General features: G+C 42.1%; 1 protein-coding gene across 2 annotated transcripts; it reads right to left on the reverse strand.

The window, feature by feature from the left end:
* Nucleotides 1-15,698: 15,698 nt before the first annotated feature.
* On the reverse strand, nucleotides 15,699-55,808 carry VGLL3 (vestigial like family member 3). Of its 2 annotated transcripts, XR_006288005.1 has the most exons (5): nucleotides 55,324-55,790; nucleotides 40,045-40,300; nucleotides 32,385-32,885; nucleotides 21,954-22,118; nucleotides 15,699-15,709 (listed from the first exon to the last, which is right to left on the reverse strand). XR_006288005.1 is itself a non-coding variant. In XM_037906117.2 (4 exons), the coding sequence occupies exons 1-4, from the start codon at nucleotides 55,438-55,440 to the stop codon at nucleotides 22,075-22,077; spliced, it is 918 nt and encodes a 305-aa protein (XP_037762045.1). In that variant the 5' UTR covers nucleotides 55,441-55,808; the 3' UTR covers nucleotides 15,785-22,074. The 2 variants fall into 2 exon arrangements, 1 of the variants encoding a protein (XP_037762045.1); XM_037906117.2 differs by lacking the exon at nucleotides 15,699-15,709 and having other exon boundaries at nucleotides 15,785-22,118; nucleotides 55,324-55,808.
* Between the last annotated feature and the right edge of the window lie 16,281 nt (nucleotides 55,809-72,089).

A 72,089-nucleotide genomic window follows, 5' to 3' on the forward strand; every position in this document is an offset into this window, starting at 1 on the left:
AATGTGGTCACGCCTGATTGTAATCTGCCTTTCAATTGCTGGGAATTTTGAACAATTCAATATCTTACAATAACTAGGTAAACCTTTGTTAGTGGCCTGTGGCTAAGTCTTAAGTTTGCCCGTAGGGAGTTTGGTAGAGTGTCTCACCTACCAAGTGTTGGCTTCTTTGCAGCTGGGCTGCCAGGGAGTTTCCTTGCTTTCACACCATGACCATAGTGTCTCTGCTGCAGACAAAGCAATGCATATTCTGCTGCCTGGCTGACAATAATCCTTTGCTCTACTTGGTGTGAAAAATATAAGAAAAAATAGTGACGACATACATTTTCATCATACCCTTAACTTTCAGTAAGAAGAAAACTATCCTGGCTTTTTTCCTTTGCTCTTTATTTACAGGTACAAAATTATCCTGACCAGGAGACTTGTTCGTTTGTTTGGGAATGTAGAGCCAGATTTTTAATGGTATTTCGATGCCTAACTCCCACTGATTTCAGTGGGACTATTTCAATGGCTGTTAAGCACCTAAATACCTTTAAAAATCTGGTCTCTGGAGCCCAAACTCAAGACTTCCATTGAAGTCAATGCCTGATTAAATGTGTCAGGACAGGACCTATTGACAGCAGTACTAATAACACTTAATCCTTATTTAGCAACTTTCATACAGAGACCACAAAGTCCAAGGCAGAATCAGGAAGAGAATCCAGGTCTCTTAGCCTTGTACTCAGCTCATTATACCCCAACTGTCCCTTTGGAGTTACACAAGAGTGAATTGCAGGATTACTGTACTAGTCGGTGTGGGATTCAATGTATGTGACTGATTCTATGGTTGGCAAACTCTTTCCTTTGAAAAAAGAAAAGTCCTCCTTTTCTTTTTGAGGATACAGACTAACACGGCTGCTACTCTGAAATCTTTCCTTTGACTTTCCATGACAGGACCATGGGCTGGAAAATCCAGCTCTAGATCTATATTTCGAACACTAAGGGTTATGGGGTGGAGGCTGGATTTGAGGTTTTGATTTAGACCAGTTGTTCTCAACCTCTGGCCTGCAGGCCACTTACGGCCCAATCAGCACACAGGTGTGGCCCATGTTACATCCTCAGGGCCATAACACATAGAGAGCTGCATATGCAGCCCACAATGGTAAATAGGTTGAGAACCACTAGTTTAGACCATTAGAGACAGAAGGGTTCAGATTCTCCATTTTTCCTCTCCCAAAAAGTTCATGGATGTTCTGAGCCAAGGTTTTGGTTCATATCATGCTTTACAGTTGTACCTGGGATCCAGGCCACATGCCTCTACTTGTATATTCAGCATGCTTGTGACATGGTCAATGTCTTCTGTCACAGAAGTTGATGTTAAGCAATTGGTATGTGGGAAAATGCACTGTCAAAGCAAGTGTAGGTAAAATATGAGGCCAGTCCTGTCTTCTCTGTAGTGTTAATTTAGATGTAAGTTACACCCCTCTGCTTGTTTTTCTGGTTTCCTAGTTTGACTCTTTTTTATAGAGATCAGTTGACCTACTGTTCATAGCCAATCCACAGACATCTGGAGGATTTCACCCTACTGGAAATGATACTTTGTTTGCATAAGAGGGGAAAGTTAGCTCAATATTTAACAGCTATATTAAAGAGAGATGAACTATCTGGTGTGCCAGAGCATCACACAAGTTAAATTCCATATACCTGTCTCTGCAAAGCTTGTTGACACATGTACAGACCTGTATATATTTTGTAAAGTAGTTTTGTATTTTACATTTTTGCTAACTCTTCAAAAAGCACAGCTAAAACCTTTACAGACTTGGTTTTCCAAGTCCCTCTAACAGTTATTTTTCATATTAAATGGTCAGTGTCATTACACCTGTTATTGCCTCTATTATTAAATATGGAGGGCCAGTCAGGTGTCTGTAATTAAGTTGAGTTTGAGTTAAAATCAAGCAAATAAAGGAACAACAAAAACACTTCAAACTTTTTGTACAATGATACCTCATTGAAATCTTCTGGACAGGCTACTGTAGAAGAAATTAGGTTGTAATTAAACTAAGTTGTTAAGAACCATTGGGTCTAATTGTTAGGATTATAGCGTATAGACAGAGCTAGGTCAACAGTTCATGCATTGCCTAGCTACACAACAATTGGCAGAGGTGAATCTTGAGGAGCCCTGGTGCAATGGGTAGATTTTTTAAAAATAAATTTTTAGGATTAATGATCCTTTTTTGACATGGTTCTTAAAAATAAAAGTATCTCCTTCACCAGAGGCTGACACACAAAATATTCTTCATCAGGGAAACTTCCAAAGAATTGTCTTCTTCAGCGTGGTCGCTATCACCCATTGCTCCCAGTGGGTTGACATCACAGGCAGGCCTTTGCAAAGATGACTGTAGTCTGCATTCACCTGCTGCTCCTGGTGCTCCCCTCTGCTTCCTGGCAGTATAAGAGGTGAGTATTTTCTCTCAGAGCATCTTGGCTTCACTCCAGTTGGGAAGGAGGTATTTGATCATGCAACCATGTTTATTTGTGTGCATGTAGTGCCTACACAATGGGGCCCAGAGCCTGAGTTTTGATGCTACAATAATACAAATAAGTAATAATAATTAATTAATTATACCGGCCTTTTTACTAACAAACTAATATGTTTGATACCTTGATTTACTACATTATTACTTATTCTTTAAGACAATGTACTCAGCATTCTACGAGCATCAAGTAGTCCTTTTTGATTCAGGTTCTCAGAAGCTTGTGCTTCATCTGCTGATGGTATTGTAGCTTTCTTTGGCAGCAGAATTTCTCTTATAATGAGCCCAAAATCTTAATCATAGGTTAGGTCATGACTTTTGTGATAAAAGCAATTGGACTATTTTACAACATCAGAAAGTACATGCTTATCCATCCCATATGGATGCATTCCGCAAGCAGCTTCACCAGGTATTCTTAAGAGCCATGAAAAAGTACACCGTAAGACAAAGGGTGAAATCCTGATCCCCACAGACGTCAGTGTCAAAACTCTTATTGCTTCAGTAGGGACAAAAAGTCTAAAACTGCAGACGGTGATTTTGTCCTGGCAGCTGAATCCCCAGAAGTGAATAGATCATGCTTCCTTTTATTATTATTTTTAAACAATGGACATAATACCAACATATCTATGCCTACAGAGCAGTTTTGTTTCAAATGTAGACAGATTTGCAGATTTCCAGGGAAAAAATGAAAATGTGACTATAGAAATTGCAAGTTTGACTGTTGAGGAAGCAAAGATGTGAGTAGCATCAGTTATACTCCAAAACACAGATGTAGCAGGTTGATAATGATAATACTTTGTACTTCTATGGCACCTCCAACTCAAAGAGCTCAAAAAGTTTTATAAATATTAATGAATTAAGCACTGCAAAATATCTATGAAGAAAGTAAATAATAGTAATCCCATTTTACATGAGGCCCTGAGGCACAGAGGGATTAGAGCCCATTGAAATGGCTGGGATCTTTTCACTGATTTTGGTGGGTTTTTGCTCAGTCCCTAACTAATGTATGCAAGATCATACAGCAAGCAAGGAATAGAGCATAAACCTTCCGATTCTCTATCCCAGGTGTGATCTACACTTAAATGTTATGTTGGCACAGTTAGGTCCATCAGAGTGTGGAAAAAAAAGCACAATGTAGACACAGCTATGTCAATGGAAGAGTTAATTGTTGAGGTAGCTAATGTTCTTTGGGCCTGGTCTACACTTAAAATTTAGGTCAACATAGTTACAGTGCTCAGAGGTGTGAAAAACCCAGGTTATCTATGCCAACCTAACACCCAGTGTAGAGGCAGCTAGATTGTGACAAATAATGAATCCGTGCTGAGTCTGTACCACTAACTGGAGAAGTAACATATAAATGTGTGCTTTTCCTGAGGAACAAAAGGGGTGGAGCAGTTATAGCACCTAGAAGTTGCATTTGTAACTCAGAATGCTTTCTTCATTAACTGCTTATTGAGAGCTCAGGTTTTCTGTCTTTCTTTCCCTTCTTAATCTGTGACCTCTGATGGCCTCTTTGAGATCCTTGTGTACGAGGTAGTAGAGAAGTGGAAGTATTGTTATTAACAGATTAATTCCCAGCTACATAAAGTAGCATCTCCTGAATTACAGTAGTGACCATTGCTTTCTTAGTTTCATTTCTTGTGTTCTTGTTTTTTGATCCTGATATACTCATGAATAATTTTTGGCATGCTTCTTCTGCCTCAGTGGTGTTCCATTTTAGTTCAGGACTGGGTTTCCACCCTTACTTCTCAAAAGCCCCTGATTGGGCTAACCACACCTTCCAATCAACCAGAGCTGGACATGGCTGTTGTGGGTGGTTCTCCCATCCCCCAGCTCCTCTTTGTGGTTGAGATTTCTGTAAACTCCAACTCCCCAAAGAATCCAGGTGAATGCAGAATGTAAACTTGTATACCCTGTATGAAAAGGAATCTGTTCTGTTAAGCCTAGAGACAGTAAAATTAGAATATAAATACAGGAATATTAATAGCCTTGAGCTGGCAGAACAGAATTAGCTTCTTCACATTTATAACCTACATCTCTTTAATTTATAAACATTATTATAGACACTAATGGGAGCAAATATCATAAGCAGATGTTTATTTTTTTCAGCACTCCAAAGAAAGCAATGCAGAAAACAATACTCCTACGTACACACAGCTGTCAAAGGAACAGAGCTGGGTCAGCCTGATCTAATTCCCTCTCTTTTCATTAATACTGCTCACTGTAGGAGGTGATGAAACTTTGAGACACAATAATAAAACCAGTTATACTTATGAGCTAGGTTTGTCAGTTCAGGAAGCCTGACCTGAGTTGGTCCTGAGCACCAGGAGGATGCTGGGCCTGGTTCTCCACTGCCTTGCACATTTACACATATACTGAATGTCTGTATATGAACCAAATTGAATTAGAATAGTAGCATGTTATGCTCTCTTTGTGCAGGGGTAAATGACTACACACAGTGCAAGGCAATAGCGAATCAGGCCGGCTACATTCTCAAGCTAAAATTGTGTATAGTGGGACTGATTCCCCACTGCATATCACGCAAAAGGATGGCAGATTCTTATTTGCTAAAATTTTACACTTACTTTGTACGTGAGTAAATGTCTGCTCAAAGGAGCCAGGCATTGGAGACTTAGGCCTACCAGATTCAGGGCTAAATCCTGCTCTTCTTACTTATGCAGGTAAATCCACTGAGGCCTCATGTGACTAACCTGAACAGGATTTGAGCTCTAGTCTGTAATGATTTACCTTTCTCAGTCTCCTCAAAGCAGCTGTTATCAGCGTCTTTCTATTTGGTTCTGCCTTTTCGTCATTATTTTTCTTGTTTAACTCCAAAATGCAAGCTTGAAACAGAAAGCAGAAAACCCCACAGCAATGGGATTCCTGATTTCCCCTGGTTCAAGCTCAGTGCAGCTCTTTTGACTTAAATGAAAAATAATACTTTTTATTAGTGGGCTATTTCTCAAATTGTTTTTAAGTTGAAGTGTTGCACAACACATTCAGTAACAATATAATAACACATTGTAATGCACAAACCGTTCATTGCAGGGGTCCAGATGACTTCATAACAGATAATAGAGCACAATTCATGAGTGCCATATTCTGCCCATTCTCTATGACAGATGAGCCCAAGCACACCATGCTCTCACTATGCAGAGTCAAATGGCTTAGCAAGAAAAACACAAAATGAATAGCAATAAACTTGATAACAATGGCTCTGGCAGACTAAAAGGATCCTCGTTACCACTTACACAACACAGTTTGTAATGCTTTCTTGGGATTATCAGTTCAGAGACTCATGAGCAGAAGGACAAAAACTTTAGTGCCAACTCTAACAAGCTTCATAAGCAGCAGAAACTTAACCCTGAAGTTGTTAAAAAAATTAAAATAAAAAATAAAAAAGAGAAGTGCTACATACCAGGAAAAAGAGAGAAGAATGCCCACATTGCAATTGAAAGAGAACGTTAGAGAGTTCTGTTTCCAAATGGAAAGGGGCTGACAACCTGCTACCAATAGCTTGACTAATATGCCACAAGTCATATGTTATAACTATACCCGAGTATCAGTCCGGCCCGAGAAACTGAGGACAGTGGAGGAGGAGAACACTCCTCGACCAGTCTGGATGCTGGCTTGTGTTTCTTGAAGCCATCCAGAATGCTGCAGGCAGAAGTAACATACACCCACCCAGACACTCACGACAAAAAACACCAGAAACAGCCAATACAGGCTCCAGGTGGTAGATCTGCCCCTCCAACCAAATAGACTTCTGCAGAAAGGACTGTTGAGAGCACATGAAGTGGTGGCATGATCAGGGAGAGAGATAGTTGTAATTGACAGAGGCAGAATAATCCTTATTTTGATCCATTAATGCTTATAGTGATTGAAACTGATGCATGCAATCAGGGTCTGGATTCAGTTGTACTCCAAGAGGGACACCTGGTTACATTTGCATCCTGTATACTCACCCCAGTGGAAGCAAAGTTCTCCCAAATTGCACTAGAGTTCTTGGAGATGGTTTTTGCTATTGTACGCTTCCAGGGATACATAGTGGGAAGACGTATCACCTTAGAGTCTAATCATTTGCCTATTCTAGGCCTCTCTATCATAAGGCTACTGTGTGTGATGCTACAACTGTGGATTGGCCAGTGGTAGCAGTATGATTTTGATACGATATATATCACAGGCAGATTTACTTGCTGATACTATTTTGAGAAATTCTGGGTTGGCACCCTTATATGCAGAAATGGCAGCATCCACCCTATGCTTTTCACTGAAAGCTATGGCAGTTGACACCACACCTTAAGATGCTGAACTGTGGCAAGTGCTATGTCCTGTACAAGCAGGTTGGATGGCCCCAGTCCTTAAGCAAACTTTGTCTACGTTTCACAAAATTAGTTCTGAGCTCCCAGTGAAGCTAGGTGCTACTCAACATATCTTATGCAGAGAAGCCCAGCTGATTGTTCCAGCAGCATTGCAACAAGCACACTTCATGTGGGTCATGAATGACATTTTGGAGTTATGAAGCAGAAGTCATTTCTATGTAGCTATGCTTGGTGGCAAGAGCTGTGCTCAAACATTGAGTGCCATGTGAAGGCACGTTCAGTCTTCACAACGTCTAGAACTGCTGTTCCTCTGGCCCCTTTGAAACAGGCAGTCGTAGACAGACCAGGCAGAGAATTGCAGTAGACATTATTGGGCCCTCAATTGTACTGCATGGTTACACACTGTTGATTGTTATAGACTATTACTTACCTTACCCCCTTTGCAGTCATAATTTCACGAGGTACCTCAAAGGAGCTCATTTCTTGCCTAACCATTTTATTTGCTATGTTTGGCCTACCATAGAGCCTTGTTTCAGATATTGGAACCCCTTTTGTATCAGAAGAGTTGAATGCTTTCTGACAAATAAGGGCACAGTACTTTATAAATCTGTTGTGAACCATTCCCAAGGATGTGGGGCAGTGGAGAGACTACATGGGGCTCTGAAGAAGCATGTATCTCTCATACTGGAGGCACGTCAGGTACATCTTTCCCTATTGCGTTGTCATGCTTTATATGATATTCCGAGTACATTTCAAGAAAGTATTGGAGAAATCCTGTTCCATGAACTCTTCAACCAATTGATAGAGCAAGTTATCTATACTGACGGAAAAAGTTCATCCCGCCCCTTTGCCATCCTCGAAGCCGACTGATGTGACTAGGAAATATTCATGTTTCAACAAACGTAGCCATGCAAGATTCCAGGCATTCTAACCAGAACAAGCAGTGTATTTTAGGGGAGGGTCTGGAAGCAATACTTGTGACATGACTTTGTAGGCTGCTTTGTAGGTACTGAGCATGGTGAGTGTGTTTACCACAGGGAGAACGCGTTGTTAGCCAGTGTGATATACTGCCTACTGGAAGGGGAACAGATAGGGAAGAGGACAATTTTTCTGCATATGATGATGTCATCTGGCCAGTTGAGGACGTTGTGAATCAGAGATATATCCTAAGGCCCCAGGATCACCTGCTGCCTCCAGCCAGATACTGCTAAATTTTTGGAGTGAAGTAAAGGAATTTGCCTTCTTGCTTCCTGCTCCCCGTTCCTGTTTTGTTTCATGGTTCCTGCTCCCTACACTCAGTGTTCCTCTTCCTATTTAAGGCGCTCTATGTGTGTGTATGTGCATAGCATTGAGCGTGCGCAGCTACTCATGGTCTCCTGCTACATATCTTCTGTTCAGACTGTTCTCCTGTTTTGTTCAGACTGTTCCTGACCTAACCGGTTCATGGTTATTACAAGTTTTAATTGATAACCTACCTACATGTCTTGTTCTGTGGGTTATTTTTTGGTTGCTTGGGATTGCAGTACTGAGGTTCATGAGAGTGTAACATGGAGTCAATGATTACTGCCCCCTGACCACCATGTGGTGTGAAAGTTACAAAACAATGCACTTCTTTTTCACATCAGGCACTTAGAAAGGCTCCCACACAGACAAGGATCTCATGTAGGCCCAGCAAAAGCAGAACAGATCTGTGAAGAATCCCCACTGGAAAACCTCTGAGAATTACTCAGTAATAATTTTGTTCACCTCATTTAGCCCCAAATTTTCCAAGTAAGAGCTGGCTATAAGGAGTTCTGCTCCTATTACACCCAGCCGGGACAGTGTGTCCTGTCTTTGTTTTCAGCCATCAGGCCTGTCTCAAACACACCCTGACAGCTGCAAAAGTTTTCAGTGAAAACAATAATTCTACTTTTCCTTTCCATCTGCCTGCAGATGGTTTAAATCTGACCCATCAAAAGGGGAGGGGGGGGGGGGATGAAAAAAGATATTCCAGCTGAGAGGAAATTATAGTGATTGCTGATTTCATAGAAAGAAAATGACAGGTTTGTGATTTGCAGAAAAGGACTTGTAATTGTGGATTAAGTTGAGCATGGGGGAACTGGAGGTTTTGACACTGCATTAGGCTGGGCTGCCAATATTGCCTTTCAACCATCTTCAAACTGTCAGTCAGCTATCTACAAGGTAATCAGAAGTGTTTGGCTTGAACTGCTGTAGGAATGTCATGGATTATGGCTACTAACCTTCTTCTCCTTTCTCCTTTGCTAACAGTCACTGAAATACAGCCCAAACCATAAGAATGGAGTAATTTATTAGCCATAAGGAAGAGTTTAGTTATTAGCTATATGGTACAACTATAGTATTCCTTTCAACTTTCCCACATTTTAGGCATATCTATAGCTTCATCCCTCAAAAACCTAGTGCTCTTTCCTGATTAGCATCAGTCATTTATGTTACAAATGCTAGTTTGCAGGGGGACACTTAGGGCTTATGGATTTAGTAATGAAGAATGAAGGCCTATCACAGCTAAATCACTGGTTAATAGTGACCATAAGTCATCAATGTTTGGTGAACATTGTCCACAAAGTCGGTGATCTCAGCTTACAACACAAAAACCAACCACTATGGCCCAGATTCTTGAGGGTATTCAGATACCTAACTCCCACTGGGGAGTTAGGGAAATTCATGGGATGTAGGTGCCCATATTGAGGATCTGGACCTAAGGAAAATGGCACCTTTGCTGGCTGTCTGTGGCGAGAGGCCAAGGGTCAAATAGGAGCGAAGATGAAAGGAGCCTCTCACCTCTAGATCTTGTCTCTCAAGCTCAGAGTGAAAGCACTTGCAGAGCAGTGTAGAGAAGCTTGGTCACCTAGGACTAATCCTCAAAGGTATTGAGGCACCTAACTTCCATTGATCCTAATACCAATGCCTAAATATCATTGAGGCCTTGGCCCTCTGGCCTGTGCCATATCTGTCCAATGCACCTTTCATGCCCTCTTGAGGGCCCTCTGTCTCTAAAGGGCCCTCAGATAGGCTAGCATCTTTTGTAAGCACTAAATTCACACACACCTGTCACAGGTAAAGTAAAAAGTTCACCAAGCTGTGTGGGGCATAACAGCGTCCAAATTCTTCGATAGACTTGGCAGTGGTGTGAAACACCCTTCTGAGATATCCAGCCTGGTGTCGGTGGGGTATGTGTGATGGGGGGAGGGGTTGTTATTAGGGCGGTGCTGAACTTTGTACCTGCTTTTTCTTTTTAATTTTGAGAACATGGTTTAACACCATATGTAGATGTTAAGGCCCAGATCCTCAAGGGTATTTAGGTGCCTAATTTCAATGTGCATTAGGTGTCTAAATTCCTGAGGATCTGGGCCTAAGGGTCCCAGATTACCTTATTCCCATGGTGCAGCTATGTACATTAGGTCATGTGTAAGGACTTCAGGCTGCCATGAGCCCTGGACATGGGAATCTCATATTTATTTATTTACTTATTTCAGATTTTGCTGATTGCAGCAGCTTCATGAGATGAACATGGTTTTCTTTTCTTTTCAGGAAGGACCCAAGGAGATAACAACCTTCAACAGACTTACACCAGCATCCTGCAGTACCATACAAACAATGTGATGCAAGCCCCTCAGTCTAAGACAGCAGACAATTAGACTCAGTTATCACTAATTCAGGGATCTGCCCTGCACTCATTGTGGGGGCTCCTGGGAGGCAAAATGTCCATGCACCTCCTATAGCAAGGCCAAGTCTTTTCCTGACATGTAGATGGTGGAAGTGGGGTAGTTTTACCTGCTCCATGAAATGGAGATGTAGAGCTGCTCTGGAAGTGGCCCTTCTCACCAAACGCCCTTCTCCCCAGCCCACCAGGAAGTGGGTAGAGAAGGAGGTGGAAAGGGACTGGGAGCAAGAAAAACCGTGCCTCTACCTTCCCTAGCCCCAGGTGGTGGCCTATGGAACTGACTGGGGCAGGGGACACCTGCACATTTTTCAGGACAGCAGCAATTTACTTCGCCCACCAGAGCAAGAGTCAACTCTCTGAGTGAGTCATTACGTCTCCCAGGGCCGCCTCCTGGCTGGTGCACATTGCCACTTACTTAGGGCTTCTAATGCCCTTACTGCTCCTGAGCAATACCATATGGAGCGAATAGGCCCACTAAAAAAATAACGTGCGTAAGGGTGGCTGACAGCCTGTGCTTGGTCTGGGTCAAACCCTGCTCTCCTTAGCCCAGTGGCTACACTGGGTGAAATCCTGATCCAATGGAAGTCAATGACGAAACTCCCATATCATTCATTGTCATCAATGGGACCATTCAGTGTGGATAAAATGAAGAACTGCGGGCTGCAAGGGCATCAATCCATCCCCTTTTATAAACAATGAATTCACTTTAGGAAATGAATTGCATACCAGTTGTTAACACTTTGGTGTCACTTGTCTCAGGTAACTGAGAACTGCTACAGAAAACATGCCCCCCCCCATGTGATGTTCTGCCTTCTGTTACTGCTCTTGAAAGGCCAGATTCAATTAAAACCACACTCCACCCCACTTCCAGGGCAAAGTTTTTATTGAACATGGAGTTCAAAGTGTCTGCATGTTACGTGGAAAGGAAGTTTCACTACGACTTACAAGGCCCTTCACTGAAGTTGAGGCAGTCTGTAGAGCGTCACACACCATTGGACGAGCCCATCTGACTGCCTCCCGCCTTTTCCACTGGGAATGGCAGCAAAGTGATTCTCTTGGAAAAAATACAGAGGCTTAAAAAAAAAAAAAAGACGAGGCAATGGAAAAAAAACCCACCATTACACAAATCCTCCTCACGTGGCCAGAGTACACCCCACAGCTGTTAGCTTTGTTTTGCATATTTTACATATTTACAGATACAAAATATTTCCAAACATCCCCGTGTTTATTTTAAAATCCATCACTGAAATGTCTGGCAAAAGAGACCCAGTGGACATATAGTCACTGGGCGACTTTTGCTCCAACTGTTTTTAATATACTCCCATTGCTCCCACTGAAATCAATAACAAAACTCCCACTGACTTCTAGAGGAGAGGGATCAGGCCCCCTATTACAGTGCCAACCTTCAGCCAACCCGCCCTAAAACAGCTGAGGCATGGGTTTCACAAATAAGGACAGTCTCTGTATTTAAGGGAGGAATTTTTGTTTTCCTATAGCAAAATGCTAATACAAGAAATGGGGGGTATGTGTGGGTGAGTGGGTGGGGTGGAAGCAAATTGTCCAAAACAACCCCTCCAGAAATTGAATAGCCTTTCCCAGCTGATGCTCCACTCAAAAGGAGCAGAGACGGGCAGCCTTCTTAAGGTCCAGGAGAGCGAAGGGCTTGGGATTTGCTTCCCATCTTAAAAGAACTTCAGACTCAAACTAATCCTCCCCTCCCTGCCCCGGCTCCCACAGGGTTAGGGTAGATTTTATCATCCCCATTTCAGAAAAGGTGGACAGGTGGATTGATGGTCAGCAGGGTTCATTTCATCCTATCAGAGAACATAAGGCTGGAAGGGCCCAGTGGATCATCCAGTTTGACAGGTGAAATTTATGGCCTGTGCTATACAGGCTAATACCTCTCTACTGAACCTGCTAACTTCATTTAGGCTAAAGTATTTTAATACTAGCCCTCAGAGATGCCTGTGTTCCAATCTAGTGCTTACACCGTTTAACTAGGCCTGTGTTTCCACAGCCTTTACTTGCCCATTCAGGGGAGAGCAAGGTCCCTGCTTATACCTCTGCTTGGCGCAGCTCAGGTTGCAATCCTGTCCATGGGAAGGAGAACAGGGGCTGCTCACCTGAGGAGCATGAGCAAGTGGATAAGGGTGGGGGAGGGGAAAAAAGGGGCAGGGGCTGGGAGAAGCCTTGATCCATACCCCACAACCTACTAGAGTAGCCGACCAGACCATGAAGAGATAGGCAAGGAGTAAGCTGCTCAACAGAAAAGTGTACAGTAACTTCCCCCAGCAGAAGGTTGGGGTGCAGAAAAAGCAAAGGCAGCATCCTGGCTCTTTGTGTCTCCAGTGAGACAGGTTTCTTCCTGGGGGTGGTGCAAGGTTTCTATCAAAATGTCTGTAAGATGATAACCCGGAGCTTTGTCCTCACTGAGCCAGCCAAACATGGAAGAGTTTAGCCTTGGAGCTTAGGAATACTTTGGGGGTGTGGAATCCCTATGCAATTCTTCAAATGGGTTTTTTACACAAACAACAAGAACATCTCTACATTCAGGACCTGCCCCTTTGAAAGAGATGAGGGTGCTTCCAATGGAAGGAGCTGGGTAGCATACGACTGAATGTTTCTCTTTTATTTTCAGCCACATGAAAAGACCAGCATGTTACACTTAAAGAACAGCTTTTAAGTATTTGACTAGATACAGAAACCTTTGTTGCTACATTTGGCTTCCAATGCAGTGCTCTCTGGTGCCTGGTTGGCGGTGGGAAACTAGAGCTGGTGTTCTTCATTCTGTCTAAACTAAGTGGGCATGGAAAAAAACAAAACCCTGCTCTCTGAACTTTGGTTCTAGCATGGCCATTCACATGACAATTCATTTTCAAAGCCAGAGATACCTCTGTTACATGCTATGTCTGGCATCAAAACTTTATTGCTCAATTACTTTCTTCCCCGAGTAATAAACCAATTGCAGATGTGCAGCTATTGTCAAAGCAAAGACCCTCTGATTTAGGGTTTTTACAATAGTTATCAATTGCTTTTGATGAGGCCAAAAATGATGTTTCAAAATGTAGGAATTTACTGGATGATTACAGGTTCCAAAAAGAAATAATCATTTCAGTGGTAGTTGGTGTCCCAATAGAACACACACTTCAGCTGTGAAGAATTCTCACCAGATGGCTTGGTCTCCGCCCTGTATACTGTGTATTTTAGATGCACACAGACAACCCAACCTTTTGAATTCAGAGGCTTAACAAAGATGATCCTGATCTCAAACATGAGGGCCAATAAAGACCAGAGGCGGAGCTCAGGGCATCTTCTGTTACAGGGAATGTGCCAGCCACTGAGAGCTGCAGTAGCACCTTGCCTTGGTTGCTGCTCCCGTGTGGAACATTCCTGTGGAATGTGTGGCATGTGTTGCTGTGTGTAACACTAACAGACCCCCCAGTCGTCAGCGGGGGACCTCTGGAGATAAATGCATGAGCCTCTACTGCATGAGCTAGAAGCCACGTGGCTCTTAGCTAAGGCTGTAGAGCAGACTTATTAATCTCTCTCTAAGTGGTCTCGGTGCCACTAGAGAGGACAGAGCACCACACCCAGGAGGCATGTGGGTTACATGTGCACGATGGAAGTAATCTGTCTTGCACGTTATATGGGGAACAGCACCTTCCTATGCCCTCAAGCACTGGAATTCAGCTTAAACTGGTACAAATTTAAAATAAACATTTGGAGATTACAGCAAGCTTCTCAAGTGGTGTAAAGTACCACTGAACTCAGTGGAGCTACACTGATTGATATCAGCTGAGGATCGGGCCCAGTACAATTAAAATCAACCTGTACACTGCTGTTTCTGTAATCCATGCCTGGTGGTGTGTGCTCTGTCCTCCTCTAGTGGCATCTAGGCCACTTACAGATTAGTGAGTCTGCTACAGCCTTACCTAAGAGCCATTGGGCTTTGAGCTCATGCAGTACTGGTTCATGCATTGAGCTCCACAGGTCCCAGATCTGATCCCGCCTGGGGACGAACGGGGTCTGTCAACATCATATTTCCTGAAGTTTATTTCCCGTACTGCCCTTTCTTGATCGTTACAGTGGCACCTATATGGCAAGTTGAGACCCCTGTGGTATGGCTCCTTGAAAGTATGGAGGTTGAGGCCTGGGATAACATAACTGAAGCCTTATTATGGAAAGAATAATAGAAATCAGAGGGAGAAGAAGTAGGAGTTAATCAGTTTGATCCTTTGATATTTCATAGCTGCCTCAGGGCAATGCAGTGTAACAGATTTTTTGGAGAAGTGTTTTACTGTTATTCATTCTGAATTTTTCTTGACCCTGATTACTCCTAGCTTATAATAAACCCACTGAACAAGTTCTCTCACTTTTTGGTGTTAACCATCAACAAATATGATTGGTGTGATCATATACCTCCTGCCCCTCTTCATGGATTAGTCAAGCTATACCTATATATTTCACCATTCCTAGTCCTCTCATGCTCCCTTGCACATTGGCTCCCAGTCCCCATCCCTCCTCCTCTGAGTTTGCCTGCTCCCATTTCCAGGCATCTTATTCAGCTAGTCTTAGTATCCTGGCTCCCACACTCATTCTTCTCTCACAGACTCCTTGTCCTGTATCTACTGCTCAGCTCTTGTGCCCTCTCCCCCCACCGCCAAATGTCAAGTCTCCGTTCCAAAACACAGAAGCACAAGATTTTCTCATCAAAATGGTTGTAAGTAGTTTTTTTACATAGGCAAAACAACAGTTTCTGCTAATCTCATTCTCAGAAATGGCTGAACCATTTTTACTGAAACTTTCTAGAAAAAAAGCAGTCTGAGGTAGACACCTAACATGGAAAGTTTCAGACTGAATGATTACAGATTTATAAGCAATTGAAAATAGGATCTTCCAACTGGAAGGTCAAGGAACCTTAACAACAGATGGTGCTACCGCCTTCTTCTATAATATAGCCTCTAGCATGTATTAAAAGACTATACAGTAAAACAACCTTTTTCTGATGCACCTCTAATTACAGTGTTACGTCCTGCAAAGGAAGAAAGAACATTGTTGAAGGCTCCATGTGTCCCAATGAAGTCAGCAAAACATAAACAATTTAAAACAAATAATCCCAGTTGAGTCAGATGATAATGTATGGAATCAACAGCAAGTACCTTCAGGGAAGAGTCTCATTTACAATTCCCAACACGCTTTTCATCAGAAAATGAATTCCTTAGCTCTAAAAATCAACCTTGTGGGAAAAAAAAATAAAAACCCCAGGATGCTGGAATTTACAAAGAGATTTATGAATTCTTTAGTTGCATAAGAATAGAACATGAAAGCATTACCTAATGGTCAAGAAATACAGACAAAACCAAAAATGCTACATAAAAATATAACAATAAAAAATTCACATTAAATTATTTATTAAACAATGAAAAAAAAACCCAACACTTTTCTTTACATCATGTCCCCCATCAATTTTGATGAGGGGCACAAAAGAGTTAAATGGAGTTTTGGGGGAAGTAAGGTTTGAATGTGGATGGGAGGGGAGAGGCACCTGATTTAATTGATGGTTTTAAACAGCTACAAATCTTGGAAGGGAAAGGGGATTCAATCAGTGCAACAACAATTTGCAAATTTGCTAATAAAGCATGTAAACTTCAGGTACTATAAAATTGCTGTTGCATAAATACTAATGGCCTGATCCAAAGCTCACCGGAAACAATTAAAAGCCTCCCACTGACTTCAGCGGACTATGGATAAGACACAAAGTCAACATTTTGTGCCCACCAACACCGTGGGATGGAGATCAGGCATTAGAGGCTGCTCCTGCTGACACAGCTGTCATTGAAGTCTTTCTATTGACATCAGTGAAAGCTAGATCAGGTCTTTCATGAGCAGGTATCAGTTTTCCATGATAACCCCCCCCCCAAAAAAATTCTCCAATAAAAAAAACCAACCACAAACATTTACATTTTCCTGTGATTAAAATGAAATACTGAACTTTAGTTTTCCTACACACAATATAGACAGCTATCAGGTGAACACAATGTTTTATTGATATATTTGCAATTTTTAAGCTGACAACCCAAGCCCCACCACTTGGGGCTGACAACCTGAGCCCCACCCATTCTTCTAATTATCGGAATTTTTGGTTATCCAATCTGGCCCTGGTCCCAGTTAGATCGGATAATCAAGGTTCCACTGTATATGTTTTTATTTTTTTCCACAAAATATAAAAACTAAAGATCTCTGTAAAAACACAAATTCTGCATTTTTCCATGGCAAATGGGTTTCTAGGATCCCTGCTCAATAAAATAAAATGAGGGCCTTTATTTTGCTATTCCCTTTCTAGGGCTCGATCTTGCATAGTGGTGGGCATTAGGTGGCAGATCCTGCAAAATGCTACATGTCTGCTATGACATTCTGAGCACCCCTCATCTCCAACGGGAGCTGAGAATGCTCACACTTCACAGGAAGCTCTAAGCACCTTACAAGATGCAGCCCCCAGGAGAGCTACTGCAGGCTGCTCAGTTCAGTGCTCTTAACAGAAGAAACACTTTTTCTAGTCAGGGGATGCCAAGAACCTCAGAGTGTGGATTAAGGAGTCAGCAACACTGAGTTTCAGGAATATCTAGTTCCCCTGTTGGGTCTTGTTTGCCCATGTAGAAAGGGGATTGGGTACAGCACTAGGCAGAGGCTGTCCAAGCATCCGCATGAAATGCAAGAGGTACTCTCCTCTGCTCCAAGCACGTCAGGATCAAGCTTTGTAAGAAAACTACCTTTAGCACTCCTGTCACTATTAAAGGGTTTGATCTTGCTCAGGCAAAAGTCCCATTGACTTCAACAGGTGCTTTGCCTGAGTCACAACTGCAGACTGTGCCCACAGGACTAATACTAAAAGGCAATGTTTCCTTAAAAAACAAAAAATCCCTTCTTGCTGGACCTGGAAGTTCAGTTTAAAAGACATATATGTCAAGTGAACTTTTTTCTTTAAAGCCTCTAATATTAATAGTTCAAACACGCTTTAGAAATCTCAAGAGGCTGGAATATTTTTTAAAAACAGATTTTTTTAAAGATTTTAGATGAACAGAAATGTAAATTAATGCTCTATTGCTAAGAAGAATTGTGCCTGAAGTGAGTAGAATGACCCATGGTCAGCAGTTATGCACTTGTCCACCACATGAAAACACATTGCACCTCTGTTTATATACACCTGCTGACTGCCTGGTCACATTTGTAGCTACAATCAATCAGGGTTTATCAAGAGCATTTGAAAGCCTTTTGTACAGACAAAAGAATTTCACGCAACCCTGAAGTCATGGAGAACATAATTAAATGCAAATGTCTAAATATTCAGGGTCAGATGGGATTTACCATACAATTCCAATCAATTTCTAGAGGAAGTGACGGGAGGGGAAGGGGATAAAATATACTGTATAACAACTCCAAAAAATATGGGAAAAGACAGTGTTATTTAAAAAGCATGTTTTGAGGAAGAAACTATGTTTTTTTTAAAAAAGCGGGGGGGAAAAATCCAAGATTTCCATGTTATAAAACATTCTCTCTCTCTCTCTCTCTGATTACCTTGCAGAATTATGTTTCTAGTACTGAAAAATCTGAAGAATCAGAACAAAAGTAGGTCTGCTCCTACCAGGAGAAAGGTATTCAAAATTTCCAACAACTGTGTCTGCTGTGTAACTAAGGGCCATCTTGTACCATCAGTTTTTAAGCTGGAAACTCCCCCTATATTAACTATGGGGGAGTTCAGTTTAAAAACTAATGAACAAACAGAGTCTCAGAAATGGTTCAATCCAGTTGACAGGTCCTGTTCCTACTTATAATCTGTGAGAGTGGTCCAGTTTACTTCACAGGGGGTAGGATCAGACCCCAGATAACTCAGAAGGCAGAAACCACTACAAAAAAAAAAAGTTAAGTACTTAATCATATAAATTTGCTTGTTTGTATGGACACAAAGATCATTTTGGCATCTCCTCACGGAAACAGTAATAAAGTACATTATGTTAGTACAGGCCCTCACAAAATAAATCTCCCATTTTCCTGGGAGGGCAGTAGAATTTAGCATATAAGCAATGAGATGATTCCTTTTGCAGTGTATTAAGACTTGTAGACTGATTGAGCCCTGTTTTTACAGACCTTTTCTCTTATGTCAGAACCTTTCCCTTTTATTTTCACTGCCATCAGTACTCTCAAACTGAAGTGTTGTGAGTACAGAATCTGCTCCTTCAGGAATGGATATCAACCCAACATCTGCTTCTCATAAGCCCTTTTTCTTTTCTTTTCTTTTTTTTTCTTTTTTGGTGAAGTAAATCTGCTGACTTCAACTGTAAAGGTTTTTCATGTGGAAGATTTGTTCCTGTCCTTCAAGTTTTAGACTATATGAGCAAGCACATCACTACAGCTTTGGTTTCATTTTTTTTTCCAGCTGATTTCTTAGCAAAGATCAGTTTAGTTGCTCAGTTTAGTGAAATCAAATTTAACAAGGAGGAAAATGTAATAAACCTTTAAGTCAATTGATCGGCTGCATTAACTCTTATGCCAGTAGCGCATTTTTATTGGCACTCTGTCTGCCTGACCCCGCAGAGTGGCAGAAGTACTTTAGACTTAGTCTCAGGTTTAGCCAGTGGAAACAGCCCTTATGGTGGGAGCAGGAGGCGGTAGGATCTTCACCCATTCATATCTTGTTTACCTGCTAACCCATAAAAACCCTACTACTTGAGATTCAAGCAGAAACTTTGGACCTAGTCCTACTGCCTTTTTAGTCACTGGGAGTTCTGCCATGGACTCCAATGGGAACAGGAGCAGGTCCTTCCATGCTCTGTTGTTGCAAAGTGGAGAGCAATCAATTGGCCACTATTACTAGAAAGAGGTGAGCCAATTCAGATACAATAAGAACCAACCAAAATCAAAAAAACATTTTTCTTGGTTTGTTTTTAGTTCAAAAGGTTTGGTTAGAACCTTTCCCTTGCAGGCCTAGCCAAATCTACAAAAAACTGTTTTTCACCATTTCCAGCAAAGCCAAACCCAGGGCCTTCAGGCACTGTCACAAGGGAGTCTGATCTTGCAGTATTTCTTGAACTACAATTTTCCTATAAGTAGCCAAACTTTTAGAAGCTTATGCTAGCTTCCTACCCTTGAGGTTTTCCCGTTGCTAACTAACCCATTGAGCAACAAAGAAACCAGCTCCCCCAGAGAGCAGCATTGCTATGAGAATATAGTGGGAGTGAAGTTCAGCATCAGGAAAAAAATGTTAATGACTAGGGGAGATAGGAGGAAGGAGTTAAGGATGTTGTAATTGGGACTCAGATCTTCAGGCGTTGCAATGCCTGACTACCACTAAAAAACTGGGCCTAATGCCCCAAATCAGCAAAATATGTGCTTTAGCATTAAGGGCTTAATGCTGAGATTCTGAGTGCCTCCATTTCCAGCGAGCTTCCATGGGAGTGGAAACTGCTCAGCCCCTCACAGCACCAGGACCTAAGAGCGTAGAGGAAGGTTGTCTCATCAGGATATAGAACTGAATTTCAGGAGGTTGAGCACATACAGCTCCCATTCACTTCACTTGGAGTTGTGGGTCCTCTGCACTTGTAAATCCCACATTTAAGATGTTCACTGCCCTAAAGACAAGTCAGCCTCTGTCTCAGTACTGATCACACTTAGATTATTTTTGTTCATCTTTTGAATGTTTTGGCTGGGAAGGCTGGTAGCAAAAATAGAATACATGATAGGAATATTTTGAAAAATGAGAGAAAGCTTAAATATGTATTTTAAAAGCTGAATGGAGCAAAAAGGCAACATTTGCAAACAATTACTGCATTACCAACTTCAGCCCTCATTCTGTAGTGAGCACTACACAGGCAGACTCCAGACCCTATAAAAACCTCACTGAAGTCAAGGGAGCTCTGCACATAGCTCCACCTACACCAAGATAATTGCAGGATTGGTTTGTTTGGTTTTTAATATGCAATGCTACAGCCCTTATTCATGGAATTAATCCTTACTCACACTGGCTTCCAAAGGACTACTCGGGGGGCGGAGGGCTTCTGGATCAGGCCCAATCCAGCAATCCTCTTGCAAACTTCTGTGGCTAAAATTATCAAAAAGTTATCTCAGAGTGGATTCTTAAATGGACAGCCTAAGGCTAAAAATTCACAACTGCACATGAAGTCCATAGGAGCTGCAGGTGATCAGCCCTTTTCAGATCCAGTCCCTGACATGTCTCAGGTTGGGTAACCACACAATGAGGAATCAGAGGCCAACTTTTGAAAACTTCAGCTCAGGTTACATTCAATAGGAGTTGAAGGCACTCAAGCAACTCATACAAGCTCTTCAGCAAATTGCAAGATCTGGCCTTATGAAAACACTTTGTTTCCACGAGTTGTAGCTTTTTGCAAAACCTGTATTTTATCCTTGAATGTTCATGTGAAAAATATCACTCTTCAGATGGCCTAAACTGAAACTCCTGCCTCCCAAAATTATTAGAAATGAAAATATCAATGTGTGTGTTGATGGATATCACAGAAAGAGGGCCTGATCCAGAGTCCCCGGATGTCAACGAGAGGCTTTCCATGACACTGGCCCAGGGCCAGGCTCATTTTCTCCTTTAAGTCCATATAAATATTTGGTCCGTTTTGAAAGAACGAATGGGTTGATACTATAGTTCCTATAACAACGTCAGACTTTGCCCCATGCTAAAGGTTTCACACATTTCTTCTCATAGTCAGCACAGCCAGCACAAAGCCATTTTCAGAAGCAAGAAAAAGAAAATATAGACACCATTTCTACAATCTGACAGGCAGGAAGAATATTTAGCAGAAATCTTAAGAGTAAATTATAGCTGTTTACGCTAGAATAAAGGACAAGAAGCTGCAAAATCTTGCAAAACGGAAACAATGAAGGATTGGACTAGGAAAGGGTTTGCTCTTTAAAAAAAAAAAGATAATTGAGGTAACAAAACAAACACACAAATACAAACATCTAAAAATAAGCATTTTATACATTTCTTGTCAGTGCTTCTCTGAGAGCAAGTTCTTTAAACAGAACTTAACAATTTAACGATTTTTTTAAAAAAAAATATGTCATCCTAAAATAGTCCACCAACCCTGCCCCAAACTTTCTGTATTTCTACAAAAATCGACACACAACGCGCTGCAAAACCCCTGTTCCTGAAAGGATGAGCACTGGAGTCAAGGCACAGTCTTTTGCCTACCATCAAGGCTGTGCATAAAAAACAAACAAACAAACAAACAAAAAAAAACAACCAGAACAAACAAAACCAAACACTGGGAAAGGAGCAAAACGGAGTTAGGTTGCACAGCTGCAGCAGGGCTCAGATGAGGAAAGAAAGAAAAACAAGTTTTTTTTCTTCTATGTTCTGGGACCCAGAAGTGGCCTGCCAAAGAAAAGGCTCAATAGCAAAACCAGAATGACTGGCTCTTCCTCTTCTCCTTAGCGGTGTGTCCTCTGCCCCCAGGCAGAAACAGTCAAGAGAATTTCAATATCATCATCCCAGCTGTGGGGATGCTATCCGGTGCTCAGATGCATCTGATCTTCAGAACCAAGAAGATTCCTTGCTCTTGTCCTGATGCTGTAGACCTAGTTTTAGGGAAGGGGGAAAAAAAATGAATGAACATTTGATAAAACATTCCCTTCACCCAAAGAAAGTGAGCTGGGGTAAATATATTTATAAAAATCCTGTATTAATAGTCCATCTGCACTACAACTGGGTTGGGGGGGACCTGTTTACAACACTGCTGTCCCCCCAGGATAAGTAAGCAGCCCTAAACTACACTAACGCCTTAGACATGCTTGCATACTTCAGTAATGCTGATAGTTTACACTGAGCAAAACTGTATCATGTTTTAACTTCATTGGGAGTTGTAATCAGTGTAATCTAAGTGTTGTATTTGTATGGGCCTTCATGGAGCAGAACCAGTTTTCTCACAGAATTAGCTCGTGGTTCTACTAGAACTTTACCTCTTTTCTAGAAAGCCTGATACATTTTAACATTTTAGGATCTCAGAGCCATCTGCAGTTTTTCACCTTGAATAGAGGGTGGCAGGGGTGGGGGGAATTCCCACAGCAGGTGAAAATATCAAGCAATTTCACCTACAGCACATCAGATTTTTAGCCAAGAATTGCTTGTGCTTTCACACAGGGAAAATAAATGACTTTTAGCTTGACTTTGGTATGAGTTTCTCTGATATTTTCCTTTATAAACGTCAAGGACCAGCCAATAAATGTGCTGTGCAGGAGCTTTCATGTTATAGCAGTGGAATCTGTGCTGTAATTTGGAATTTATCCAGAGGGATTTACTCTTTGCTAGAGTTACATCATGAGAGAGCTAGCACTTAGAAACAGACAATACAAAGTGTAGAAAAAATACACACAAAAAATGTACTTGCTAGGTTACTTATAGCAAAACATATAAGCTAAGTGCTTTGATGTCCTATTACTTTAAGCAAAGTGAGAGAGACAAGGTCGGTGAGGTAATATCTTTTATTGGACCAACTTCTGTTGGTGAAAGAGACAAGCTTTTGAGCTGCACAGGGCTCTTCTTCAGGTCTGGGAAAGGTACTCAGAGTGTCACAGCTGAAGACAAGGTGGAAATTGAAACATGTTTCCCATTATAGCCATAAGATGACAGTTATCACCATGAGAAATATTCAGCAGCATTTCTGCTCTATATTGAGCTATAAATAGTATTGTCTTCCTATTTAGTACATGAACAGTGCCACTAACTCATCTGTTGTAAATTCACTACTGGCCTAAGCAGGTGCAAATTCCCATTTGGCAAAAATGTCAGGAGAACAGCTTATTTTTATCATCATATTTAAACCCCAGTCCTGATTTGCCTAAACCTAACTGTAACATGTACTGGATCAGACCACCACCTCTTTTCCCCATGAATGTATATAGCTAAACTGCTGATGATCAATAGCACCTCAGAAGGCAGCTACAAAGTGACTAGTTATCGCTGGTGGAAGAGAAGAAAAATATATTGCTCCATCCATCCGAGGATTTCAAAGGCGTTTGCATGTATTTGTGAGGGTTGCAACTGATAGGTGGGGAAACTGAAGCACAGAGAGGTTTCGTGACTGTGATTATGCCAAGAACAGAACCCAGACTGTCCAACTGTCAGTCCTCTACTTTAATCACCAGCCAAGCACTTAACATAGGGATGGCAGAAGTGTGATCCAGGAACAAATGCAGCTTACAGACGAGCCAAATGAAGCATATGCCTACCCTAACCTTTAATAAGGAGACTACTGGTCCCAGGATGCCAGGTCCAGTTGCCTAGATCTGGACTGAACACAGCATGCTGGGACCTGTGGACTCTGCTGGCCATAACTCCATATTAAAGAGGAGGGAGGTTGTTGCTTGCTCCATTTTACATCTCCTATCAAATTCTCATTGTTCCCTTCAGTTAGGCAAAGTTTGGGCATCCTTGATGTAAAGTATCTGTCTTTAAACTTCACCCTGAGACTACGGGACTTGGTTATGTGATGACACTCTCATTCTGTTTAGGTGTCAAATTTTGCTTCCCTGGGAGTGACACACACACCCAAACCAAAATACAGGTTTTTTTTAAAGTTACTTCAAAACCAGCTGTTGTGATTATGTGTTATTTTCCCCTTCTATCTACAGAAATATTTTATAAAACCAGAGAGAGTCATTAGCCAGGCAGACATAATTAGAGGGTAAGAAAGTCATTAAGGTGCCCCAGCAAGCACTAAGGACTACTAAGAGGCCGTAAAAGAGGGTGTGGGGAAAGGAGTTAATATGGTTCTAACAGCATTAAAAACAAAGACATCTGTTTAAGAGGATGTAGATTTGTCGACAGAATGCAATAGCAAGGGATTAACTCACTGATCAGCTCCACCCTTTCCACTAGGTGTCTTTGCGGTAAACAGATAGACGAGGGATAGTAATTAAGCCCATGCATCTATAATTCATAGCTACTGAAAACAAACAAAAAACTAAAGTTTCACTTATAAATCTTGAGCATGGAACTGTTTATATGCCTTTTCTTCATTATCTCCTCACCCCTTTTACTGGAAGACAATCTGCAGTTCTACCAGCATGCTGTCCCAGTCTAGCCAAGTTTTTGAACAACAGTGCTTTAACTGATAATAGGCTGATTGAGCAAACATTTTCCTCTTTAGAAAAATTGTCTTCACTTGTCTTGCATGACTCAGTATTTCCACATTTGAGAGAAGTGTCTATCTGCGAAATGCTGGCACTGTGACTAATTACTGCTTGTATTCAAAAATCAAGTCATTTAGAAGAAGTCTAACCCAGCTAGTGAAATTCAAAGACAAAGGGTCAAATTTAGGGCAGGTGTAAATGGAGTCAACTCTCCTGAAGACCGTAGGCTGTGCTCACTTAAGCATGCATTGAATTTGCCACAGTGGCTTCTAAATATTTCCAAAAGGAGGGCTGCATAGGCAGCTGGACAAGGAGACAGAAGACTACATTTGATTTACTTAAATTGTATTTTATTCATGTGATCCTCACCTTCAATATTGAGATATAGACCTCAAATACTCTAAAATCCTCCGCTACGTGGGAGCAGGAAAGCTCTTCTTCTACTCCCAGAACATCTGTACAGCAGCAGCGCTTCCAGCACACTCTTAATGGGTAAATAATCCTGTTCCCATTCCCCCCTGGACTACCAATGGTTCTGGAGGCAGCAGAATGAGTATGGGTCCACTGTACGGGGGGGGGGGGGGTGGATGGACAGGATGAAGGATGCCTACACTCCCTGGGTGCTGTACAGCACTGTTCTGCCACAGGCATGCTGTATCCCAGTGCATGGGAGGTGAGGAGTGGATACTGAGGGTGGAGTTGGTTGGACCACAAGTTCCAGCAGCCGTTCCCCAGGACTGGGAAGCCCGGCAGTCACAGCTTACTGCAAAGTCATGACAGCTGTGGAGCAGCTTTGTCGTCTGAGGGGCAGGGTGTGGATTCCCCCTTCTCCTGGGGCCCTGGCTAAGTGCACAGCCAAGTTGTTGGACCTGCACATAGACAAAAAGGATTTAATCCAAGCAAAAGTTTCAAAGGTGCCCACTAGGGGTCATGGCCTAGTCAATGGCCTCTCTTTACACAGGCAGCAAGTGCTGGCAGGCTACTTTGTTACAGCCTGATCTAAAGCTTATTGAAGTCAATGGGGTTACACCAGCGTCAGAGCAGAGACTCAGGACCAGTTACACATAACGCACCGTAACGTCAGTTTCCTCCAAATTCTATGCCTTGGGCTCTCGAAACTTCGGTAGGGCACTCTTCACCCAAGGCCACCAGTTTATAATGTATTAAAAGATTTTGCTTTTGCTTAAAAATTGTTTAAGAAAAAACCCACAGTGTTAAAGCGAAAGTTTGTAGGCATGTTAATTTTCAGCACAACATGTGAGGATTAAACTACATTTAATGGGAGCGAGGTACCTAACTCCCACCCCCGCATCACACTAAAACTGAATCCATGGAAGTGTAAGAAGATGTGCAAAACAGAGATCAGTACTTTACCAAATCATTGTTCATGGAGCTAACAATGTTCTGAATCACAAATTCCCTGGGTGTTGATAATATACAAAGGAATCCCCTCTTCATGACATTAGTCACTGAAGTATTTTGGCATCATCTACTCATGAGACCAGAGATCTGACTTAGAACAGCAGAATTGCAGCGGTGTTACTGGCATTGGTAAAATTACAGGCTGGTCTCCTCTGGTGATCAGAAACCTTCATTCAACATAATTCAAAATGAAGAATTTTGCAAAATAATTTTTTTTATAATCACATGTGACAGCAGCAAAAGAAGTGTGGCCCACAGTAATTATTAGGAAAAGGATAATTGCTTAAATATCGGCATGCCTGTAAAATGTATGCCAAATGATTTTTTATACTAATAATTTAAAGCTCATGGGATGTGATACTTGACAACTATAGAGGCTGATGTCCTTCTTTTCACCAAAGAGGTACAAGCAATGACAGCTAGAGTTCAAGTTTTCCTGCCAATATGCCGCTATCCTGTTCTGGATGGACCATCTCTCTGAAAGACGCTAGTTCATTCCCCACAGCCATTGAGTTCTTAGCCTTTCTGCTGATACTGCCAGCGTGGCTGCCAATTAATGCCAAATGTCATTATCCTTACCCTTATCCACTTAGAATCAATTTTCAGGTAGGCCCCTGAACAGTCGCCAATTGATATAAACTTGGTTGCTGCCAGCCTGAGCTAGATGTGAACCACTGATTTAGAAGTGAAAGGCTCCATATGCCATTACTATTCTCCTGGGCAGCCCACTCCCCTTCCCATGCAGGATACAAAGTAAGGTAGTCATAGTCAACCCAAGGCCTTAGAATGACATAGCTTTGGGGCTGTGCATGAGGCTCTGGGGGAGTGCATGCACATGATTGAAACTCCTTTGCTCTGCTTGATCTCATGCAGAATGCCAGTCACAAGAGCACTCCCCCATTCCACCCAACTCAGGCAAAGCTGGAGGAATCAGTTCCAAGCCATGCCCTTTCCAACAACCAGAAAGCGGGTAGAAGGGAAGAAAAGAGAGAGAGATTGAATATTGAATACAGCCAGAGAGCAAAGATAATCATGATGCAACATCCTACAATTTGCCTTTCAATGTCTTTATTGTGTCAGTACACAACTATGTTGAGTCATGATGATGCAAATATTTCAATACAATGTTAGACTGCTGTGTCTCATGAGCCATTACTCTGAGTTGCCCAGCCTTCCCGCCCCCCCCCTCCCCCCCAGTTATAAAGAATCATAGAATATCAGGGTTGGAAGGGACCTCAGGAGGTCATCTAGTCCAACCCCCTGCTCAAAGCAGGACCAATCCCCAACTAAATCATCCCAGCCAGGGCTTTGTCAAGCCGGACCTTAAAAATATCTAAGGAAGGAGATCCCACCACCTCCCTAGGTAATGCATTCCAGTGTTTCACCACCCTCCTAGTGAAAAAGTTTTTCCTAATATCCAACCTAAACCTCCCCCACTGCAACTTGAGACCATTACTCCTCGTTCTGTCATCAGCTACCACTGAGAACAGTCTAGATCCATCCTCTTTGGAACCCCCTTTCAGGTAGTTGAAAGCAGCTATCAAATCCCCCCTCGTTCTCCTCTTCCGCAGACTAAACAATCCCAGTTCCCTCAGCCTCTCCTCATAAGTCATGTGTTCCAGTCCCCTAATCATTTTTGTTGCCCTCTGCTGGACGTTTTCCAATTTTTCCACATCCTTCTTGTAGGTGAGGCCCAAAACTGGACACAGTACTCCAGATGAGGCCTCACCAATGTCGAATAGAGGGGAACGATCACGTCCCTCGATCTGCTGGCAATGTCCCTACCTATACATCCCAAAATGCCATTGGCCTTCTTGGCAACAAGGGCACACTGTTGACTCATATCCAGCTTCTTGTCCACTGTAACCCCTCGGTCCTTTTCTGCAGAACTGCTGCCAAGCCATTCGGTCCCTAGTTTGTAGCGGTGCATGGGATTCTTCCGTCCTAAGTGCAGGACTCTGCACTTGTCCTTGTTGAACCTCATCAGATTTCTTTTGACCCAATCCTCTAATTAGTGCACCAGGGATTTACACATAGGAGCAAGGCAGCGTGTTTCAGGCTCGATTAAACCAGTAAGGAGGTGCCAAGCTCTGTGACCTATGTTGAACAGTTAGCACTCTGTTCTCAAAGAAAAGAGTGAAAGCAATTGGTAGGTTGAAACTACAAGTTTAAAATGAAAAAAAAAAAAAAAAAAAACAACAACAAAAAGCAAGTAGTTGGTAAATCACCTTCCCTTGCATTGAACACCTTGCATTGAACACAAACAAGTCAGGACCTATGGAGTAATCCACACCATGATAAAAAAATGGTTTTTCTGATCTATGCTTCCTTAAATAACTCCCTATATCATCCTCAGAAAGTTGAGTCAACTGCCTGCCTTCATGACTGTTGGAATTGCTATCATGCTGAATCAGCCCACTAGTCTATCATTGGCAATGGCAATTTGCTGATCCTTCAGAAGGAGGTAAAACCCTCTCATTAATGTAACTTGCCTAAAGCCACGTCATATGAGGAGGAAAACATTTGTTCCCAATCCTGGCAGATTATCAGTTTACAACATGAAACATAATTACCCTTGTATCATCTGCACTGCTGCAGATGTTATTAATGGCCATAAAATTGTCCAGTACTTTAAAGAATCCTGTTACGCTATTTTTCTTAATTTCTTGAGGCAACAAGTACATAAGTACATAAGAACAGCCATACTGGATCAGACCAAAGGTCCACATAGCCCAGTATCCTGTCTTCCGACAGTGGCCAATGCCAGGTGCCCCAGAGGGAATGAACAGAACAGGGAATCATCAAGTGATCCATCCCCTGTTGCTCATTCCCAGCTTCTGGCAAACAGGGGCTAAGGACATCATCCCTGCCCATCCTGCCTAATAGCCATTAATAGACCTATCCTCCATGAACATATCTAGTTCTTTTTTTAACACTGTTATAGTCGTGATGAAGCACAGTTTGACTATATGTTATATAAAGGAGGGTTCTGGCTGGGGTCTGCTGAGTTGTAGCAGTTAATATAGGAGACAGACAGAAAGAAATGTTAAAGAGATTTTTAGCAGTTGACTTTAGCTTAATTATAATTGGGTTTTGGTTTCATGTTATTTTGACTGAAAAAAGATCCAACACTGTGTTCATCTGGCACAAGCCTTCCCCACCTGTTCTTTTCCCCCTGACACACATTAGACTAAGTAAGAGAGTGGATCATACTCTAGCAAATAGATCAGTCAACCAGAGGTATGAAAAACCCTCCCTCAACTGAAATCCAACAAACATCTCAAGGAAAGGGGAGCTGGAGGAACCTAATATTCCTTCAGCAACATAATTGCATGGAAGGGATTCCAAAAGTAACATATGGTCTGCATTGCTGCTGGTAGATAACAGATCAGATAAACACCCATCAAAGAAGGAAGAGCATGACAGGATAAACGAGCTCTGTGATACTTATCAGTCATTAGTGCCCTGCACACATGCTCCCATACAGATGCTAACAGTGGTGCTAGACTGCTACTGAAACTGAAGTTCTGCTACAATAAGGCGTAGCTACACTACAGCCGGCGGGTCAAGTGTGACCTGTAGTACAGTAACTCCTCACTTAACCTTGTAGTTATGTTCCTGAAAAATGCGACTTTAAGCGAAACGATGTTAAGCTAATCTAATTTCCCCATAGGAATTAATGTAAATGGGGGGGGGGTTAGGTTCCAGGGAAATTTTTTTTCACCAGACAAAAGCCATCATATATATAAATACAGTATAAGTTTTAAACAAACAATTTAATACTCTACACAGCAATGATGATTGTGAAGCTTGGTTGAGGTGGTGAAGTCAGAGGATGGGATATTTCCCAGGGAATGCCTCACTGCTAAATGATGAACTAGCACTCGGCTGAGCCCTCAAGGGTTAACATATTGTTGTTAATATAGCCTCACACTCTACAAGGCAGCAGGAATGGAGAGAGGGGAGACAGCATGGCAGAGAGAGACAGAGACACATACCCGGTGTGAGAGAGAGAGAGAGAGAGAGAGAGACACGCATTGCCCCTTTAAGAACGCTGACCCCCCTCTTAATACACTGCCTTTTTAAGTAGATCAGCAAGTTGAGACAGCAGCCGCTGCCAGCAAGCTCCCACAGTCCTGAGCCCTGTTGTGTCCCATCCCCCCGCACCGGCTGTCGATGGGGTAAAGGAGCGGAGGGAGGGGGACACCCTGACATTAGCACCCCTTTTCCCTCCTCGCTTGCACAGCAAGCGGGAGGCTCCCAGGAGCAGCTCATGGCAGTGGGGGGAGAGACAGATGAACTGCCTGGCAATTGATAGCCTGCTGGGCTGCTGCCCCACCAGGGACTTAGGGGAGCAGGGAGCTGATAGCGGGCTGCCGATCCACCCTGGTTCCAAGCCCCCACCACTACCTCCAATGGGATGCTCTTCCTGCAAGCAGTGGATAAAGCAGGTGGCTGCCAAACACCGTTACAAGGGAGCATTGCACAACTTTAAATGAGCATGTTCCCTAACTGATCAGCAACACAACAACATTAACCAGGATGACTTTAAGTGAGGAGTTACTGTATTCTAAATGCTCTCATCTCACCTATGAAGAGTGCAGTACAGTCATTATGGAATGGTGTCTAATACAAAGACATCAGTCTGGAGTCTACATGATCCCTATCAAGACTTTTAGGATGAAGACATTGCTTGCCGGCACTTGTGGTCTCTTTACATTGCATCCCCATATTACAGATGAAGGAGGCTGCAAACTGTTCCATTTTACAGAAGGTAGGTATGGTAATCAGGTGCCCCATGTAAAATGAATACATAAACTGCCTGGGCACTTCTTTATGAATTCACTCATTATTTCCTGCAAGATTTTTTTAAAAAACAAAATGCTTCGTGTAAATCATTTGGCTGGGTCAGGCTAAATGCTAGGAGCCCAGTTCCTACTGAAAGTCAGTGAGAGCATCAGTAGGAAGAAGTCACTGTGATGTTGCACCCCATAAGGCTTTATGGAAATATGCTTATGAATGTATATATGACATAACTGGAATATGTCTTATGCTACATATGCCATGTAACGTATCTCTGTAAAGGTTATGGTCTACTGAATCTATTCATCCTATCTGTATGCATGTGTCATTTTGGTATTCAAAGTTATGAATATTGGCTGTATACTTGTTTGATTTTAAGTAGCCTTAGTAAGGCATTTGGTCAGCTTCTTTAGAGAGGAATGTGCAAGTTAAGTGCCCAATCAAGAAACACTTAAGCTGACTATAGACTTTGATAGATGCTAATCCACATCTGAGCTTTCCTGGCTATGTGGCTTGGCTTGCAAAGTTCTGAGTCATGCATGGACACGTGACTTGCCCATGTGACTCCAAAACTCCATTTTGTAGCTGTAATTCTGCACAGGTGGAGGGAGGGGTTTAGCCCCACAAGGAGAAACTATGTAAAGCCTTAGGAGACCCCTCCATTTTGTCTTCAGCTGGCTCAAGATATAACCTCTCCACCCCCGAGGATACCTGAAAGAAACTGGAACAAAGGACAGTAACTAGGGGAGTATGAGTGATTGCTGGGCCCAGCCTAGAAGGAGGCTAGTCTGTAAAAGAAACTTCCTGGAACACCTCTGAGGGTGGGGTTTTATCTGTATTCAGTTTTCTTACTGTATTAGGCATAGACTTGCATGCTTTATTTTATTTTGCTTGGTAATTCACTTTCTTCTGTCTGTTATTACTTGGAACCACTTACATCCTACTTTTTGTATTTAATAAAATCACTTTTTAATTATTAATTAACCCAGCATATTATTAATACCTGGGGTGGGGCAAACAGCTGTGCATACCTCTCTATCAGTGTTATAAAGGGCGAACAATTTATGAATTTACCCTGTATAAACTTTACAGGGTAAAACAGATTTATGTGGGTTTGGACCCCATTGGGAGCTGGGCATCTGAGTGTTAGAGACAGGAACACTTCTTAAGCCACTTTTGGTTAAGCCTGCAGCTGTTAGGGGACGTGGTTCAGATCCGGGTCTGGGGTTGCAGCCATCTAGCATGTCTGGCTCAAACCAGGCAGGGCACTGAAGACCCAAGCTGCCAGGGAAAACAGGCTTAGAAGTAGTCTCAGCACATCAGTTGGCAGTTCCCAAGGGGTTTTCTGTGACCCAACCCGTCACAGTCACAATCAGAAAAGTATTTGAAAGATTAGATGAGAGGCTCTGATTTAAGTGCAGGGAATCTATTTAGTCACTGCAAATAACTCCAGTTAGTCAAGCCACAGAAATGAACAAATCACCTTACCTGTGTCAAATCCGAAGCTTGGCACGATGTCCACGGTTCCGTGAAAGGCTCCAGCCCATGCTGAGGTAGCACTGGTGACAGTAGTAGGATCTGTCTTTGTCATGTCACACTGTGGAGCAGGAATCCTGGCTGCACGTACTGAAGGCATCAATAGGGATCCATACCGTGGGTCAAGGTGAGAGCTGGGATGGTGATGATGCATGTGTGGATGGGGGTGATGGTGATGCATGTACACATCATGCATGTGCGCATATGAAGGGCTAACCTGAGATGCTAAAGGATAATGCCAGGATTCTGATGCGGTAGAGGGAGGAGGTGGGGCAGTCTGATGAAGGCTGTGTCCTGGCCAGCTGCTAGGATCTGCTGTGTGGAAGGTGCCTGGTGCAGTGACTGGGAAGTCAGGGTGGACTCCACTCAAGCATGGCGGAGGTGGAGGTTGATAAGAGCTGGTCCAAAATGAAGTTGGGAAACTGCTCCGTTGGCTTGAAATTGTTGAGCTCTCTAGAAAAAAAAAGTATAAATACTGAAAGCAATTGACAGATTAGCACTACCAGTTAAAAACAAAAACACAGCACAAGTAGTGGGTGAAGTAGCTTGCCACCAGTTTGCATTGCACAGGAACAAGTCAGGACCTGTGGAGTAGTCCACACGATGCCCATTGAATGCTCTTTCTAATCTATCCTTCCTTAAATAACAGGTTAGATTAATATATCTCAAGGACAGCAGGAACCCTCATGATCATCTAGTTTGATCTCCTGTACATCACAAGCCACGGAATCTCACCCAATGATTCTTGCATCAAGCTCATAATTTCTGTCTGAACTAGAGCACATAATTTAGAAAGAATCCAGTCTTCATTTAGAGACTTTGAGTGATTGAGAATCCACCACTACTGCTACAGTATAAAGCTTTTCCTGAAAAGAAAGCTTTTACTGCAATAGACATTTGCTACTAGTTCTGCATATGGATAATGGCAGGATAAAAGATCTTGTTAAATTGATTATCTTGTTAAATTGCTGGGGTATATCATGCATAATGCATCTTATGTTACTTCCTTATAGAATTGCAATTTGGCTCTAAGTCCAGTGTACAATTGCTGTTATCCTGCAACTTTACTAAAAACAAGGTATGAACCTCAAAAGCTGCATGCAAAATAAATCTCTGTTTTCATATTCTGAGTCCTCTCTCTGTCAAGTTACCAACAAGAACTTTAGTTTGTTACACAACTTTGGGTGAACTCCAGCTAAAGAACTTGAATAGGACAAACCATTTAATTGGAAATAAAAGACCTATTTACATTCACAATTGGGGTTCAATTTATGCTTAAGGAGAATTCCAATACCATTGTATCATAAAATCACATTTAAACATTCCCTCTTTGTAAGCAGTGGTTAGTGTTTTTGATGCAATGACTAATACCTCCAATCTACTGGCTTCCTTGTCAAGAAACTCATGGTTTTTAAGTATTACTTAAAAGAACAGCCCCATTTTTAATAGAGGGGGTTTGAGGCCAAAGATTGAAATAGATTAAAATATGGGACTCCACCCTGTTATGAAAGAACACAGTCATAAAAATACCCAATGGAGGGGAAAAAGTTGGTGAAGTTTTATGTTTGACTAGTCAGGGAATCCTCTGTGCCCCATATAAAGTTTATAACAATACTTATATTAATTGAGAACTATTCATTTTTACAAGGATCCCCAAAGAGACTTGGGTGAAGACTTCTTTTAAAATGAATAGATGCTTCAAAAGCCATTGAACTGCACTCTGCTGACTTTAAACAAAAACAATCTTAAAAATAAAAACTGTAAAATTGCTTTGTTTGTCTGTCTGCACCATTAAGACATATTTATGGGCTGATTCAAGGTCCATTAGAATCCTTCTGTTGACTTCAGTGGCTTTGAATCTAGCCACTATTAATAACTTTAGCTTATTGTGTATGAAATAACTTCTATAATGGGTATTTTTTTTGGCAAACACTATACACACAAAAGCAAAAGTTACCTTCGTGCCAAACTGCTTTGAATGTTACAGGGCTATTTAGTAAAATACTGCATGTGTCTTTATTTAATGGGGCTGCATTCCATTTTTTTTTTTGTAATCTTCTTCTAAAGCACCTGATATTAGAAGATCATAAAGTGCATCAGAAATATGACTGATGTAAGCCTCACTACACCCCTGTGACTTAGGTATTCTTTCCATTTTACAAATGGGCATACTGAGGTAGAGAGTTAAACTCTGTTGCCAACTCTCCAGGCAAGTTATTTAAACATCTTCCCCCACGCATATATTCTCCCCGTGACCGTGTTCCTCACTCCCAGTGCTTCATTCTCTTTGCAAGATAATACATCCTTATTTTATTCAGCTCATTGCCAGTATTTTGAGGAATCTATCCCCATTTTTGGGTGTGTGTGTGGGAAATACTGTGGCTCTTATCAATGCTGAAAGGCTCCAAATCTGAACAACCCCATAAAACAAACAAGTCACACACACACACACACACACACACACCAAACAAATAAATTAATGTTCAAATGCTAGTCATCCCTTGGATAATTCTAGGTTACTAACAATGGGGCAAAACCTTCAACCACTACATTACCAATCTGGTTGAATTCAGGATGGCAAAGAAAAAAAGTTTTAATATACAACAGGTATAGAGAAAAGGAGGACTTGTGGCACCTTAGAGACTAAAAAATGTATTTGAGCATAAGCTTCCGTGAGCTAGAGCTCACTTCATCGGGTGCATGAAACTACCTTTGTTAGTCTCTAAGGTGCCACAAGTACTCCTTTTCTTTTTGCGAATACAGACTAACATGGCTGCTACTCTGAAACAGGTATAGAGTAGATCAAATATCTGGTTGTTGCAAGCCAGTTCCCACTGAACAAGTCGACCAATGGCAGTAGTTGGCTCTTGTTGTCAGACTCAGTTAAGAGTCCTAGGGACTGAATGGTCCAGGGAGGTCCCTGGTGGACAAGGTGTTACACTTCCACCCTAAGTGGTAGGGATCAGTGGAGAAGTTTGCACTTCTGCTGCCCATGCTGTACTTCTACTTGTTGATAAACAGGAGGACTATCAAGCCAGCATTTTTTATGAGCACTATGTAAGCAAATGACATTACCAACAAAAATGTCTATTATACATTCTATGAGCCTTTCAGCTGAGCCACAGCCCAAAATGGCACACATGGGAATGTCAGTTTCCATTGTAGCAGAAAGTTGTTCCTTCCCCTTACTTTTCAGAATGAATGAGCATAACCAATAGTCTTTACAGACACTACAGTGTCAGATACCTATGAAAGAACCTACATCCTAAGGTGGCATTTTAATGGTGAGACAATCATTTGGGCAGGGGAGATGTCAATTTGGCCATCTGGTTGATGTCAACCTGACACTGTCCCTATGAAAGAAAACAAAAATACCAATCAGCTTACATTGGCCTCCATAAAAAAAACAAAACAAAACACATGCCATTTGCCAACAGATTTACCACAGTCATTTCCTTTTCTCAATATGAGGGGAGAGGTGCCAAGAGCCTGCAATATCTGAGATACCATAGGGGTAAACTAATGGAAATTGTTAACTTTTTAATGGTGGTCAGCATACAGTGTATTGCACTGAAAACATACCAGGCTTGCATGCTAAGAAAGGAGACAATTCTTTTTAGAATTCTCTGCAGTATAACATTACTCTTCAGTTACTGCTACCTGAGAAAAACTTTCAGTTATGAAGAATAATGGGAAAAAATATGATTAATCTTTAAACATTCCAATGTAGTCTATGCCCAAGATTTCAGGGCATTTTGAAGAACCTGTGTTGTTCAGATTTTTTAAGGACAAAACTGTCTGACACTGGTGCTAAATTAATTTTGGTTCAAACTAATAAATGATTTTCTTATAAATTCATTCAACATTCAAAAGGATAAGGTTTGCTGTTTTGGGGAGGATGGCTTCTATTTTGCACTCTTTCTTATTGATGCAAAATACAAGGCATCCTCCCCAAAACGGCAACCCTTATCCTTTTGAGTGGAAAACTCAATTCAACCTTAATCACAACTAGCACCTCGCCCCCACCTCAAAAGCAGGAGCTCTTTAAATATTTCCTGGATCCAACTGTTATGCCTGATTCAGGAGAGATAATGCAGGAAGAATAATGTACAACACACTCCTACCCACTCCCAATTTTTTCTCTGTATCTTTCCACAAGGCAATTATAAATGCATTGCTTATTTCTTTTGCTGACCTTTCAAGGAGTTTGTTGACTATGAAATTGAATGAAACTCCAAACTACCCTTGATTATTATTAATAATGTTAACATCTCCAAACTAACAAAGCATCAACCTCCTCCATACAAACTAATATACATTAGCTAACTAGAGCACATTAACCTTAATGAATGAACTGGAAGATTGAAATATCAGAGTGACTACCTTTTTTCCTTCTTTCAAACTAGAATGCTGAGAGATTAGTTTGGGCATGACAAAAATCTATTTCATCCTAATTTACCTTGAAAAAACAAGTATGCTACTTATTTCTCTGACTATAATCTGCAGAACCAAAGAGCTCTTTTCACCATTCCACTGGGGCACCTTTACACTAGCTAGACTGGTGCAAAGGGGCCAGAAGGGATGCATACCCTCCTTTCCTCCCCCATCCATGGAATACTTTCAGGCAGAAGGATCTTTGCAACAGCACTGGTTACATGGGGTATTCTGTGTCAAAAGACAATATTGGATGAGGCATTTTTATGCTGGGCTATTCTGTACCCCTGCAAAGCCCCACAGGAGACATGGATAGAGCTGATCAGGAATTAGTTTTGAGATTTGAAAAAAAAAATCCGATTCTGCACTGGGACAAACTAAGACCTTTCAAAAATTTTATGAACTCCCCCTCCCAAAAAACCCAACAGACCGAAACACCCCAGAATATCCTATAGCCCAGTGGTCAGGGCTTTCACCTGGGAGGTAGGAGACCCAGGGTCCAGTCCCTGCTCCGTCTCATTTGGAGCATGGACTTAAACCCACAGTCTTCCACATCTCAGATGAGTGCCCTGACCACCAGGATTTCCTTAGTTCCGCTTCTCCGTCATTTGGAGCATGGACTTAAACCCACAGTCTTCCACATCTCAGATGAGTGCCCTGACCACCAGGATTTTGGCTATTCTGGGGCACGTGTCCCTCTGTTTCCCTCTCATCCTGGACTTGAGAAATCTTCCCAATTAAAGTTTTGTCAAAACTGACCCCTTTCAGCAAAAAGGTTCGGTGGGTTCGGTTTCAGTGAATTGGCATTTTTTGACACAAGAAGTTGGAAAATTCCTAACCAGCTCTAGTCCTGGAACCACAGAGAGGTGCTGGAGAAGGAGTGAAGAGCGTATGATGCCATAGATGTGACAGACTCTTCCCATCCAGCACGGAATATGTGAGGTCTGCATGTGGACAGATCTTTTCCTTTTCCCAGAGGTGTTCAAAAATCCTCTCTTTTATCAACCGTGAATTTCATTAATGCGCTGTTTGTTCCTTCTTCCAGATCATTAATTAAGATGTCAAACATGATTAGCCCAACGCATATCCCCCATGGCATCTCACTCACCCAACTTGATATGTAGCCATTTCTCACCACTGTTGGCTTACAGCCCTTCTGCTAATTTCAATACACCTCACAAGATTATTTCAATTATTTTTGAGTAAGGTTGTGAGAAACACTGTATAAAATGCTTTGTTTACCAAAATCCAAATATATTATATCTACTACTCTGTCTTCATCCACTAATCTTGTAATCCTATTAAAACAAGCAATCTAGTTTATCTGGCAAGATCTGCTCTTTATAAAACTCACACTGCTTATTTGTTCATCCTTTGACAGACACATACTTTACGTACTTATTTAGCCCACGTTACTATCGTATACAAACACCTCACAATCTCCATTGTATTTGTAACCCTTCTGCCAGGTGGAGCCAGCAGCAACCAGGGCTGTGTTCAATATCTAGGGGTTCCTTTTCAACAATACAACTGGCTCAAGCCCCCACCCAGTAACCTGGGAAAATTACACCCCACCCCGATTGCCTTTGAGAGGCAATATTTTCCCACTCGCAAGCACAGAGTCTGAATGTTGAAAAGAAACGTTTAATGAAAGGAGGGAAGTCACCAGACAATGAGGGAAAAATGCCACAAGCAGGATTCATAATCATAAAACGGTGAGCAGAACACCCACCCTAGAGTGCGTGGGGCAGTACCTTCCGCCTCATGTTCTTGAGTTCTACAAGCAAAAGTTCCTTTTCTGTGCCCCTCTCTGCTCCCTCACCATATTCTACTCATAGTGGTTGTCCTTGGTCAGTGAGGACCCAGGGTTCAGAGGTGCATCTGTGTGCATTCACCTCCCACCCAGGGAAGAAGGCACCTGCTTGCTCCACCATCTGAGCGCTTGCTCTGGCTGGCCGCCCTGCCAGCCGCACATTCCACTTCCGCCGGCCGACTGCTTGCTGCTCCTGCTGGCTGACTGTCAGTTACCTTCTGCTGCCACCTGCCTCTCTGCTGTGACCTCTGCAGGTCAGTCTCTTAGTGATGGTCAGCGCTTAGTGATTTTCAGCTTTTAGCAGGCTGGGCAGAAATGCTGTCCCATCACAAGTGATTTCAGCTCTCATTTAAGCACTTGAAATAACAAAGGCTCCTAATGAAGCCTATTTAGCTCTATCTTTGAACAGTGGGGAAGAACAAGTTAAACCAAACAAGGGACCCTTAGGGAGAATCCACACCTCCTGGCTGGGACACCTGTCACCATCCCTCTGACTTTCACAGGGTTCTGGCATTCAAGCCCTTTGCTTAGCAAGGTTCTTTCAGCTGAGGGTGACCCCCTCATTTGGGACAGGTTAAGCACAGTTCTGCTCCCTTTTATTCATATAATAAACACAACAACATTGATAACAGCATTTCACTATCCCTGCATTCAGTAATAAAGTGATTTGTAATGCCCAACACCACCAAAGTTGATCACTTTGAGCAACACCGCTCTATCTGCTGGATATCTAAGCAGAGTAGGTGTGTTCACGTAAATACAGTTTGCTCCTGAAGTTTCTCCCCCTCACAGCTAGCTATTAGGGGAGAGTTCATTCACACCCTGCTTACATATTTATGATCACAACACCTCAGCATGGAAGCACTGTACTATTATCTCCAATTTACAGATGGGGATCTGAGACACAGAGAGACCCAATGACCCTGTCCAGGGTCACACAGGAAGTCTGTGGCAGAGCAGGGAATTGAACCTGGGCCTCCTGAGTCCCTGGCTAGTGCCCTTTATCCTCTATGACCAATTTTTTCAAACTTTGGGGCTTAAAGTTATGCCTTAGATCTCACAGCAGTTCCTTCTGAAGCCACATTAGCTCCTTCCTGTTCCTCAAAGCCTTCAGTTGCCACACTGAATGCCAGGGGAATTTGAAAAGCCTACATCCTGTACATCTTTGATTCTAGCTCTCTGCCCTTCACTTCCAGCCATTCACCTCCAAGAAATTCCTTGCTGCTTCCACATACTCTGGAGCAAGGGCATATTTCCACCGCAAATAAATCAGCAAGATTCCAGCCATAATGCAGCATGTGTTGTCATAAAGCGTATTGATTGCTTAAGCTAGACAGCACGTAGTCAAACTATTGCTTCTCTTACCTCTCCACAGAGGGCTTAGCCCTGCTTTGTTTTTTGAAAGGGCAGTTTCTGGGTTGAAGCTGCTGGCTTGATTCAAAGCTCTTGAGAAGTGTTCGTCCACTACTGACCCAATGTCTCCCTGGAAGTAAGTGAAAAGGACACAGCGAGAGTTAAGGTATTCCATCTCAGCGGGCTGGTCTTTCTCATCCTCCTCCTGCTTGCTGGGAAGGGTCACCTCCAGGGACTCTTGCATCTTGTTGTAAACAGCTAACTTCTTCTGGGATTAAAAACAAAACAAAACAAGAAGATGCATCACTAGTGGCAGTTTATGGAAGCACAACACCCAGTTTCCTGAAAGGATATTACATATATTTAATATACACATTGCGTAATGTCTTAAGAGTAAAGCTGGTAGAAAAAAAAGGAACATTTTAATGAACATGTTCACAAAAAAGACTGTCCCTGTTTTTCATAGAAAGTTTTCAAAATTTTTCAACCAGCCCCACTTCAGAGTTTCCCGTTGCTCAAGCACTCATTAAAGTCCCAGTTCTCACAGGTACTGAGCAGCCACCACTCCAAGTAAAGTTAATGGGAGCTGCAGTACCTCAGCACCTCTGAAAAAACAAACATAATGCAGATGATAACAGCTCAATCCTGAAGTCTTTACTCATCTTCACTGCAATGAATAGGCCCCAAACACTGTAGGCATGGACCCTAACTTTACAGAAGAGTGGGCTACACACGGTATAATTTAAAACATTCACTTTAAATAGGTCACTTTAGAACAGATTTTGTCATACCCATTCCCTTATAAACACTACCTCACTTGACACATACTAGCACCATGGGATGCAATGGAACCTGTTGTAATAACTGGGCCAACAATCTAACTGTTGTTAAAAGTATATAGTATCAGGGGGTAGCCGTGTTAGTCTATATCCGCAAAAACGACAAGGAGTCCGGTTGCATCTTAAAGACTAACAGATTTATTTGAGCATAAGCTTTCATGGGTAAAATCCACTTCTTCAGATGCATGGAGTGAAAATTACAGATGCAGGCATTATATACTGACACATGAAGAGAAGGGAGTTACCACATAAGTGGAGAACCAGTGTTGACAGGGCCAATTCGATCAGGGTGGATGTAGTCCATTCCCAACAATAGATGAGGAGGTGTCAATTCCAGGAGAGGCAAAGATGCTTCTGTAATGGGCCAGCCACTCCCAGTCCCTATTCAAGCCCAAATTAATGGTGTTAAATTTGCAAATGAATGTTAGTTCTGCTGTTTCTCTTTGAAGTCTGTTTCTGAAGTTTTTTTGTTCAAGTATAGCTACTTTTAAATCTGTTGTAGAATGTCCAGGAAGACTGGAGTGTTTGCCTACTGGCTTTTGTATGTTACCATTCCTGATGTCCGATTTGTGTCCATTTATTCTTTTATGTAGGGACTGTCCGGTTTGGCCAATGTACATGGCAGAGGGTATGTAAACGTTCATGATATGTCACAATAACCTATAATAACAAATGTTGATGGGAAAAGGTACAAAAGGGAGACAGATCCACTAAATTAGTCTAAACAAAGGGCCTACTGACATAACTCAACGACTGTGTTAAAATCATGATTGGTAAACAGGAAAATGTAGGTCCGAAAAATCAGTGAACCAAAATTGGTGTGTTAGAAACTAGGCCTAACAGGTGGACAAAATAATGAGGGGATGGTCTTGTCCACCTGACACTTCCTTAAAAAAAAATTAGGAGAGGGGGAGAAGAGGAAAGAACAGACAGGGGCTGCTGGAAAGGGCATCAGCATCATGGCTGCCTCTCAATCAATTCCTGGGATCCCGGAACTTTGTCATCCTGATCCTGAGAAATGTCGTATGCAAACCAGGCTGGGGAGAGGGATCCAGATGACATCATCACCCTTACAAGCACCAGCTGAATCCCAAACACCACCTGACATGAAGCAGGATCAGACTTTAACAACAGCAGCTCCAGCCCTTTGCAACTAACTTCTTCTCTTTTGCCAAAAAAAGGACAGTTATTACCATCTTTGATATCATCTAAGAAACTATCAAACAAGCTTTTTCCTTCTAAAACTCTCTTCATCTAAAGCAAGAGAGAACAAAAGATGTTGTTAAAATGAAAAGACTTACTTAAAATTTTACATTTCAAATGTTTTAACTGTTTTTCCTTCTTTCCTGTATCTTTAATAAAATGTTAAAATGGTGAGTTTCCCACAGTAGTAAGCAGGCTGAGGTCTCTGTCTCCCAAACCCCGGAACTTGTTTAACACTGTTTAATGTAAGACAGCGACTGGATTATGCTAACAGTTTTGGCCCATTTATTACATCTAAATTAATACACAATTTTTGGTGCCCAATGTGGGTCTTTAAGGGTTTACAAGCTGGCACCTTAGCAAACAAGCAATTTTAACCAAAGTTTAAAATCTAAGTTTGCTTTAAAATTCTTAAATGTGTTGGGCTTGTTTGAGATAATAGTGAAAGCAGACCATTAATGATTTTGCTTTAAAAAAAAAGAAAAGAAAAGAAAAAAAGGAAAAGGGTTGACAATGGTTTTAAAGTTATTAATTTTAAAAAAAATCTTTAAACAAATAGTTTCTTTTTTGTTTTGTTTTAAAGTTCATGGTTTCTGTAATTAGTAATCATTTTAACAGTTTAATGAAAAAGTAATTTTTTTAAAAGAAGCAAAAAGTGGCAAAAATAAAGTGTTTTAAACTGCTGAAGTTGCTAATGCAGACTTTTACTGAAATAACCTTCTCGTTAACAAAATGCCAGCTTAGTTCAGGTCTGCTACTGAATTAGTTGTGAATTAAACCTCAAATCACCCTTCAAACAACAACTTAATAAGGTGTCAAAACATTTTGGGTATGCTACATCCTGGCTTTAAGGTTTTGCTTTTGCATTTTAGACAACCCTAGATGTAAAAGTGTCTGAAACACAGTGGTGTTTGATTTTTAAAATATAACAAATGAGTTTAACAGTGCATGTTAAACTATACTATCCTAATGTATGTAAGACCAAGGTTCCTACCCTTAGCTGAAGGTATGCAGTATATCTGATTTATTCTGATTTCACTACAGAAATGTAAATAGTTGTACCAATATGATTTTTCCATATTTGATAAAGTACTGCCAAGCCAATTTAAGTTCATGTAATGTTCATAGATTCATAGATATTTAGGTCAGAAGGGACCATTATGATCATCTAGTCTGACCTCCTGCACAACGCAGGCCACAGAATTTCACCCACCACTCCTACAAAAAAAACCTCACACCTATATCTGTGCTATTGAAGTCCTCAAATTGTAGTTTAAAGACCTCAAGGAGCAGAGAATCCTCCAGCAAGTGACCCGTGCCCCATGCTACAGAGGAAGGCGAAAAACCTCCAGGGCCTTCCAATCTGCCCTGGAGGAAAATTCCTTCCCGACCCCAAATATGGCGATCAGCTAAACCCTGAGCATATGGGCAAGATTCATCAGCCAGATACTACAGAAAATTCTTTCCCGGGTAACTTGGATCTTACCCCATCTAAAACCCATCACAGGCCATTGGGCCTATTTACCATGAATATTTAATTACCAAAACCATGTTATCCCATCATACCATCTCCTCCATAAACTTATCGAGTTTAATCTTAAAGCAAGATAGATCTTTTGCCCCCACTACTTCCCTCGGTTAAGAAAATTGAAAGTTTTATTTTGTTTTGTTTATAACTGAGTTTATGAGCAAACTTCCAATTATGGGAAGAAATGGTTCATAAAGGAGATGGATTATATTCTGTTAACTGGGCCTACAAATTCACTTTGTGAGTTCAACTATGAAAAGTAAGTGAAAGTTCATAAGATGTCAAAATAACCTGTAACATTTTCCCTGCTTGGGAAATAACTGTGGAAAATAAGAACAGCCATACTGGGTCAGACCAAAGGTCCATCTAGCCCAGTGGCCAATGCCAACTGCTTCAGAAGGAATAAACAAAACAGGTAACCATCAAGTGATCCATCACCTGTCGCCCATTCCCAGCTTCTGACAAACAGAGGCTAGGGAAACCATCCCTGCCCATCCTGGCTAATAGCCATTCATGGACCTATCCTCCATAAATGTATCTAGTTCTCTTTTGAACCCTATTATAGTCTTAGCCTTCACAACATCCTCTGGTAAAGAGTTCCACAGGTTGACTGTGAATTGTGTGAAGAAATCCTTCCTTTTGTTTGTTTTAAACCTGCTACCTATTGATTTCATCTGGGGACCCCAAGTTCTTGGGTTATGAGAAAGAGTAAACAACACTTCCTTATTTACTTTCTCCACACCAGTCATGATTTTACATACCTCTATCCTATCCTCCCTTTCCAAGCTGAAAAGTCCAAGTTTTATTAATCTCTCCTGATATGGAAGCTGTTCCATACCCCCCAATCATATTTGTTGCTTGTTGTTAAAATAGGCCAAGTTGTTTTAAGTGCAAGAAAACTAGACAGAGAAACCAAATTAGTCCAAACAAAAAAGGCCTAATGATAGGATTCAAGAATTCTGTTGAGGTTGGACTTAATACACAAGATGATACGGGTCCAGAAATTAATGGACCAATATTGGTGTGGCTCTAATTGGTGGACAAAATAATGAGGGGGTGAATTATGCCACCCACTTTTCCCCTTTACGGGGTTCTTAAGAGACACTTTGAAAGCAAAATCTACCTCATCTCATCCCAGCTCATCTTGACCCAACTCTGCTTCCCAGCTTGTCTCATCCCAACTCATCTCAGCTAACCTTCCTCCACCCCAAGACCAGATGGAAGTATTTCCTTCCCAAGAAGAAGGGATCTGGCCTTGCTCTTATTCAAGAAACTTTGTTTTTCACCTCTGAGTCCTGAGAGTCATCATATCATAATGACATCCAGTCCTCAGTCCATCAGTGAGGAGACTGAGTTGTCAGCACTGCAAAGGTACATGAGATCCTGTTCTCTCTCCCTTCCCTTTTGTGTTACTTTCTGCCCCAATGTTTTTTTCCCTCCTACGATCTCTCTCAATCTCTCAGCTTTTCACTGAATCCTGAAATCAACTATGCTGCATGCACTAACTATCACAGCAAGATGAGATGGCCCAGTCCTGTCTTGTCTGAGGAGAAAGGACCCAACCAGATGACATCCCTGACTGGCATCTGAGCCTGAGTCCAAGCAACAGGTGTCCTGGCCAACCTGAAAGATTAAAGCATCCATTCCTAACTGACCAGCCTCCCAGTGTTTCAAAAACATCAACAAAAACCGTATTTCCCCCATTAGTCTCTCTACCACCTTGTGTCTGACTGTTAAAAACAGAAGTGAATATTCTTTCACACATCAGGATTGAGAGTAAAATTAACGCTTCCTTTTCATCAAAGAAAGTTGTTAATGAAAATGAGAGATGCTTATATTTTCCCTCCAAAAGCAGAGAGACTTTAATACGTTTTTGTTACGTTTCTTTTGTGTAATCATTCAATTTCAGTTTCAATATAAATGTTTGTTTTGATTTCTTGGGTGCGGGGTTGTTTGATCAATCAACTCTCAACTTTAGAATGAATGCTTTGGGTGTTTGCCGAGAAACCGAGTAAACCAGGACCTCTGTAGAAAAAACCCTGAACCTATGTATCACTGTTTTAATGTTTGACAGTGAAAGAGTTCATAAGCCTTTTGGCCCCTGAGATCAATTCACAGACGACTTACAGAGTGAGGTACTACTACACATGAGTAAAGATGGCAGAATCTGACCTTCTTTGAGAAGTTTCATAGCACAAAGTATTGCCACCCCTAGTAGAGAAAACCTGTTTTCCTCCCTCCCTCAAGCCTGTGTTGCATTTTTCTTTACATAATAATTTGTAAAAAAAAAAAAAAAAGGGGCGGGGGGTAGCAAAAACAGTCAAGTCAGAAATAATTAAACAATTCTGGGAGAAAAAAAAAAAAAAAAACATTGACAAACCCCCAAACAATGAATATTGAAACTTTAACAAGCAAAAAAAGTCAGAAGCCTGTGAACAACTATTCCCAACTCTTTGCTCCCTCAAATCAAACCAAATGTCAAGATAAATGTGTGTGAAGATCAATTTGGCATGGAACATATTTTTCAGATGTTCCACTTTACAACAGGTTTCACAGGAAGCAAACTCACCACAACCAACAGGCTGCAGTGGCAACAGCTTGCAGCCAGCCAGCCATTTAAACAACCAACTCTACAAACAGACAAGATTCAGCAACACAGACATGACTGAAATGCACATGCACCAGTACTCAGTAGCTTCTTTTAAAAAGTAGAGCTTGACCCATCTATTATGATCTGCTTGGCAACATTTTAGCGCCATCAGTATCTTCTCATGGTTATGGCTATTACCTTTTCCTACAAATGTATTATTTATATAGCAAATTTTGGTTTCTAGATAGTTTATGAACTTCCTTCTGCAGAACCGCATACTAAATTGATTTTAATATTTTATATCATCGGAAGCTCTACTGCAATCTGCAAACTACAGAATCAGTTACATTTGGGATATTTAAAAAGACAGGGTTTAATTACTGTGAAATAAAGTAGAAACACAAGTATTACTTAAGTGATTACTAAAAAATGCATTTTATTTAAATCAATTCACTACAATCATCATAACCCAAATACTGCAAATGGAACTAACAAACCTATAAGCTTGACATCCACAATTTTATTAGAGAGTCAACATACTGCAGAACCCAGTCTTGGATTGTATCATTAAGGTAATACTTTAGTTAACTGAACACTGTAACAATGAAGTAATCTTTCAAATTCTGATGATGTTACACAAAATTCTATGGTAGATATAATAGCCATAGGTCACTTTATTTTATTTGTCATTCAGATGATCCTAAATGACTTTTGGAAATTCAATTCAAGCTAATAGAGAGCAAGTCTCACTGAGCAATTGCTTAGTGGAATATTGTTTATTTAGACATACGGTTAGAGGAACACACATTTCATACCAAGCCCCTTCCACATACACACAAACTGGGGGAGGAAAGACAAATGTGCAGAAGATAATAGCAAAACTCTGAATGGTTTCACTTTAAAAGTGAACTGCTTTACTTTAAAAGTGAAAACATAGCTAACTGTGTATTAAATTATGTCAGGCAATTTTTTTGAATGGAGGAGTTTTGGGCGATGACAACATAATATATATTATTAATGTTTTTTAAAATAAAAACCCTGAAAGAAATTTCATAAAATGATGTTCTCCTAATGTCTGATCTTGCAATTCTTACTCAGGAAAGACTTCCAATGAAGTTAATATTTTTGTGTAAGCAAGCACTGAAGGATCAGGCCTTAATACACTATATGGGGTTATAGAATTTACAATATATAGTACATATCTTGTACTTCATATATGTGAGAGTGCCATAACATTACACATACTCTAGAAGTGCAGAGGAACTCCAGTTCTCATTAAAAACCAGGCCAGAAGTGTGCGAGTTTTTATTGTTGTTTGTTTTAAACCAAGAGAGAAAGTTTTATAGATATCTAACAGATATTGATATATTAGGGTCTATATCAGACCCTAGGCCAGGAGTAGTCAAGAGGGAGACTGCAGGCCAAATCCAGACCACCAGATACTTTTGAACGGACCCTGAAATCTTTTTATTTACTTATTATTATCACTATGGTTTTTTTTTTAATTATTATTTTCTCTGGAGTCTGGACTTTGACTATACCTTGACCAAGAAATTTGGACTTTGACAAAAAATAATTGACTACCCCTGCCCTAGGCTATATGCCAGACCTTAATAAAGTATGTATAGAGCACTGTAGAAGTTGATATATATCATGGATATACCACATTTATTTACACTGCAAATGTACGAATACATGTGCATGCACACAATTAAGGTCAGGCTTGACAAAGCCCTGGCTGGGATGATTTAATTGGGGATTGGTCCTGCTTTGAGCAGGGGGTTGGACTAGATGACCTCCTGAGGTCCCTCCCAACTCTGATATTCTATGATTCTATGTAGACATACACTGTTTAATATAGCCTCTGGGTTGACTTAGTTATCAGGAAGGAAGTCTTTCAATGTTCCTATAAAGAGACTGGAGTTCAGGAAATTAAAACTTATCTCCCGAGTTGCTTCTTTGTGCAGGAATGTTCTGCTTACCACAGTCAAAGAATCTGATTTATTTTCCATTTCAATCTTCCTTTCTCCCCAACCCCCTCTAGTCCATGAGAGGAACTATTACAAGTTATTCTAAGCGGTTGTCTGATTGGTTTTAGCAAACACTGAATCTTTGGTATTTTTCCTCTCTTTTTAAGTCAGTAGTGCCGATTATTGACAAGTGTAAGCTTTTGGGCACAGATTAATGTGAAATGATTGACAGTCACAATTGATGATTCTTGCACAGATAAGAATAAGAGCTCTATGTTAAAATAAAATTTTCAGGATCTATGAATGATTCTGTTTACCATTATGAAAAGACTATTGAACAGGTTGCTTTTTTTTTTTTTAAAAGACATATGCAATTTTATGCCACAAGTGGAAAGCTCTGACAATCAAAATGCAAGTTACAGTCAATCCTCTCTTCACTAAATACAGCATACTATTGAATAAGAAGCTCTAATGAGATCACTTAATGGTGACATAATATCTCCCTTCTCAGAGGGCATTTCCTTTAACAGAAATCAAATTGTTCTCTCCCCCTTCAAACTTCTCTACCTGCCAGATTACTGGTGAGCTGCTTCTTTGGATGTGAGTAGTGATCTCTTCGTGAGCATTTATATTTGCATCAGTGCTATTTGAAATATATGCAAGATTCTTGACCATTGCCTGAGTTTGCCTACCCATATTTTTGCTTGTGTTGGTTAAGCTGCTGATAACGTAACCACAGTCTGTGCTAACCCAGTTTCACTTGCACATTTGTCATACCATCAGTTCTGCCACGTATTTAAGCAGCTGCAGATTGCACAATATCATCAGTAAAGTCTAAGACTGCTAGTCTTCTCTTTTAGATAGAGCCAAAAGCATGGCATTGTATGTGGAGTAATATGTATCAGATCCCATCCCACACAACACACTTTCCAATTATGTGCAGATTTCCGATATGCTCATGTACTAGTCATGACATCCTCCTTTCCATTTCCCTACCACCTCTAGCTTGTAAGCCTTCCTATCTGTTTTGAAGTTTTATAGTCTCTGGAAACCTATGTCTCTACATGTGCCAGAAGGCAGAATTAAAGCTCAGTTTAGCACACAGGACAAGGGTGGCCAATAAGGGAATTCAGTCTCTGCAGCAGCCTTCTATTAAGATTAGGTCATAGATAAGGAATCCAGCATGGCATTTAAGGTAGTGGGTCAAATCATTCATATGCCATTGGATCTTTGGACAAGTACAGCCACCTTTATTTTTGACATCTGTTCACAAGCAGGCCCGTCCTACAGGGAGAAAAAATAGGGTTCTTGATTTTTAGATCCTACTATGCCTAGTTAAAAAAAAAAAGTCTATAGCAAATCATTAGGGACAAGTGAGCCATAAAAAATATGAAGGTTCAGGTTGGATGAGCATTCAGAGTTTTGGATAAATATATACACTGATCAAGAAATCAAACTGAAATCGCTAAACTTTCTATTGGTGTAAATGGATAGAAAATCTTGTGCAAGAAGGCTGAGAAAACAGCACATAACCCCCTCGAAAGAAAAAGCCTGTCATTCTAGTAGAAGCCACCAAAAAGGAATTTTAGTAGCAAACTGTGGCACAACTCTGTGTAAAAGAGGCTCCTGTACATAAATTATAAAGCATTTAACAAAAAAGGGAAAAAGAGGACATTCTTAAATAATCAGACGCTAGCTAACTAGCTAGATTCCTTAATGCAGCTCTGGGCTACAAGTTAGTATTTGCAGGGTGCTTTGAAAATATAAAGCGCTAATTGTTATAATTACAAATGAACAAGTAAGGAGATGGAGCATATGCAGAATAGCTCGGCACAACAAAGTTAGTGTAATTTTTTCACCTGAACCTTTGGATTATCAGTCGCAGTGCAGAGGAAAGGGAACTGAGGCTGGCACAGTTAAAATGACCCTTTGTTAAACAGTGTATTGGGCTGGTGGCCATATAGTTTAATAAACTATTTCCCTGGAAAGATGTAGATACCTGAATTAAACAATATATACTTGGGGTTAATAAAGTTTCCACAGGGACATTGGGTGGGTCAGCAGATTGGGAATGGGATACTGAGCCTCCCTTCTTTAGGTCACTATCTTAAATCTGGTTTGAGATGGAACGAATGGAAGTAGGTATCATCTGACCATATGTTGGTGGCCCATGTCAAATGGAGAGGCTACAAAATTTAGATCACTCCAGTTCCCAAATAAACCAGTCATGGCCCACTCAACTATTGTCACCCTGGTTGGCAATCTCAGCTGATGAGGAAAGCAAGTGGAAGAGAAAGAAACCACCAATTCAGAGGATGAGAATAAGAGGGGGCATATACTTGATAAGTATAATTATTTATACTGAGTAGACCTGGGAAGAAACTCCTACTAGCAACAATAGCAGGAATACAGCATGCCAGCCCATATATACTGATGTTAATGGGATTGCATTGGGTGTAAATTATGGCAGGATTTGGCCAACTATATGTATAATGTGAACTTGACGGATGCTTTTAAAGATGACCCTTATGGGCTTGATCAAAAGCCCAATGAAGTTAATGGAAAGGCTCCCATTGGACTTGAATCAGGTCCTGAGGAAGCATTTTGATAAAAATGAGAAGACAGATTTTAATATCTTGAATATTGTGGAATTCTATAAGCATGGGTCCTGACTGCACATCAATAGGAGCAGTATATCCCTCATATAACACTATCACACATATACAGGTACAGTGTACTTTTCAACTCTTTGGTACTTTGGCAAGAGGAAAAAAGGAAAACTCAATATGCAAGCGGATGCTTAATCCAGGGTCACACCTCACTTTCACTTGTCCAACCTGGCACTTTGTGTGTGCGTATGTGCACACATGCATACCCCATCTATTTTCTTGGACGGATGCCCTGGACTTCAGCATTCCTACAGATCTAGGTAAAATTAAAAAATAAAACCCAAGGGTGTTAGGACCCAACTCCCACTGAATGTTAATGGCTGTTGGGTTCTAATCCCATTAAACTCTTTTTAAAATCCCATGCTAAATTAGTTTGCAATCAAGGGATTTTTTTGGCTACAGAATTGTGAAAAGCCAAGGCTCCAGAAATTCTGCATTGATTTTAGGTCATGCAGAATTTCAGATATAGAAATAAAGGGGCAGAAGGATTACTCTTAAAGGAGTGATGAATCGTTTACTTTAAAAAAAAAAAAAATTTACCCAAGACTTCACTTCTGCATGCAACAAGTACTTGATATTCCATAATTCTGAATCATGTGATTACTATAAAAGACGATGCCATTGCATTCTTGCCCCCTTTTTTAAAAATTACCTTCAAAATCCTTTCACAGCTAATAGGGCTGATGTGACAACAGTTAGTTGCATGCCAAAAGCACACTTGCCAACACACCTATACAATATCAATAAAAATAAGTGAGGATTATCTTTCCAAATAGTTATTATGGGTTAGATCTTCATCTTGTGTAAAACAGATTAGTTCCTCTTGCTGAGGAACTAGCTAGATCTATTAAAAGATGCAACCCAGATAGCAAAAACAAGTATAGAAACTTTTGTATGCAACACAGATTTTATTCCCCCAAAAATTCCTTCAAGATGCCTAAACTTCAGCAAAAGGAACACACCACCAAATCCCTGCAAAGAATCTGAAACTCCAAGGCCAAAAGGAATCCACTACAGATTAGTCTTCTTTATCATAAAATTGATTTTTTTTCAAATTGAGTACAAAACACAACAACAGTTGTGTAATGACATTGGAAAAAGTAGGTCGAGTTCTTGGAAATGTCAAGGATGAGCTCCCTCCACCTCATTAGCTCTGATACAGAGTTTTGTCTTTAAGATGTCCCATTAATGCACTTTTCAAAAAAAATATTCTTAATTCTGGTAAAGAAGAAAATTCTTTAAAATATTTCTTATCTTTACCAAGCACTTAGACGAGCATTACAAGATGATCACAAAAAGAGGAATAAAATCCCAGTGATAGTTACATTTATAAAGCATTAGGGAGTGTCAGGCAATCAAATTGCTTGATTGGGTGAATATCCCTGGCAATCTGATTTTGAAGAAACCTGTCTGTTTTGTGCAGTATGGAATACTGTCTGAACAACAATTTCGTCCACTGTGATTGCACAGATGGAAGAGAAACCTACTATATAGTTTTTGTGTTTTATTTTTAAGTGTTGGATTTCAGGGCACAACAACGTAAATTTATAAACTGCTCCAAACTTCACAGCTGTTAGAACGTCCAAAATTCCTGGTTCAGTGAGCTATAGAACTGCTCTACTTTCTAGTCCTACTGCCTGAATTTCAACAGTTCATAAGGAACCCTCTTATTCCAACAGAAGTAAGTGTGAACTATTTAATGGGATGAACTGATTAAAAACAAATAATTGATACAACTTTTGTAATAAACAGCATTTTTTTTATTTGCAGTAACCCATAAATTGTATTGGTTCAACTCTACGTTCTCTCATCTTGTATATTTAACACCATTCCTTTTATTGTTAAAGCAGTAAAAAAAGTTGACCCAACAACAATTCTCTTTATTAATAAAATAAGATTACTAGCAACTAAGCTTTCATTGTGGTGCTTCTGGGACATTTTATACTTGGTGGAACTTATAGTGGATGAGTAAACATCATATTCATATTTAAAACCTCTGATATCCTTAAATGCATAATGCAAGCTAATTTTTCTCTCTATCATTTGAAGACAATCACAATCTAAAGTGTGAAGCAGCAGGAACAGCCACATCAAACTGTAGTTTAGTTAAGGCTAATGACTGTTTAATGTATTTCCTTACAAAAAGTACTGTGCACATTATACCAAAAGCCTAAGAACAATGTAACCAAATCAGACAAAACCTAAAACCTCATTTTCAACCCTAATTTTATGCTTTTAGATCTTCCAGTCAAATGGAGCATTTTTATTTTCAGTACATATTTTTAAAGTTAACAAGTACGCTTACAGACACCAAGAAAAAATTTTAAAACTACAATTCCCAGACAAGTTAGATCCTTCCATTCTGCAAGCTCTGACCTAGATTTGAAAAATCAATTTGAAAGCATGTTGCAATGGATGAAAACACCAAACTTTCCTATTGCCCATGAACAACATGAGCAACCTGGAAAAGTCAGCTTTCGTATAATTTCTGCAAAAACTCTCTCACACACACACAACAATAAAAAGGAAACAATAACATTCAGTAGGAATTTTAATGTTTTTGTCCATATTTGTGTCTCCCAGGCAAGTTGATATTAGGGGTCACTTCCCATGTATGGAGAAAACAATCTTCATGGATAATAATGATAAAACCTTATGGAATGCAGCAACAACCAAAAAATGTATTCTCAGATGACTACGTTAGGGCCAAGTCAATATTAGTCCCACTTCACCCACGCACTGCATAGTCTAAAAATGCTGTCAGCCTGATAAGAATTTCCTGATTCAGATCACCAAGTTCAAGTGTAAAATTAGCTGATATTCCAAAAGAGCAAGGTTTTGTTCAAAAATTCCCCTTGTCCCCACTAACATTTTATGGACTTTAACAGCTACACCAGTTGAAAGCTGCATTGGAAAGTAAAGCTAGGTGGGCATAAAATTACATCCCTTTTTGTAAGCAAAATACAGATCCAGAAAACAGGAGGCTTCATATGAAGTAGTCTGTCCTATCCCTAAAACATCTTCAGCTATGTATCTGCATCAGGTGCCCCAGTAGAGATAGTGATTTTTGTAATCACAGGGTAGATTTGACAACTATCAAATACAAGTAGCCATTAACATTAAAACACAAAATACTCTATTTAAAGCAGCAGACCTTATGTGGGACGGGGCTTACTAGGGTGTGCCTGGAAACGAGAACAGGGGGCAAAGATTGGCTTCCTCCCACCTTTAAAATGAGACATAACTTTCTAGGCTTAAAAAAACCCGCCTCACTAGTTCCTAAAAGATGTCTCTTTGAAACACACCTGCCCAGGGCTGAATTTTTGTCAGGATTTGCCAGGGCTGAGCCCCGACACCTCTGGGCTTGCCCCCTCAATTATGAAAGTAAAAAAAAGAAATGTGTTTAGCTTGAGCCCAGGCACCTCTTTCATTACAAATTAAGCACCTACTTCACCTCCCCTCCCCTCAATGTTACAGCCGAGATATTCTGAAGAGAGACTTAAACGTCTCCGCTTGCTTGTCATGTATATGTCACACGTTGATATCTATGAGTGCCAAGTACATTCCCCGGGACTGGTGAAAACCTGCCAGCTAACTCACTCCTGCTCTCAAAGCCAGGGCAGCCTGCGGAGATTCTCTCACCAACCCGGAGCGAGTCCCTTTCCTTTCCAGATTGCCCCGATGTGTCCACTCTCAGCACAAGGTCTCGGTTCCGAGGGTCTCCGGAGGCAACCGACACGCCCTGCCTCCGTCCCCTCGGACTCAGCCCAAGCCCAAGCCCCGGGATCCGAGGGAAACTCACCCCAGGAGCCTGGCGCCTGCCGCTTCCTCCCTCCTGGTTGTCATCGCAGGTTGGCAACTTCCCCTCAGTGAGCTGACAGCAGGAGGTGGGGAAGCGCCCCCCACTGCCAGCCCCCGGGGCTTGGAGAGCTGCCCGCCGCGGGGATGGCAGACCCCGCTCGCTCATCTCGCAGCACCCATCCCAGAGTCAGCCCAGCCCAGCCGCGCTCCCTGGTCCTTTGCACGGTGCCCCCGCGCCAGAGGAATAACACCGGGAGCGGGGGCGCAGCGGACCGCAGAGAACAGCCCGGCAGCTACGCGGCGGTGCCACTCACGAGCCGACCAGCCCCGGCCAGGACACAGGCACAGGCGGTGCAGGGAGACTCCCCCCACGCACCAGCACCCCGTGCACCGAGACAGCCCGGCTGCATGGTCCACACACACAGCTGCAGGCGCGCCGCTCTGCCTCGGCCCCTCCAGGCAGGTGGGGCTCCGCAGGGAAGTCCCCGAGCGAGGCGCACTGACAGCGCGCGCCCAGACGGTGCCCCCTTTGGCTGGATTCCCCCCCGCTCCGACGGGGAGATCCCGCAGCGCCCCGGCTCCGGCTCCTCTGGCCCGAGGGAGTCCCACGCTGCCCCTCCCGACCCACGCCCGGGCGAGCGCTCCTCCCCGCTTCGCTCGGCCCGAGCCCCCGCGGAGAGCGGCGGCTCACCTGCTGGCTGGGCGCAGGAAGGGGGCAATACGCGGCTGCCGCCACCGGGCTTGGCAAATACTGGGGCGCCCCGCACGCCGCCGGGGAATGGTGCAGCACCACGTCGGAGCAGCTCATGGCAGCGGCCGCGGGGGCCGGGGAGCCGCCGGCGCGCTGCAGCTACTCCCTGCGCCGCCGCCCTGCGCGGCCCCCTGCCGCGGCTGCTGCTGGGCGCTGGGCTGGGCTCTCCCCGGGCAGGCGGCCGGCCAGAAGCGCGGAGCTCTGCAGAGAGGACGGAGGCGGCGGAGCCCTCATCTTCAGCCGCCCCCTGGGTCCCGCTCCGACCCTTATACAGGAGCCCGGCGGCGGGGCAGCTGGGGCAGCGGCGGCGCTGGGCGCATACCGGCGATGGCAGCAGCGGCGCAGCCCCGGGGAGCCGGAGCGGGGCACAGTGCCGCAGCCGCTTATTACCATACACACAATGAGCAGCCCCGGGGTCTGCCAATGGCCAGCGCCCAGCGCAGGAGGGGGAGAAGGAACCAAAGTCCCGAAACTCCGCCCCGCTGCCTCCGGGTTGGATCCAAGTTTGCTTCTGGACAGCGGGGCCGGAAGCTGAGTGGACCAGAAAGGGGGCGTGTCCTCGGAAAGGGTGGCCGGCCCCCTCTTCACTTTGTGGTCCTGTGAGATGCGGGGTACTTTTGGAGCCGCTGAAGCCTAAGAGACCCCACCAGAGGATGGCAGTGGCACCTGGAGGAGGACTGGAGCTAGCTGACAGGAGTCTTGCCCGCTGTCTGCAGAGAGACCCTAGCAGTGGGGCTACACCTCGGTAGTCAGGTGCTGTCTGCCTTTGGCCTGAACGTGATTTCTTAAAGGGAGGTTCAAAGATGGAGTATCTTAGCAAAGTATTTTTACCGTGCCTCCCCTGAAAAGTTTGGGCTCCATCCTGCAATGAGCTCATTTCCCTCTGGTCCCACTGGCAGCCAGTTCAGATGAGAGCATTGCTTCTCTCTCTGCACAAGTGAAGAGAGACCTCATAATTCACCACCTTGGTGGTCCATCAAAAATTGGTTACCTAGTAGAAGTGGGACACGGGATCTTTACATAAGTGAAGCTAAATTGCACTAGAAGCCTTTAGAACACTTTAAAGTAGTGTGAGGCATAAGGTAGCCAGATGAATGTGTCCCTTAGTCTAGGTTTCATTGTAGATTAGTTGTTTTACTGCATTTTCTTTTTACGTGAACCTTTCTTCTAATTGCACTTGTTATTCTTTGGTTGGGAGGAGGGGGGCAGAAGAGGGGCTACTTTGAAGGGTTTCTTTTAGTTTCATAGTCATGTATACCAAGGCTCCTCCAGAAGCATTGGAATAATTTATAGTGAGCGATGTTGGGGGGGCAGGGGTTTGATTTTTTAAAAATGTCTCAATATAACACTCTCAAATCCTTCGCGCCTAGAAGGAGAAACTCTTTAAACTGCCTGAAAATGAATCTAGAATGAGTGAGACTCCCACCAACTGAACAGGAGTTGTCAGGCCATAGATGTATCTGCCAGACAGAGAACAAGGTAAGGAGTGACTGAGATGCACTGAGTTATTGTTCTTTGCTGTGCCTGCTAATGATAACGTCCCAGATGCTGCAAACACTTACATATGTGCTTACATTTATGCATGTGAGTAGTCCCATTCAGTTCTTATCACTTGACTGCAATGGGACTATTAACATGGACAAAGGTTAGAAGGTGCATAAAAGTGTTTGCAGGACTGGGGTCACCATACTCAGATTCTGGTTCACAGATATGGAAATTTTCTCAAATTAGATTTGACTTTTATTTTGGACAGGAGTGACCTACAGACTCGAGGGAGTTATATATTTTTAAATAGTTCATTTGTTGGTCATAAAACTTAATTTCCCCCCCTCCACAGTAGTTTTCACAATTTCTACATCTCATTAAAGGGGCTCTGCTGAGTGCTAACCTTGAAGACTAATCAGAAGCTTCAGCTAAGGCAGAATGCAGCTCCTCACCTTTCAGATAAAGTGAGAGCGAACAGTACTTATCTACATTAAATCTTAAGGAGGATGGTGGTGTTTATACAGTGTCTATAGATTGCTAGGTTTGTGAAGAAGATATTCTGGTTCTCAAAGCAGAACTGGACCAAAATAAAAAATGATATAATTTACTATACCAAGGGAAGATATATTTTAGCATAGTACAGTAATTTAGTGATTTCTAAATGTAGTGCATGCAGGAGGCTTATAGAAGAAAGTAAAACACATGTACTATTTTTCAAGATGCCAAAATGCTCAAATATTCAGTTATTGCATATTCCATATTGTTTTTGACCGAATCATTTCAGTTCCATGAGGTTCTTTTAAGGTGAAAAACAGTGACATGATGCCTCCTGTCAAATAGCAGAATGGAACCATTAGCAGGCAGATGTTTGACATGATGAATCATGTCAAATCAGCAGCATCAAACCATTAATGAAAATAATTTAGCCATGATACAGTGTATCAAATCTGTAGCATGGGGATATGCACTGGTTTTACACCAGTATTAACTTCTTTAACATAGAAAAGGATTTAAATGACAACCCATCAGTGATGTTGATTGATCTTTATCCTACCTTCTAGTTTTCTAAATTCATCAGGGCAGATTCATTCCCAGTGTAACTTCATTAAAGTCAGCTAAGGGCAACCCTAGGAAACACAAACCTGAAATCCCTGCTTCGGTACCAGATAAACTGGTTGAAACAACATTTAAACATTATAAAGCAATGTGATAGGACAAATCTGCACAGCTTCCATAAAGGTAAATCAGGTCTTTCATCTACTGCAATTCTTTGATGGCTACAAGAAAATAGCAGAAAAATGAGAAACAGTTGGCATAGTTTGTTTGGACTTTCCAAAAGTCTTTGACAAAGTCCCTCACAAGAGGCTTTGAAAAGAGTCTCTCCCACTGGGAGGTGTGGGTGCTTAGCATTTCTAAGGACAAGACCACTTATTTAGGTGTCTAAATAACTGTTTGAAGGTAGTTACTAATATTTCAAATATTTTAATATATTTCATATATAATTAAATAGTATTTGTCTCATTGCAACTATCTTCCTGGGGAGATATAGCACAGTACCATAACAATTCTACAGAAATTAAACACAACACCAACCAGCAAGCATCTTTTCCCCACCTCTTCCTTGGGTTCAGCTTTCCACTGGCATTCTATAAATACTTAATAATCAGCGATGACACCAACAGTTTTATACTCTGAGTAAAAAATGTAATCAAGCAGTTATTTTAAAGCATTCTTCATTTTCAGTAAATGAGGAGAGCAGATCAGAATAAATGCAATGTCAGAAGAAAATGAAAACAAGGAAAGGATAACTGTCCTTACATAAAAGAAGAGAAGGGAAATAGAGGATCAAATAAATTCACACCACCACTTTTCATTTACATAGTGCCTTTTATCCCAAAAGGAACCCAAAGCACTTTGCCCACCAGGTACATACATCGAGCTCATGCACCCATCACTGAAGTACTGTCACCTCTGGAGTGGAATGCAGCAGTCATTCTGTGGCAACTGCATCTCATAAGAAGTTTCAGGAGGGGATATGAAGTTGAACATCTCTGGTTGATGCCCAAAGGAAAAAAAAATTAGCCACAGTTAGAGCTGGTTGAAGTTTTTTGTTTGTTTTTTTTCATTGAAAAATGCTCTCTTCTTCTTCTTCTTCTTCTTCTTCACCTAAAGATGCAACTAAGCACCCAGTGGGATTTTCAAGGGTGCCTAGGCACCTAACACCAATCAAATTCCATTATAGAGTGGGGAAGTATGATTTTGTGATTAAGGCACTGCACCAGGACCCAGACAGATCCAGGTTCAAATCCTACCTCCACTATAAACTTTCCCTATGTCCGTATGCAAGCTATAGGTTAATTTCTTCATATCTCAGTTCTCCATTTTAGGAATGTTTCTCTACCTCACAGGATTGTTGGGGGAAAAAAATGAATTCATTAACATTTGTGAGGCACTCTGGTACTATTACAACGGAGGAAGAGGGGATATAAGTACCTATGCAAACATTCACTGAATTTAATGCTTGGGATTGATGAATCAAAGTCTTCTGTTAATCCACAAAAGAGATACATCATAGGCATTGGTGATGGAAGCTTCCCTAAAATGCTCACTACAGTCTGTCAACCCTCACCTCAAGGGACTATGGAAATGATCCAATACAGTGTAATCAACAGGAGCCTTTCCATTGAATTCCATGGGCACTGGATCAAACCCTGTAAGTGAGAGGGTAGCTCATTTCTGTCTCCATTCAATCCTTTGTCTCTTTGCTGAGATTACCAATAAGGAGGCCCATTAGTGCCTGTTGTGATGTAAACATGAGTCCATTGCAAAATGGCTAGAGACCAAACAGCTAATTCTGCATAGGCCAAACAGCCATCAGATGGTAACAATTTATGATTACTGCAAACTGAAATTACTTTCATGTGCATTTGTATATTCTGGTATTATAAAATTTAGTTCAGTTAAAAAGGTCCTTCATGGAAAGGCAAGTAATTTTATTTATTCTTTTTAAAATTAGAAATGACAAAAACCTGCAGACAGAGACTGGCAGGAATTTAGCACCTTTAATAGTGAAGCATATGACATACAGAGAAGCTAATGAAATATTATTTACACTTAATTCCAAAGACAACAAAACATCCAAACTACAGACAGACTGTGGGCTCGATGTATCGTGGCACCTATGTTGATATATACCATCTGATGATCTTGCCCACATATGAATATCAATCCCCTTTATAGGGTGGTTGCTTTTTGAGATACAAGCAAGGCTGCAGTGCTACTTGCAGTAAATAGCTTTCTTTCTTCAAGCCACAAGAAACTGTCACATCTGCCAACCTTCAGCAAACTGAGCAGGGACTGTTACTCATTTTAGTGCCCAACTGCATTATATTTATCCTGGCTATAATATTCTCTATTACCACTGAAAATGTTTGGCTCCCAAAGAAAAAAAGGAATTGTGTCAAAGGTCCAAATTCCTCCCTGAGATGTGAATAATTTTCAGTGACTTTAATGGGAGCTGTGCACATAAATTTCTAGGTGGAATCTGACTCCAAAGCCCACCCATCTATACTGGATTTTTTTCAACAGATCTTTTTCATATTAGTGTATTAGACATGCTTTAATCTCAATGGGCTGAATCTTTGGGCCCTCTTGCATCTGCTTTGGATGGTGATGTCATGCAAAGTAACTGAAGAGCTGCACTAAAGGGGAGGCTGAGAATTTCATCTGACAGGGGAATCCTCAAGTGGTGCGAACCTGGTGTAGCTGGTTCTATATCTCCTGCCCTCCCCCTGCCACATGGGAGCCTGTTGGAGTAGTGCATAGTGTTCCATTAGATCTGCAGCTATCCTAACTTAGAACATCTTCAGGGCTCTTCCAAGAAACACTAAGGGCTGTGTTGGTCCCTGACTGACCTGGGATCACAGGTGCAGAAAGGGGACTTATAGCCACCTATCTTCCAACTCCATGGCTACAATGAGTGCATGGACATAGACAAAACTCTAGTCCCCTTTTCCACCCCTTTCTCCAAAAATAAAAAAAAAAGTTGTCTATGCCTATGGAGTGTGAACTCGGAGCACGTGAGGCCTGGATCCAACTGCTGCTACATTGGTTGCTAACATGATCTGATAGTTCAGTTGTGTTGAAAACATGATTGAAAAGCCTGGGAAGATATGGTCTTAAATGTTCTGTGGACTATATTCTGATGCCCTTATAATATTGAGTAACACTTTACCCTGCAATTAGTCCCACTGGTGACTATGAAGCCGCTCAGAGGAGTAAGAAACTACTCAATGTAAGTAAGGTATCAGATTCTGGCCCTGTTTTCGAATATAAATGGTTCCTGGGTTTCCTTAATTGATAACTAGTGGCTTCACTGATGCTTGCTGCCATCTAGCATTTGCATCTCCCAGTGTGCAGAAAAATAGCAACATTTTTGTGTTCCTACTTTATCTCTAAATTAGTACCACAATCACACAATATCATAGCCAAATGTGACAGGTGTGGCCTTTCCCAATTAGGTTGCTTTAGAGCATTCTTTATGCAAAAAAGCAATTGCCTGGTGAACGTTTAAACAAACATTCATTTTCTTTGTTCTCTTTCTCCACTTGTTGCAAGTGGTTTCTGTATAAATTTAGCTAGAAGTGCTCATTGTATTTTAGGGGTGTCATTAGTGAACATGGCAGAACTTTTGCTGAATGGACCAGCTTATATAGATGGGAAGTTTCTAGTGGCCTAAGGAATGGAAAATAATTTACTGCAGGTAGCACTGCAGTATTTTTAAAATCAAGTACCACTCTCCATTTCTGGTTGTGCATGCTGCAGGTAAAGAAAGTTGTTTTGCTGCTGGAAAGTGCAGTGTTATAAATGCACTTAACTACCCATAACAAAATGTCCTCTTATTTGTGCTCTCAGCAAACATCCGCAGTAGAGTAGCTGGATAATAAATAGCATCATTTACTGCCACTCTAGATTTCATCACAATAGTCATGATTGTTACCCTTCTTTCAGTTTATATGAAAACTGTTTCTTGTAATCTCCTGAGTTCAGTTTTCTGTTTAGCTATTACATGTTTACTCATCTTCTGGGGAAGTTTGTATGTCTGGCAGGAGAAGAGTTATTCTAACAATCTTTCTTAACTATTTACCATCATCTATTATTATTATTAAGTAAGTTATTAATAAGAGGAGCTGCACATTATCTACAATACCCTCCCACTGTTAGCCCACACAGAACGGGAGTTGTGTAAAAAGAGATGAACAACTTATAGTAATGTATATCTTCAAAATATGATTATGTAAATAATCAACAACACTGTGAAATACAGACTTTTGTACCCATTTTATAGATGGAGAAAGGCAGGCTGATGGGGTTAGGAGACTCTCTCAACACCAGAGGTGTAGTCAGGGTCTTGGTTCCAGGCCTGGGCTGAAATCATGTAGGTTGTTTAGCTTCTCATAGGAAGTAAGATCCTTCAATAAGAATTTCTCCCACCCCATACACCTTGACTCTCAATTATGCTAAGCCTGTATACTACTCTCTGGCAGGAGAGGCCAGAAACAGATCCCTGAAAATAACCCCTGCACAGAGGGCCTCCCAGCTGGTGTAGAACTGGCACCAAGGCTCCAGCACTGCTTCCAGACCCCAGTGGATGAGATTGGAGTGCACTGCACTATGGCTACTATCTGCTTCTCAAGGGGTCGTGGGAAGCAGGCCTTGAATAAGAGTGCCTCTTCAGCCTCTTTAACTTTACACCAGGACTGAGCAGGCTCCAGGATGGGGCTTCTGTCCCCAAGCGCAGGAACAGAGTAACTGAAAATCAGGCCTGTTTCTCCAGCTATGGATTGGATTCTCCAGTGAATGCATATTATTCACACCCACTCCTTACACACACTCTCTCTCTCTTTACTTGGCTTCTTAACGAAATACAGCCCTCCTCTTCTTCCTTAACAAATTACACCTATACCAAAAGCCTCCTGTAACAGTCTGATTGTTTGAGGACATGCACCCAAACTAAAGTTGCCAGCTGTCCGGTTGAAAAGGGAACCTGGTAGTACCTGGTCAGCACTGTTGACCAGCCACCTGAAGTCTGGTTACCTGCAGTAACCAGCCTCCGCCACCAGGCGGTGGGAAGAGCAGCAGCAGCTGCTGGAGCCTGGAGGAGAGTGGAGCACTATTTAGTTCAGAAAAAGTTATTCCTTTAAAAAATGAAAGGGCAGATTCTGCCCCTTTTATCACATTGAATAGTATCATCCTTTGTTTGCCAGGTATTATTACATTGTGAGTAATGGGGCTCCTGCCACAGGAGGAAGATTAGCTACTTATCTGGCCCCCATCACCACAGAATCGGAGCACCTCACAATCGTTAATGCATTGGAACTTGTTAGGTAGGGAAGTGTCATTATCCCCATTTTACAACATGGGAGGTGAGGCACAGAGAGACTCAGACTGTCCAGGTCACACAGGAAGCAGTGTCAGAGCAGGGAAATTGACTATAGAGTGCCTAGTCCCAGGCTACCAGTCCACTGTTCCCTCTAAGCTGTGCGTGTGTGCGCACACACACACAGATCCGAAACACCGTGCGCACAAAAATTTGCGCAGAAGACATTTTTTGTGCGTACGACCTGTCAAAAGTTAGAGGGAACATATGCTATCACCCTACACACTGGACCATCCTTCCTCTCAATTTTCTATCTTGTGAGACTGAGTAAAGGGAGGCAGATTCTGGCCCAAACCAAGAAGATCTTCTGCCACCTAAAGTATACACAGACGTGAAATGAAATGAGGGGAAACAAATGAGGGTATATTATAGGAAGCACTGCAAATTACAAACATGAGATCGTCAAGTGACTTTTGCAGTCTCTGAATGTGTCAGGTGTTCTTAATTAAGGATGATATTTTGATCCCTTTAATCATGTTAAATAATACTTTACCTCTGAAATCAGTGGAACTACTTGTGACATGAGGTGCTACTGTGTGAGCAGAATCTGGCCATAAATGTGGATAACCATTTTCATTTTATTGCCCAGTACAAAAAAATCTGTACTACACATACATGCTCTCCAAAGAAGTGTACACAATCACATTCCAACCAAATGTTAGTCTCCTAAAATTAGCTCTTATTTAGAAGTCATGGAAACAAAAATAAAATACATCTGTTGACAAGCCCAAAAACTAGGAGCAGTGTGTGTAAAAATCCTTTCCCTTGTTTTTCCTTTTACACTGTAAGAGACATGAAGAAAGATGAAAATTCTTTTTAAAATAAACGTTTTTGTAAGGCAGTTGTAGTGGTCATTTTAAAATGTACACATGAAAGAGCCATGAGAAAATTAGTCAATATTGAAAATAACTTGCTCATTTATCATCTCATATCCCAAAAGGGCATTCATAGCTCTTTACAGATTACAATACATAGAGTATGGTGGTACCAAGTGATCATTTGGGCTTTTGTTTTAACATGCATCAGTATGAAAACTAAGGCCTAACAGGCAAAGATCTGCTCTCATGAACCTGAGCATGGAGCCTGAATTAACATCTCACTACGGCCCTGGAGATCTGAAGCCGATTTATAGGGTGGAGTAAAGAAGCTTGCATAGCCAGAATTCATGCTGCAACTTTTCTCTGTATAAAGAAAGGACTTAATTCTTCAGGATTGTTAATACCACAATTTTCATGAGCATTAGATTCACTGTCTTCTTTTTCTTTTTTAAACACTAATCTTGATTAGCACCCTACTTAGTACTCAAGTCACAACACAAGCTGGTAGAAGTAGAAAATAAAAGTTGCTCACCTGTGACAGGAGCAGACATGTCAAACCTGCAAAAAAACACAGAAATTGGGCTTGTTTTTGGCTTAATTGGCTTGTGAGTTGCTTGTTGGGTAGTTTTTGGCTCGTAGCTTGTTGCTTAGTTTTTTTTGATCAGCTCCCAGCAAGCAGGAGCGAGAGTCAGGGGTGCACAGCAGCACAATCCCAGACTGCAGGCTGAGGGGACTGAACAGGACCTCTCTAAATCTGTCAGTCCTATGGCTTACATTGTCAGGTACTGTGATGAGGGTCTGGGTGATAAATCTGGCTGTTTTGCTGAGGCAACAGGGCTGTGGGCACCAGAAGAGGTTGATATACTGCTCTGGAAAGATGAAGGTAGTCTAGAAACCATGTCTCTCTCACGCTGGGAAAATCAGTTATTTTGGCTTCATCTTGCTTTATCTTTCTGTCACGGTGTGGGACTCACCCCTGTGGCGCCTCCTGCTGGTCTCTCAGGGAATTAGCTCTTCCAGCCTCCAGAGCGCCCTCTGCAGGGCAGTGTCCCACTTGCCGCTGGCCCCTGTGTCCCTCCCGGACCCTGGTGCTCCTTTTACCCAGGGTGCTGCCCTCTGGCAGTACCTCCACAGTCTCTGGGTCTCCCCTCCTCAGGGAACCCCCACCCAGTATCCCCACCTTGCCTCAGTCTTTGACTACTGCCAGTCACCACTGAGCCCCTGCACACTGGGGCGGATTGCAGTGTATCAGCCAGTCATCACAGGCAAGCAGGGTTTGGACCTGCTGCCTCTGCCTACCCATGAGCTGCCCTGTTGTAACTCCAGTACCCTGTCTGGGGTCATCTGCCAGGCCTGCAGCCTGGGGCTTTTCCAGTCTGGAGCCTCCCAGCTCCTCTGGCCTTCCCCAACCCTGCTTCACCTCAGGTACCCTGGTACACTCCCCCAACAGCCAGGCCCATCTCCCCCAACAGCTAGAGAAGACTCTGTCTGCTCCTGGCCCACTGCCCTCTTATAAGGGCCAGCTGAGGCCTGATTGGGGTGTGGCCACAGATGAGCCTGCTTCCCCCAAACAGCTTGGGAACTGCTCCCTCCCAGCCACAGCCCTCTCCCAGGGCTGATTTAAGCCCTTCAGGAGCGGGTGACCACCCCGCTACACTTCCTTATTACTCTTTGGATGAGAGGAAATGGGGGAAGGTGAAGAGGAGACCTATTCATCAGTTGAGTAGGAAAGCATCCAAAATGGACTGACTGTCTGCTCCTTCTGTCAAGCAGAACTTTGGCCATCGGGCATTGTGCCTTGTTGCAAACAGATCTATTTCTGGATTACACCACAAGCAAAGATCTCATCCATCCCAGAAGCATTTAGAGACCTTTCATGTAGTTCTCTCCTACCCTGTTGAGTTGATCTGTTAGGGCGTATGTGTAAACATTGTAATGGATGCACCAGTCCCTTAGAGCCACAGCTTCTTTGCACAGCTGAATTGAATGAACTCCTCTTTGCTTGTTCCCATAGTACATTTTTGTCATGTTGTCTGTAATAAGTTTGACTGCCTTGCCTTGCAAATGAGGAAGAAAAGACTTGAGCACCCAGAAAATTGTCCTCAGTTCTAGTACGTTGATATGTATCTTCTTCACCAAGAGCTTCCAATGTCTGTGAACTTCTAGGTTGTTGAAGTGGGCTCTTCATACCATGTTGGAAGCGCTGGAGGTCACAGTTACTGATGGCGTTGGAGGATTGAATGCTACCTTTTTCAGAACAGTGTGATGTGTGTCCAGCATGAGATGGATACAAGTACTTCCCCAGGGAGAGAGCTCTGCAGATAATGTTTTGCTAGCCAGTGCTGCAGAACTCTCATCTTGAGTTAAGCATAAGGGATTCTGTATGTAGCTGAGGCCATGAGACCCATCAGTCTGAGGAAGACCATTATTGTCTGGTTGGCATTCTCTGGAAGTTAGTGTATAGCTGACTAAATTCTCAGGAGTCTTTCCTCTGGAATGAAGGCTCTTCCTGCTTGAAAATCCAAAAGTGCCACAATGAATGGCACATAGCATGTAAGTGTGACTTTTTCCAATTTATTCTGAGTCCCAGTTTCTCAAAAAGGGAGCAAGTGCATGTCCTTGGACAGGCATTCTTGTGATGTCTTTAGGAGCCAGTCATCTAAAATGTATATATACTCATCTTAGTTGTGTGTCACCACAGATAGGCACTTTGTAAATATGCAAAGGGTGGCAGAAAGGCCAAAGGGAAGGCTTTCTACTGATAATAATCTTCCCCCCTAAAGGAAGCAATGGTATTTGCGATGTGAAAGCCTGACAGTGATGTGGAAATATGCCTCCCATAAATGAAGAGCTCTGAACTACTCTTTGGTGGATACAGGGGGACTTAAAGATGCTAGGCTCAACATGCAGAATTTTAATTTCCTGATGGAGGAGTTGGCCTTTCTCATATCTAAGGTGGGTCGGAGACCTCTATCCTTCTTCAGAATCAGAAACAATCTGAAATAGATTCCCTTTCCTGTGAATTCCATTGTAACTTCCTGTATGTGTCCTTCTTCCAAGAGCAAGTCTCTCTTCTTGGTAGGTTGTCGTGATCGGGGTCCCTGAATAGGGAAGGAAGTGCCGGGTTAGTGGAAAGGATGGTGTTGAATTGTGTGAAATAATCCCTTTGTACTATTTCACTTGTCTGTGGTGATGTATTTCAGTAATTAAAGGATTAGCAGTCATGGGAGAATGACCAATTAAGACTGGTCTGCAGCTCTCATGCCTCACATCAAGCCTGGAGTCTAAGGCCTGGCACAGAAGACAAAGGTGTGTTTTGCTTGCTATACAGGTGGAGCTTGAATGTCTTTCTCCCCTGCTGTTGTTGAGCAGGAAGCTGTTGGTGCTAGTAATGGCACCTGTGTGAAATACAAATATGAGGGCGAAGAAGGGTATTGCTGTCTATGACATCCGAAGACGGGAGCTTCAAAACTGCTCCTTGAGGGTTGATAAACCCCTAGCAGCATAGCTGTTGATCATCTTCTCTAGCACTTCATTCATCCTTGCACTGAACAAATCATCACCTTCAAATGGAAGATTTTCCACATTGCTCTGGTTTCAGGTGGAAGACCAGAAGATCTAAGCCATGCATGTCTTCTCAGTGTGATGATTGAAGTCAATGCCCTCTGTATCCCCAATGCAGATAGAGGTAAGAAACTGTTTTCAGGCTCTCTGCACAGGTACTACAGCAGAGAATGGTTTGGAAGAGTCATATGAGGGAAGGGATCAGAAGGAGACCCCATTGACTGGAAGGCATGCGGTGCATTGTCCTAGGGATGGGCATTCCATGACCACCACTCCCAAGTGGAGGAGATGGGTGATGGTGGTCGGGGACTCCCTCCGAAGGGAAACAGAATCATCCATCTACCGTCCAGACTGGTAGACTCGAGAAGCGTGTTGCTTGCCTGGAGCTAGAATTCAGGATATGACGGAGTGTCTGTCGAGACTGATAAAGCCCTCAGACTACTACACCTTCCTACTTCTCCACGTGGGCACCAATGATACTGCCAAGAATGACCTTGAGATGGTCACTGCAGACTACGTGGCTCTGCGAAGAAGGATAAAGGCGTTTGAGGTGCAAGTCATGTTCTCATCCATCCTCCCTGTTGAAGGAAAAGGCCCAGGTAGGGACCATCAAATTGTGGAGGTAAATGTGTGGTTATGCAGGTGGTGTCGGAGTGAGGGCTTTGAATTCTTCAACCATGGGATATTGTTCCAGGAAGAAGGATTGCTAGGAAGAGATGGGATCCACCTAACTAAGAAAGGGAAGAGCATCTTCCCAGGCAGGCTTGCTAACCTAGTGAGGAGGGCTTTAAACTAGGTTTGCCAGGGGATGGTGACCAAAGCCCAGAGCTAAGTGGGGAACTGGGATAACAGGAGGAAGCACAGGGAGGAGGGTGCAATAGGGGAGGCCTCCTGATTCATACTGAGAAAGTAGGGCAATTGGCTAGTTATCTTAGGTGCCTGTACACAAACGCAGGAAGCCTGAGTAACAAGTAGGGAGAACTGGAAGTCCTGGCACTGTCAAGGAACTATGATGTGACTGGAATAACAGAGACTTGGTGGGGTAACTCAGATGACTGGATCACTGTCATGGATGGGTATAAACTCTTCAGGAAGGACAGGCGAGGGAGAAAAGTTGGAGGAGCTGCACAGTATATAAGAGAGCAGTATGATTGCTCAGAGCTCCAGTAAGAAACTGGAGAAAAGCCTGTTGAGAGTTTTTGGGTTAAGTTTAGAGGCGAGAGCAACAAGGTTGATGTCTTGGTGGGCGTCTGCTCTCGACCACCGGACCAGGAGGATGAGGTAAATGAGGCTTTCTTCGGACAACTAACAGAAGTTTCTAGATCACAGGCCCTGGTTCTCATGGGGGACTTCAGTCACCCTGACATCTGCTGGGAGAACAATACAGCTGTGCACAGACAATCCAGGCAGTTTTTGGAGAGTGTTGGGGGACAACTTCCTGGTGTGAGTGCTGGAGGAACCAACTACAAATCCTGCTCCTCTTGACCTGCTGCTCAGAAATAAGGAAGAATTGGTAAGGGAAGTAGAAGTGGGTGGCAACCTGGGCAGCAGTGACCATGAGATGGTCGAGTTCAGGATCCTGACAAAAGGAAGAAAGGAGAGGAGCAGAATACAGACCCTGGACTTCAGAAAAGCAGACTTTGACTCCCTCAGGGAACTGTTGGGCAGGATCCTCTGGGAGGCTAATATGAGGGGGAAAGGAGGCCAGGAGAGCTGGCTGTATCTTACAGAAGCCTTATTGAGGGCACAGGAACAGATCATCCCAATGTGCAGGAAGAATAGTAAATATTGCAGGCGACCAGCTTGGCTTAACAGAGAAATCTTCAGTGAGCTTAAACACAAAAAGGAAGCTTACAAGAAGTGGAAACTTGGACAGATGACTAGGGAGAAGTATAAAAATATTGCTCAAACATGAAGGGTGTAATCAGGAAGGCCAAAGCACAATTGGAGTTGCAGCTAGCAAGGGATGTGAAGTGTAACAAGAAGAGTTTCTACAGCAATGTCAGCAACAACAAGAAGGTCAGGGAAAGTGTGGGCCCCTTACTGAATGCGGGAGGCAACCTAGTGACAGATGATGTGGAAAAAGCTGGAGTACTCAATGCCTTTTTTGCCTCGGTCTTCACAGACAAGGTCAGCTCCCAGACTGCTGCACTGGTCAGCACAGTACAGGGAGGAGATAACCTGTTCTTACACCACTGAGGGCAGCTCAAGGACTAATTAGAAAAGCTGGACATGCACAAGTCCATGGGTCCAGATCCTGGATCGTGCTGAGCATTCTGGTCCTGATCCAGCAAAGCACTTAAACATATTCTCAACTTTAAGCACGCAAGTATTCGCACTGGTTTGTAAAAATCAAACTGTGTGTGTGTGGAATGCCACTCAAGTTAATGAGAGTTCCACATACATAGGGATGGGAAGTTGGACCTTCAGTTTGTCCATGCTTCATATTTCTCTCACATACCCAAAGAAAATTACCAACCCCAATGTTTCCACATGTACTCTGGTGATAAATTCATAAGGAGGAAACTGACTGAAGGCCAAATTTTGCCTCTATCGGAACTTGAGAAAACCGCGCTGACTTCATGGGGTTGCATGGATGAAACTGAGGTGCAAGGGCAGAATGTGTCTCTCAAGAGTTAAAGGCAAATTAAAGGAAAGCATAGCACCAGAGGAAAACTTCCATAATGCTTCAAGAATTTCAGAACAACTTAATCTTGAGTTAAAAACAAACAAATCTCATTTTTAAAAAAATACTAAAAATAAAACTTAAAGTTTTCAGTGTTGTTGTATCCATATTGGTTCCAGCATATTCGAGAGACAAGGTGGCTGAGGTAATATCTTTTATTGGACCAATTTCTGTTGGTGAGAGAGACAAACTTTTGAGCTACACAGAGCTCTCCTTCAAGAAGCCTTCTTCGGGAAGAAGAGCTCTGTGTAGCTCAAAAGCTTGTCTCTCTCACCAACAGAAATTGGTCCAATAAAAGACATAACCTCAGCCACCTTGTCTCTCTAATAAAACGTAATGAATGTTTTTGCTGTTGTGATGCAGTGTTGTGTCCACTAGATGGACCTCAATTTCATAAAGTGAAATGGGTTTTCCTCTGTATTCAGTTCTTATGTTCATATGTTTCTACAGTAATCATACGCAGCGTTCTTTCTTTTGTGAGTAAGGGTAATACTGCTTGCATTGTGACCTGCATATATTAAAACAATTTTCTGATTACATCTTTTTACATACCTGTTTTGCAATTGTCTTTATATTAGATAAAGCAAGTACTGATTGTGAGCATTCCTCTCAGGTTACCCAGAGATCACAATACAAAAATTGTCAGATGCTTTCCCTAACTGTGATAAACCTATTATATGAAAGCAGTACTGCCAACCTCGAGTGATCAGTCACGAGTTAGCCCTCCCAAAAAAATCATGAGATTTAAAACTTAATACGTTTGGGGGTTCTTACTTGCCCTCTGGCTTTTGAGTCTTTGGGGTACACTCTGGTAATGTTTTCATGTGTTTCATGTAACCATGAGGTTTAGAAATTTGCCTTTTTTCAAAAAATGAAAGCTGAGATGCTCACATAATTCACTCCAGGAGCTGGAGCTTTGAGGAGAACATCAAATATTGCAAGACTTGCAATAAAAACAAAAATTGTGAGAGCTGGCAACACTGGAGAGGCAGACTGTTTCCAAGCCATTTGTTTGTTTCACTTACTTACACACACACTCTCCCTTAGAATCCCACATGGCTTAGCTTGCTGACATATAAAAATAAATGTAAAAAAACCCTAAGAAATTGGATATGGAGGCCAAATTTTGTACAGTCTACAATATAAACACAAGTTCTTCTGGATCTCAGCAGGCCTGGGTTTCAAAAGGACAGATTAACAAAGGATGTTTTACCTGTGGGAATCCAGAATGCATGCATTCCTTTTGGAAGCGCTTTGCAACAGCAGCATAGAAACATAGTTCAGACTCTAGGCAGTTATGCAGCAGCCTGCAAAAAGCACCCAGGATCTAGGATTGTGCAGCCCTTTACTTATGTCAGTAGATTGTGATCCACCAAAGTCAATGGAACTTAATTAATAGTTGGAGGAGAAATTCCATATTGCGAGGGGGGAGAAAAGCAACATTTCTCTGGCAGCTTTTCTTTTCTTAAAGAGCAGTCCAAGTGAGGTGGATCAGTGGGCGGAGTGCAACAGGGTCTATGGGATAAATGCAGTTTATCACATGGCACTACAGTCTCCACACATGGAACCAGATCCTCAGCTTGGGTAAATCAGCACATTTCCATTGATTTCAATGATTTGTGCAGATTTACACCAAGAGAAGTTCTAGTAGGCTGCATGTGTGTGCATTTAATATGCAGAAAGTTAAACTGAAGAGGGCAACATTTATTTTAAC

This window comes from Chelonia mydas, chromosome 1, assembly GCF_015237465.2.
Source record: "Chelonia mydas isolate rCheMyd1 chromosome 1, rCheMyd1.pri.v2, whole genome shotgun sequence".
Lineage (NCBI taxonomy): Eukaryota > Metazoa > Chordata > Testudines > Cheloniidae > Chelonia > Chelonia mydas.

Bases quoted from the DNA above. Each gene is read 5' to 3' on its own strand.
- VGLL3 (XM_037906117.2), bottom strand. From the start codon at position 55,440: ATGAGCTGCTCCGACGTGGTGCTGCACCATTCCCCGGCGGCGTGCGGG. The intron at 40,301-55,323 runs GTGAGCCGCCGC...TTTTAATCCCAG, and splicing joins TTCCTGCGCCCAGCCAGCAG to AAGAAGTTAGCTGTTTACAA. The intron at 22,119-32,384 runs GTAAGGTGATTT...CCCTAAAACTAG, and splicing joins AAGCTTCGGATTTGACACAG to GTCTACAGCATCAGGACAAG.